General features: G+C 41.0%; 2 protein-coding genes across 4 annotated transcripts in view; one reads left to right on the top strand and one right to left on the bottom strand.

Moving 5' to 3' along the window:
- Positions 1 to 1,709, bottom strand: part of LOC139761358 (uncharacterized) — a 146,291-nt gene extending 144,582 nt beyond the window's left edge. For 2 of the 3 annotated variants that reach the window (XM_071685453.1, XM_071685457.1), the window contains exon 1: positions 1,226 to 1,703. In XM_071685453.1, coding sequence (XP_071541554.1) covers positions 1,226 to 1,228 — 3 coding nt within the window. In that variant the 5' untranslated portion in view covers positions 1,229 to 1,703. Of the gene's footprint in view, positions 1 to 1,225 lie in introns of all 3 variants that reach the window. The other variant, XM_071685455.1, reaches the window with a different exon arrangement.
- A 13,420-nt stretch (positions 1,710 to 15,129) lies between these two features.
- Positions 15,130 to 56,559, top strand: LOC139761359 (testis-expressed protein 10). The gene is given in 13 exon segments (XM_071685458.1): positions 15,130 to 15,449; positions 17,050 to 17,248; positions 18,544 to 18,750; positions 19,212 to 19,403; positions 21,392 to 21,586; positions 28,905 to 29,079; positions 31,150 to 31,259; positions 31,503 to 31,625; positions 48,082 to 48,199; positions 49,711 to 49,930; positions 52,511 to 52,545; positions 52,548 to 52,664; positions 56,428 to 56,559. Coding segments are annotated over 12 exon segments (1,764 nt in total). The 5' UTR covers positions 15,130 to 15,449; positions 17,050 to 17,056; the 3' UTR covers positions 56,508 to 56,559.
- The last annotated feature ends 200 nt before the right edge of the window (positions 56,560 to 56,759 follow it).

Raw genomic sequence — 56,759 nt, 5'->3', positions numbered from 1 at the left:
ACGTCCATTAAACCCGATTGGCCAATCGGGTTCTGTTTATTTCCAGTTCGTATAAAAGATAAAATTAACAACAAAACGCCATTTTCGGGGGTTATCATATATATATTTATATATTTATATATATATATATATATATATATATATATATAGAGAGAGAGAGAGAGAGAGAGAGAGAGAGAGAGAGAGAGAGAGAGAAATATAGATAGATAGATATAGATATATACATATCACATTCCATATGGGAAAAATAGTGATAGATCGTTTTATTTAAGTGTGGAATTAGAAGATAAAAGTTTAAGAGAGAGAGAGAGTTTTTATTTTGTGGGCAACCTTCATGTTACCTAATATGTGGCCAAACCTGTGAATATACATGAAAGGTCAGTGTACCAACCCCCCAGTCCTACGTAACTGTCGTTTTAGTGTGCCCAGATAACACTTAGAAATATTCATAATTGATTTATCATTATTATAATTATTATTATTATTGTTATTATCATTATCAAGAAACTTGTCCAATTTTCCCCCACTTGGTACCTTATGGTCATCTTCCACAACAATGGTCTTACATAAGACGAAGGGTTGTTTTTTTTAATTAAATAAACTAAATTTTAATCCATTTATTCTTCTTAAATGTATAAAAATCCCAGATGTGTACATTAGCTGCCATACCTACCTGGATGGGACTTCTAATTACAGAAGTGCATACTCCATTTTCTGAAGTGGATCAATTTTCTGAAGAGTATGGAAATTTTTATATTTATTTTTTCATTTCAATTCGACCAGATATGGATTGCCTCGTACGAACTATATATGATAAAGTGGAACGTTAACTGTTCTCCAAATTCTCTCGTCCCCCAAACATATTTTCCCCCACATATTTGACAGTCCAAAGAGATATTGATGTAAATTGATCATTCAACAGTCCTGCATAATGTGCAAACATGGAATTCATGCCTTTCAACTCGCCTGTATTATTCACCTTAATAGATATTTTACATATTTTACAGTCCAAAGAGATATTGATGTAAATGGATCATTCAACAGTCCTGCATAATGTGCATACATGGAATGCATGCCTTTCAACCTCGCTTGTATTATTCACCTTAATATACCTTTGGTTAGTTCAATGTCTCAGTTGATTAGCATTACCTCAGCCTAATTAAACAGGTATAATTATCATAATTATTTAGCATAATTCCTCTTCTTCCCCTGGGTCTTTACTCACCATGGCGATATTATAGGTCCTCCTGGCTCACTGGCGTCGCCATTACATAAAAGCGAGCGAGAAAGAGAGAGATAATGTCGGAATATTCTCACAAGACACACCCGTGGGAGGCCAGAACCTTATCCTCAGGTGTCATTGATCAGTCCCACGCGCACACAACCCCGTCACACATCACACAAACCCCAACTCAAATCATTTCTCCATTTTCCTCCTGCGCGCGGGGAGACGGACGTGTGGTGGTGTCTTCCACGACCATGGCCAGCGACCTGGGCTTAAATCACAGAAGAGGCCACTATGGCGGACGACACGCCGTCTGTTCCGTGGTAGAACAATGGGGGATACAGACGTGTGTATATATACACACACACTTACACGCACACGGGGGGGGTGTGTTCCTCCCCCAAGTACCCCAGGGGATTCGGGACTACGGGCGCCGCGACCGACGCTCTCGCCTCACTCACCACACGGTGGCTCAGCCAAGACTGCACGCCCGCCCGCCACCTGACCTGAACCCTTGTTGCCACGGCCCGGGAAAAATGTCGCGCCGCGCGCTGGCTGCCTGGCCCCACCTGGGTGATGGCGTTTCCCACTAACTGGTCCCATCCCAAACAGGTTCTCTTCACAGAAGAAACGTGATATTACGTTAATTATTCTTCATACAGCTTACACCTGCTTAGTTTTAAGGTCAAGTCAGATGGTAGCTTGAATCTGTCGATCCCAAACGAGAAGTCGCTCAATATTTTTTTTTCCTTTTTCTAAATCTTTCTTTGAACATCACCACGGGATCTTCTTAAACCATGGCGTCCCGTCCCACCCTCGGGACGTGGAAATGATACCTGTGAAGTCGTGATGAGGAAGTCTAGCCATCCCTCTCGCCAGCGTCTCCCTCCCCACCCGTGCCAAAGCGCGCGCGCACACCCACTCCTCCATGAAAGCAAAACCCCGTGTTAATGTACTCTTTCTAGGACGCCATGCCAGCTTAGCAGGCGAAGGGAAGAGTGATCGCTGGCAATTTGCAGCAGACTTTGTCGTCATGCGCCAGGAAAAAAAAAATATGTAAATAAGTAAATTCAGGTTCGCTGTACTCTTTGTACTGCTTTCATATTTTAGCACACTCACCCTCCTCCATGAAAGCAAAACCCCGTGTTAATGTACTCTTTCTAGGACGCCATGCTAGCTTAGCAGGCGAAGAGAAGAGTGATCGCTGGCAATTTGCAGCAGACTTTGTCGTCATGCGCCAGAAAAAAAATACATGAATATATAGATAGATAAATCCACGTTCGCTGTACTCTTGTACTACTTTCATATTTTATATTTTTTTCTTTAGTTCCGTTAAGGGTTTATATACTTTTTAGAGATGTGATTTGCAATTTGAAAATGTAGTTTTAAAAAACATTCACATTCGTAATTGCCAACCTACGTTTAGTAAAGTACCATAGACACACCTGGATTACCATACTGATACGGTCTTTGCCCAAACGCCTGACTTACCACCATACATTGCTGTTGTTCTACACCTGAACAACCAAATAGCTGTGATCTCTTGTCACACCAACTTTAACTACTACCGCATAGCTAGGGACGCCGCCTCACGGTGCTAACTACCGTACAGGTGTGGCTGTTGTTACATCTGAACGATCGTACAGGTGTGATGACACACACACACCTGAACCTGCCATCTTGGACAGACGGAGGAACGCTCTCGAACCCGGACAGTGCGTGACGTCACGGGGCGAACCGTTGGTCCGTGTTTACAATGCGGCGAGAAATTCTCTCTCTCTCTCTCTCTCTCTCTCTCTCTCTCTCTCTCTCTCTCTCTCTCTCTCTCTCTCTCTCTCTCTCTCGTATCCATTACTGCAGGTTTCTCAAGCCCACAATTCGCCATTGTGTGTGTGTGTGTGTGTCCCCATTCCGTAAGACAATTGATAATGATGATAACAATGATAGTAATGATCGTTATGATGATAATGATGATGTCATTAATGGCGATGATAATTATACTTAGCGTCGTAGTACTCCTACTACTACTCTAGTGACGTCATTTCACTTCTATAATTTATTAGTCTCGTTTTCCTTTCCCGCGCGTCAGCCGTCCAATCAGCGCCCCCGGGTGTTGACCAGGCGAGCGTTGATTGGCTGAGAGGCGGCAGATGATCCACTCGCGAAAGTATTGGCGGAGGATACGCACTTAACGGAGGGAGGGTGGCACTTGAGAGTGACTTACTCAAGTGGCACTTAACACTTATGGCCCGCCAAGTGTAGTGGCCGTGGGTGTAGGGAAATAAAGGAGGGGAGGAAAAGGGACACATCATAAAGAAGAATGTATATAGGGAAGGTATACCAAACAGAAGACTGACGCTTCAAACTTGGGGGAAAAGTGACTAGGTCCTGAACCCCCCCTCACTCTCCCCCTCTCCCCTCCCCTCTGGTAAACAGGTCTAACTACTCATTCCTCCCCTCCCCTCCCCCCTCCCCTCCACCCCAGTCATTGGACAGGTCATGGCGGCGCCCCTCCACATCTCCCCATCCACCTTCCCTCCCTCCAAAACCAGTGGACAGCTCATGGTTCCCTCCCCCCTATACTCTCCCCCATTTCCTCCCTCTCTCCCTCCCCATCCTTGTCAGTAATTACCCATTTGTACAACACGGGAGCCAGCCATTTTAACAACTTGAACAGCCAGTCTTGACGGCCTTTCTAACAAGCGCTTATTTTTTTTCTTTCTTTGTTTATCATGGCTCGTGGTCGTCCAACTGACTTAGAAACTTTAAAAAGTGTGTAAATCAGGTCACGCCTCTCTCTTCTCTCTCCGTGGTGGACATTTTTTTTTTTTGTCTTCATAAGACCGTGACTCTATCTCAACTTTCTTTAATGTAGGTGCTCTCTCTCTCTCTCTCTGCTCTCTCTCTCTCTCTCTCTCTCTCTCTCTCTCTTCTCTCTCTCTCTCTCTCTCTCTCTTCTATCTATCTATCTATCTATCTATCTATCTATCTATCAATATGAGTATACACACACAGACATATACATATATACACATGTACATAATTCACACTGTCTGCCTTTATTCATTCCCGTCGCCACCTCGCCACACATGGAATACCATCCCCCTGCCCCCTCATGTGTGCGAGGTAGCGCTAGGAAAAGACAACAAGGCCCCATTCGTTCACACTCAGTCTCTAGCTGTCATGTGATAATGCACCGAAATCACAGCTCCCTTTCCACATCCAGGCCCCCACACAACTTTCCATGGTTTACCCCAGACGCTTCACATGCCCTGTTTCAATCCATTGACACCAGCACGTCGACCCTAGTTTATCACATCGTTCCAATTCACTCTATCCTTCGCATGTGAAGCGTCTGGGATAAACAGGGGAAAGGTCTGTTAGGCCTGGATGTGGAAAGGGAGCTGTGGTTTCGGTGCATTACACATGACAGCTTGTGTGTGGATGTGAACGGATGCGGCCTTCCTTCATATTGAGCTCACTCCCCCCGCTACAGGGAAGGCGTCTGCCTCTTTGGCTTAACTGTGGGGACAAGTGTCACATGCTTTCAGGTGGTCCTTGGAACACGAGTCTACCGGTAATCCTTACCTGTAGATACAGCAGCGATGTAGGATAGGGTCAAATGCTTTCAGGTAGATAGTGGATAGGTCGTGGGAGACCAAATTGGAGGTGGAAAGATGGAATGAAAAAGATTTTGAGTGATCGGGGTCTGAACATGCAGAAGGGTGAAAGGCGGGCAAGGAATAGAGTTAGTTGGAACGATGTGGTAAACCGGGGTCGACGTGCTGTCAATGGATTGAACCAGGGCATGTGAAACGTCTGGGGTAAACCATTGAAAGTTCTGTGGGGCCTGGATGTGGAAAGGGAGCTGTGGTTTCGGTGCATTATTACATGACAGCTGGAGACTGAGCGTGAACGAATGTGGCCTTTGTTGTCTTCCTAGCGCTACCTCGCACACATGAGGGGGGAGGGGGTTGTTATTCCATGTGTGGCGAGGTGGCGAAGGGAATGAATAAAGGCAGACAGTATGAATTATGTACATGTGTATATATGTATATGTCTGTGTGTATATACATATGTATACGTTGAGATGTATAGGTATGTATATGTGCGTGTGTGGACATGTATGTATATACATGCGTATATGGGTGGGTTGGGCCATTCTTTCGTCTGTTTCCTTGCGCTACCTCGCTAACGCGGGAGACAGCGACAAAGCAAAATAAAATAAATGATTATATATATATATATATATATATATATTATATATATATATATATATATATATATATATATAAAGCCTCAGTAGAGCCAAGTCATGGTGTAAGAGAGAAGAATGTAAGAACAATTCAATAACAAAGAAAATGTACGGTGGTGGGTCGAAGGTGGTAATAATACGATGGATGTGTCTGGCAACACTGAGCCGCGCGGGCAGGGTATGTCACGTAGAGCATGAGGGAGAGAGAGAGAGAGAGGAGAGAGTTCCGAGAAAGGGTTAAAGTACCGAGAGTGAGAGTGAAAGTACCAAGAAAGAGAGTTAAAGTACCGAGAGAGAGAGAGAGAGAGAGAGAGAGAGAGAGAGAGAGGACAGACAGACAGACAGAGTCAAAGTACCGAGAGAGAGAGAGAGAGAGAGTACCGAGAGTGAGAGAGAGAGAAGAGAGAGAGTGAGAAAGAAGACGAGAGTGAGAGACAAAGAGAGAGAGAGAGAGGAGAGAGAGGAGAGAGACAGCGAGCAAGTACGGAGAGAGAGAGAGAGAGAGAGAGAGAGAGAGAGACAGACAGACAGACAGACAGAGACAGTCAAAGTACCGAGAGAGAGAGAGAGAGAGAGAGAGAGAGACAGACAGACAGAGTCAAAGTACCGAGAGAGAGAGAGAGAGAGAGAGAGTTTGTCAACCCAGACCAGTTTTGTTTTCCTAAAGCTTCATATTGTTGTTATTGTTGTTGTTGTCATGCTAATATTGGCATTTCCCACAATATTTCGTTCGTCCACATTTGATCATTCCTTGTGTCATATTAACAAGGTCATCTGCCAATATCAACGCCCTTTATCATTATCATTTATTATTTATTTGGTATATTCTTTATAATATAGTTATCGGGAAACACATGAGCGATATTGTCAAAGTTCAATATCTTTCTTTTTAGGTGAATATCTTTTTTAAGTGGAATATCTGTTTTAAGTTATCGTTTTAAGTTCAATATCTTTCTTAAGTTGACTATCTGAATATCTTTTGTTAAATATTTTTGAAGTTGAATATCTCAAGTTAAATATCTTTATCTTTTTAAGTTGAATATCGTTTTTAAGTGAAATATCTGAAGTTTAGTATCTTTTTTTAAGTTAAATATGATTTTAAGTTAATATCTTTATTTTACGTTTAATCTTTTTTAAGTTGAATATAATTTTTAAGTTAAGTATCATAATCTTCAGTTAAATATTCAAATATCTGCTGCCGTAGCCTTCTTCAGTTTCTAAAACACTCATCAACTCGCCATTGATTTATAACGCATCATATCACAATATTGAAACCTGCTTCATGACGAATATCTCAATTATCTTAATATTTGTTGTCTAAATTATCTTAATATTTATTGATTCTCAAGATTAAGCAAGAAGACCTGAAGTTTCCCGCCCGAGTCGTGGGAGCGCCACCTGTGGCTGCCTGGCTTGCCCGCTGCCAGACGTCACATTGACACCCTCCTTGACGGTATTACGCTGTTGTGATATATAATTTCCTCCCTCCATGAGAATATATCTATCTTTATTTTGCGTTAATAAGACTAATTATACGGAAATAAGGATAATCAAATATTTCTTTTTTTTTTTGAAAGAAGCTTTTTCCCTCATTTATTTTTTTGAAAGAAGCTTTTTCCCTCATTATTTCCTCCTGCGTCAGGCTGGCTCTGGATTATAGTATAATTCCATAAGGTTGATGACGTATTATGATCATGGATTATCCCTCCCTCTCCCCCGCGGGATTGGAGGAGGTAATTTCTTTTAATGGCTTTGGTGGGATTTGGAGGCGCCCGTGTGGCTGGCGGCATCGTACGCCCGCCAGCCACACACACCCCCACGGCGCCGTGGGCTCTGCCAGTGTTGCCACCTACGTGGCTCCTCCACCTCCTCCTCCTCATGAGATGCATGGCGTGGGAGACACAACAAACATCTTTAATGACCTCCCCGCCACCGCCCCCCAACAGGAATTAATTCACCGACACGTCTTTGGCTCTCCTAGGGCGGAGGGGATAGAGGCGTGCGCGGGCGCGCCCGAATTACGTCGTGGGTGACGAGGAGAGCGACCGAGCGGGCGGGTGTGGGATCGGACAATGGCTACCGAGCGGTCACTCGCAGGGAGGGAGGAGGAAGACGATAAGGAGGTGGTGTGGTAACAGTGACGTCAGGTAGGGGTTGGGGGGGGTTGAGTTAACACGACCCCCCCATACCCCACAGTGGCCATCATGGCGTCAATACCTTTGTCACCTCCGTGGTCGTCCGTCCGTCCGTCCGCGGCGGTCTACGACCTCTCTCTCTCTCTCTCTCTCTCTCTCCTCTCTCTCTCTCTCTCTCTCTCATATGCCCGCCCCCCCTACCCCCTCGGCCTCGCTGGTGTTTTCAGTAACTCAGACACAATAAATCCGTCATTCATTTAAGGTAATTCGTTACTTCTTTGTTGCTCAAGGTCATTCCATTATCCACCAACGCGTAAAGGGGGGTGGATGAACAGCTGGGTTGACTGTGGGCCGACTGCCGCAAGGCAGGGGTTCGAACCCGTACGCTCGACCCTGGACGAGTTAAAATACACCGCTAGTGTCCATATTTCTTTCATTAAATAAACTTCATTCAGTTATATACATTTATTTAATCAACTTATATTAATCTTTATTTTTTTACTACAGGATTACGATCGTAGTAATGATAAATATAACGAAATCTTGCGATAAATATTGAAATAATGGAATATCACTCGCCATTTTGTGTGGCAAATGTTATAATGATAATCAATTTATCATTTTATGATTCAAAAACATACATCTTATGTGTACATCTGATAAAGAAAGGGGGGAAATAAAATGAAATAACAAGGGACATTAATCAATTCATTAAATTATCAATTGATTAATTCGTCAATTGATTGATTTATCACTTGATTAATCTATCAATTGATTAACATCATTTGAGTAACTGATCAGTAGATTAATTTATCAATTAATTTATCAATTGATTAATTTATCAATTAATTATCTTAGCAATTGATTAATTTATCAATTGATTAACCTATCAGTTAATTGATTGATTTATCAATTGATTAACTTATCAATTGATTAATTGATCAATTGATTAACCTATCAGTTGATTAATTTATCAATTGATTAACTTATCAATTGATTAATTGATTAATTGATCAAGCTATTTTTACGGGAGTTGAAATGATCATGTTCGAGTATAAATTTACGTGTTTTTTGTTTTTTTTTAAAGACATGAAATTGACCTATTGGGTACGATGACCTGGCTCTGTATCCTCAACTACCACGGTGGCTCGTTATCACCTGTAATTACCATCGTTAACGTCATGGATCACCTGATGATTGGATTCCTTAATTAAAACATCATTTAAGATTGGATTAGGTTGGCACTTGTGATTGGGTTAAGTTGTATTAAGTGTGGTTAGGATTAAGACAGATTAGGTTTGGTTTGAAAAAGTTTGATTTAAGATACAGAGCAAGCCTAGTCTGCGTAGGATACAAATTAGCATAGCTGCCTAGCTCACATTGAGATACAAAGCTAGCCTAGCCCACGTAAGATACAAAGCTAGCTTAACTGCCTGGCCCACGTTAAGGTACAAAGCTAGCCTAGTCTACATTAAGGTACAAAGCTAGCCTAGTTTACGTTAAGATACAAAGCTAGCCTAGTCTACGTTAAGATACAAAGCTAGCCTAGTTTACCTAAAATACAAAGCTAGCCTAGCCTACGTTAAGATACAAAGCTAGCCTAGTTTACCTAAGATACAAAGCTAGCCTAGTTTACCTAAGATACAAAGCTAGCGTAGCCTACGTTAAGATACGAAGCTAGCCTAGTTTACCTAAGATACAAAGCTAGCCTAGCCTACGTTAAGATACAAAGCTAGCCTAGTCTACGTTACGATACAAACCTAGCCTAGCCCACGTAAAATACAAAGCTAGCCTAGCCTACGTTAAGATACAAAGCTAGTCTAGTTTACCTAAGATACAAAGCTAGCCTAGTTTATCTAAGATACAAAGCTAGCCTAGCCTACGTTAAGATACGAAGCTAGCCTAGTTTACCTAAGATACAAAGCTAGCCTAGCCTACGTTAAGATACAAAGCTAGCCTAGCCTATGTTAAGATACAAAGCTAGCCTAGTCTACGTTACGATACAAACCTAGCCTAGCCCACGTAAAATACAAAGCTAGCCTAGCCTACGTTAAGATACAAAGCTAGCCTAGTTTACCTAAGATACAAAGCTAGCCTAGTTTATCTAAGATACAAAGCTAGCCTAGTCTACGTTAAGATACGAAGTTAGCCTAGTTTACCTAAGATACAAAGCTAGCCTAGCCTACGTTAAGATACAAAGCTAGCCTAGTCTACGTTACGATACAAACCTAGCCTAGCCCACGTAAAATACAAAGCTAGCCTAGCCTACGTTAAGATACAAAGCCAGCCTAGTTTACCTAAGATACAAAGCTAGCCTAGTTTACCTAAGATACAAAGCTAGCCTCGCCTACGTTAAGATACGAAGCTAGCCTAGTTTACCTAAGATACAAAGCTAGCCTAGCCTACGTAAGATACAAAGCTAGCCTAGTCTACGTTAAGATACAAAGCTAGCCTAGTCTACGTTAAGATACAAAGCTAGCCTAGTTTACCTAAGATACAAAGCTAGCCTAGTTTACCTAAGATACAAAGCTAGCCTAGCCTACGTTAAGATACGAAGCTAGCCTAGTTTACTGAAGATACAAACCTAGCCTAGTCTACGTTAAGATACAAAGCTAGCCTAGCCCACGTAAGATACAAAGCTAGCCTAGTCTACGTTAAGATACAAAGCTAGCCTAGTTTACCTAAGATACAAAGCTAGCCTAGTTTACCTAAGATACAAAGCTAGCCTAGTCTACGTTAAGATACGAAGCTAGCCTAGTTTACCTAAGATACAAAGCTAGCCTAGTTTACCTAAGATACAAAGCTAGCCTAGTTTACCTAAGATACAAAGCTAGCCTAGTTTACCTAAGATACAAAGCTAGCCTAGCCTACGTAAGATACAAAGCTAGCCTAGTTTACCTAAGATACAAAGCTAGCCTAGCCTACGTAAGATACAAAGCTAGCCTAGTCTACGTTAAGATACGAAGCTAGCCTAGCTTACTTAAGATACAAAGCTAGCCTAGTGTACGTTAAGATACAAAGCTAGCCTAGTCTACGTTAAGATACAAAGCTAGCCTAGCCCACGTTAAGATACAAAGCTAACCTAGCCTAGCTGCCTAGCTCACGTTTGAAGGGTGAATCTTCTGAAGACTCCACTTCACCATGAGGACCACGACCATCACGTACACCACAACACAAACAAACACCATCACGGACCCACCACCGCCATTACATACCACTGTTCCCAACCTGGATAAAGCCTGTCATTAACCTCATGATAAAGCTTGTCATTAACCCCATGATAAAGGCTATCATTAACCCCATGATAAAGCCTGCCGTTAACCCCATGATAAAGCCTGTCATTAACCTCATGATAAAGCTTGTCATTAACCCCATGATAAAGGCTATCATTAACCCCATGATAAAGCCTGTCGTTAACTCCATGATAAAGCCTGTCATTAACCTCGTTAAAGCCTGTCGCTAACCCCATGACAAAGCCTGTCATTAACCTCATGATAAAGCCTGTCATTAACCCCATGATAAGGCTATCATTAACCCCATTGTAAAGGCTATCATTAATCTCATGATAAAGCCTATCATTAACCCCATGATAAAGCCTGTCATTAACCTCATGATAAATCCTGTCGTTAACCCCACGATAAAGCCTATCATTAACCTCATGATACAAGCCTATCATTAACCCACGATAAAGCCTATCATCAACCCCACGATAAAGCCTATCATCAACACGATAAAGCTTATCATTAACCCCACGATAAAACCTACCATCATCCTCACGATAAAGCCTATCAACCCCACGATAAAGCCTATCATTAACCCCACGATAAAGCTATAATCAACCCCACGATAAAACCTACCATCATCCTCACGATAAAGCCTATCAACCCCACGATAAAGCCTATCATTAATCCCACGATAAAGCTTATCATCAACCCCAAGTTAAAAGCCTTATCATGGTTAAACGCTATCATGGGTAATACAGCTTCATATTAACCCACGAGTATGAAGCTATCATAACCCCACGATAAAGCTTATGATCAACCCCACGATAAAGCCTAGCATCAACCCCACGATAAAGCCTATCATCAACCCCACGATAAAGCCTATCATCAACCCCACGATAAAGCCTGTCATCAACCCCACGATAAAGCCTATCACCAACCCCACCATAAAGCCTATCATTAACCCCACGATAAAGCCTATCATTAACCCCACCATAAAGCCTATCATCAACCCCACCATAAAGCCTCCCAATCCATATCAACCCACCATAAAGCCTATCATCAACCCCACGATAAAGCCTATCATCAACCCCACTATAAAGCCTATCATCAACCCCACGATAAAGCCTATAATTCCCCCACCATAAAGCCTATCATCAACCCCACCATAAAGCCTATCATCAACCCCACCATAAAGCCTATCATCAACCCCACCATAAAGCCTATCATCAACCCCACCATAAAGCCTATCATCAACCCCACCATAAAGCCTATCATCAACCCCACCATAAAGCCTATCATAACCCCACCATAAAGCCTATCATTAACCCCACGATAAAGCCTATCATTAACCCTACCATAAAGCCTATCATCAACCCCACCATAAAGCCTATCATCAACCCCACCATAAAGCCTATCATCAACCCACCATAAAGCCTATCATCAACCCCACCATAAAGCCTATCATCAACCCCACCATAAAGCCTATCATCAACCCCACCATAAAGCCTATCATCAACCCCACCATAAAGCCTATCATCAACCCCACCATAAAGCCTATCATCAACCCCACCATAAAGCCTATCATCAACCCCACCATAAAGCCTATCATCAACCCCACCATAAAGCCTATCATCAACCCCACCATAAAGCCTATCATCAACCCCACCATAAAGCCTATCATCAACCCCACCATAAAGCCTATCATCAACCCCACCATAAAGCCTATCATCAACCCACCATAAAGCCTATCATCAACCCCACCATAAAGCCTATCATCAACCCCACCATAAAGCCTATCATCAACCCCACCATAAAGCCTATCATCAACCCCACCATAAAGCCTATCATCAACCCCACCATAAAGCCTTCATAACCCCACCATAAAGCCTATCATCAACCCCACCATAAAGCCTATCATCAACCCCACCATAAAGCCTATCATCAACCCCACCATAAAGCCTATCATCAACCCCACCATAAAGCCTATCATCAACCCCACCATAAAGCCTATCATCAACCCCACCATAAAGCCTATCATCAACCCCACCATAAAGCCTATCATCAACCCCACCATAAAGCCTATCATCAACCCCACCATAAAGCCTATCATCAACCCCACCATAAAGCCTATCATCAACCCCACCATAAAGCCTGTCATGAACCCCACCATAAAGCCTATCATCAACCCCACCATAAAGCCTGTCATGAACCCCACCATAAAGCCTATCATCAACCCCACCATAAAGCCTATCATCAACCCCACCATAAAGCCTATCATCAACCCCACCATAAAGCCTGTCATGAACCCCACCATAAAGCCTATCATCAACCCCACCATAAAGCCTATCATCAACCCCACCATAAAGCCTATCATCAACCCCACCATAAAGCCTATCATCAACCCCACCATAAAGCCTATCATCAACCCCACCATAAAGCCTATCATCAACCCCACCATAAAGCCTGTCATGAACCCCACCATAAAGCCTATCATCAACGCCACCATAAAGCCTATCATGAACCCCACCATAAAACCTATCATCAACCCCACCATAAAGCCTATTATCAACCCCACCATAAAGACTATCATCAACGCCACCATAAAGCCTGTCATCAACCCCAGCATAAAGCCTGTCATGAACCCCACCATAAAGCCTGTCATGAACCCCATGCATCATGATGCACTTGATCGCTCTCGCTGTTATGATACAGCCTTGTGGTGCATGACCAGCCCCGGTACACACCACACACACACACACACACACACACACACACACCACACACATACACACACACACACATACACTATACACACACACACACACATACACACACACATCATGATGATGGTCCGGGCATGGCGTCGCTGGCCTGAAATAGTCTCACTGGGATGGCCCCAAGCTCGAAAATAGTCCGCCAATTTGAGCCTGGTCCAGATTGTCCTCTCTTTTCCTACATTCCTGGCTGTGTTAACTCATTTCACTTACTAATTTTTAAGTAATTTCGCGAGCTTTACTGAAGCAAGCTGTATTATTGAGTGACCTGCAGGTGTCATCTGGTTTCTTCTTTTTCTTTTCGTTTTAATTCTCATACGTTCTCACATGTGACGTGTTCTATATATCCTCGTGGTGCGTTTTTTCCCTTTTTTTTTGGATTTCCTGCGTGTATTTTTTTTCTCCCTGCCTCTTCCGCATTGTGTGTGTGTGTGTGTGTGTGTGTCTATGTTTGTGTATGTATGTGTGTGTTGTGTCTAGTGTACGTGTTTGTGTGTGTATGTGTGTGTGTGTTTGTATGGGTGTGTGTGTGTATGGTGTGTGTATGGTGTGTGTGTATGTGTGTGTATGCGTCTGTGTACGTGTATGTGTGTGTATTTGTGTGTGTGTGTATGCGTGTGTGTGTGTGTGTGTGGGTGTCTATGTGTGTGTATGTGTGTATATGTGTGTCTGTGTACGTGTATGTGTGTGTGTTGTTGGTGTGTGTGTTGTGTATGTGGTGTGTATGTGTGTGTTGTGTGTGTGTGTAGTGTGTGTGTGTTGTGTAGTGTATGTGTTGTGTTGTTGTGTTGTGTGTCTGTGTACGTGTATGTGTTGTCTGTGTGTGTGTGTGTTGTGTATGTGTATGTGTGTGTGTCTGTGTACGTGTATGTGTGTGTGTGTGTGTGTTCGTACGTTATCTCTGGATGCATTAAGCAATACCTATTTCTGTTGTCAAGTGGCGAGTTTTAACTTCCTCTCTTTTTTTTCCTCCTAAGTTAAGGTCGCTGTTTGTGTGTGTGTGGGAAGACATCTTAATGATTCTAAACAATTAGTAGAATTTTATTCTACTTCCAAGGTTATTTTTATCTTGATATTGAAGGTAAAATATTGTTCTAATAATTGTAACGAATTCGTTCATATAATATTCGTCTCTATCGTTGTCTACCATGTTTACATGTTCCCCTATATCCCTCGCATTTATCAGATCAACAAATACCTCATTCCTCTCTAGATAAATGATGATAAAAGGGGGAATAAATGATTTAATCTAAATGGGAAAAATAACTTTAGATTCACGATTAGACCACAATCGGCGGAGGTACACTTCTTATAACACCTCCCCATATATACATATATATATATATATATATATATATATGTATATTATTTATTTATTTATTTATTTATATATGCCTAAAAGTATTTTCATCTTCGAACGCAAGATGGTGGCTCGGCCATACGCATTAATCCGGCTTCACCTGGCGAACGCATCAATCCGGCTTCCGCTGGCGAACGCATCAATCCGGCTTCCGCTGGCGAACGCATCAAGTCATCATAATATTGCGTTGCCGCCGGCCAGCTGACCACGTGCTCGCTTCAGTGAAGACAGTTAACACGTCGCCCGCTGACCTGTGGACGCCATAGTTAATTTAGGAACTCACCAGTGAGTCCCATGGACGCCATCAGATAATGGAGACGAGTTTTTTTTTTCTTTTGAATCGATAGATAAGAAAGGGAACACGTGCGTCAGATAGATGGGAGTGGTTTTCATGGTCAGTTTATAGAAAATAGAAGAAAGAAAGACGTAAACAGCTGGTGGCTGTTTTTTGTTTATCCTTGTTTATCTTAACTCAGGTAAGATAGTCCTTGATATTTGTTTACCCATAACTCAGTTACTATATGATTGTAATTTGTTTATCCTTGTTTATCTATGTCATATATCATTGTAATTTGTTTATCCTTGTTTATCTATAACTCATATATCTTTGTAATGTTTATCCTTGTTTATCTATAACTCATATATTATTGTAATTTGTTTATCCTTGTTTATCATAACTCATATATCATTGTAATTTGTTTATCCTTGTTTTATCTATAACTCATATATCATTGTAATTTGTTTATCCTTGTTTATCTATAACTCAGGTGATATATCCTTGCAAAAGGAGTAGATAATGTATTTCTTAAATGACTATGTTTGTAATTTTGTGTAGTATTTAGTGAAGATATTAACAGCCGTGGTTATGAGCATCATAATGAGAGGTGTTCACATGAGGGTTATGTACATCAGGAGAAAATGTGGCGTTGTTTCATGTAAAAGTTGTAAAATGTGAATGTATATGTACCCCACTTAACCTTATGTAGCAGCTGAAATGAAAGGACGATTAATAGTGGCTGCCTAGCTTGTCTGTTGATATTTTCCTCTCCAAGTTCTTGGGGCATTTTCATGATTGTGACTGGTATAATTATAAGTTCATTCTCGGGTAGAATTCTGTTTTAGGGGCAACAGAGAAATGATTTTATACGGTGTGATGAAATGCACATTAATTTACTCCATTAGTTGGGTTGCTGATATATTTCCATTCTATACTAAACTATCGCAGGAAACCCTTGCTGTTTTTTTGATCACTTTTGGGCCACTGCAAATTAAATATTTGCTTCTTTTCAAATGCAGATTTGTTAGGTTAATTACCAAGTTTTCTTTACATTTCTTGTATTACGATAGTAGAACAGAAGGTTTGAAAATATGTATTTTGTTTTTTCATATTAAGTCTTTGCCAAAGCATTGTTCTAACTATACATATGAATAATGATTGTTTGGTAAAGTGTCTAGGCTGCCATATCCACAGGCAGATTTTTTCTAATGTATAGTTTGGTAGCATTTTATTGCTGCCATATTTTGTTTTTTATTCTCATGTTAGTGTACATTAACAGGCTTTCTTGGTTTTTAATCACTTTTAGACAAGTATATTTTTTGTAAGTATTTTTTATTGTTTTTTTTTTTAGTTTCATGCAATATTTTGTTACAAGAAAGTAAAATCATGAATAAATTTCATTATTTTTGCATACTTGTACTTTTCCTGTACATTATACAGTAAAATTGTAATTGCTGAATAAACTGGAAAAGTCATTTGCCCAATTGATGTCTGTTCCTGAGTGATTTGGGTAACGGATTACTGAGTGTATGTAAATATAGTAACCGTAATTGATGTTGTTTCTGGATTGTAAATTAGAATCATGTATATTGGTATATACCTTACATTATTTTATTTGGTGTGACTGCATGCAAAATATCATATTTGTGCTTCAATATATTGTAGGATAAGTTAGGATTAGGTGTTGTGGATTCAAGGGTGGATCTTCAGCGTATTTCTCTCAGATTGATTACCAGGTCAGTAGGATTGATACACATGATAGTCATTTTCAATCTCAGTTATTTCTTTTGTTTTTTCAGTTTTACAATGACGAAGAGTGCCAGGGCCAAGAAGGCTAAAAAGGCTGATTTTGCCAAGGTGAAGCTGAAGATAGGAAAGCTGAAGAAGGCTTTAAATGAAACCCGTACAGATTTCAAAACTCGTAAGATAGTAATAAAGGAGCAGCTTGTAAGGAAGGGGGGCAGAACTTTTTTATCAAAAAAGAAGTGTAGCATTCAGGTATGACAAATTCTGAAGGTTGTTGGACACAGTGAATGAGTATGTTGGTACAGAAGTGTCATTCTCAGGTAACCTTGCAACATTTATATTGATAGATATTTGTTTGGCCCATTTTGCTGAGAATCAGAGACTGCTTTAAGTAATTTTCTGCTTCATTATCATTTGTTCTGCTGCCAACTGTAAAAGTAAGATGGGACATCCTGATATCATGCGTACACTCTACCCTGTACTCCTCTTTTCATAGATTGTAAGTTATTTTGATGATTGTTGATATGCATGTGTTCTTTCCATAAACTTGTGAAACAAATGTGTGAGTGCAATATATATTAGTGGGCCAGTTGTACCTGTAATTATTACTAAAGTCATCTACTCATCGTTTAACCATGTTTTGTCCCTCTATTCATGTCTGTTGTTTTCTTTTTGTTTAGTCTCCAGACTTCACAGAAGGAAGTGTTTCTCATATATTTCTACATTTCATCTTTATGACTTTTCCTTTATATATTGGTACAGTCCTGGCATCCATATGTTTCTTTAGGCTTCAGCTGTCATTCAAAATGTTCATGCATACACTGTAATATGAGTGAAGTACAGCATCATTTTCTTTTAATCTTTCACATGCAAAATAGAAAACATAATTTGAAATATGACAATTTTTTATTTATTAAGATGTAAGTTACAAAAATATTGTATCTCCATCCTTTTTGCACTAATCAATAATCTCTTGCCCCAAGGATTCACGGATGATTGTCAGTACTTTTCAAGTTATGCTGACATGAGTCTAGATGCTGATCAAGCACTTTGAATTTCTTCACCTGGCATGCTTAGCTTTTACTGATAAGCTTGTTTTAGATGTTAGTTCTTCAATGGAGTCACAAGTGTGTTGGAATTGGGTAGTATCCACTTTGTCTTGCTATCAGGCAAAAATTCAGGTTTGTGGGGCCTGGTTGTCAATAAGGGGCTATGGTTTCAGCTCATTGCACATGACAGCTAGGGAATGGATGTGAGCAAATGAGGCCTTTTCTTCATCTGTTCTTGGCACTACCTTGCTGATATATATGATGAACAAATACAAAAAAATTTATGATGAATTTCCGAATTGGACCACTCAGCTGTGTTTCTGTGGTAGACAAAGCGTCCATCATAAGGGAACAGGTGACCCACAGGGAAATTTACCCAGAAGGAACTCAGAAATCAGTTAGGGGTCAGATAGTTTACTAGTTTACTGTTGTGGAATTTTAACACCGTGAAATATTCATCAGAAGTTGTAGTAATATGCTGTCTTATGTTTTTTTAAGGAACTGATATCAAAGCTAAGGCATAATAATATACAAATACGTCAAAGTGGAGTAAATCGTATGTTAGAATTAGCGAGGGATCATGATGTGGATTTTCTGCAGCCCCTTTTACCAGCAATGATCCAAGGAGTAGCTCCATGCTTTTTTGACAGTGAGAAGCTGGTTAGAGGATCTGCCATGAAATTTATGGAAGTCCTTATTATGAAGGTGAGTGTTAATTTTGAGACTTATTGTATCTTTTGGTGGAATGAGTAATGGAAAGATGTTGAGGAGTTGATAGATGAAAGTGAAGAAGCACAAGCACATTTATTGTTGGAGGGAGTTGAAGACGCAATGAAGAAGGGAATGTTGATGTGGCAAAGGTGTGGACATTCTGTTGAGAGATTAGGTATGTAAGTTATATTGATTGTAGGTGTAAAATAAATAAAGGATGGTTGAAAGGAAAAGGTGAGAAGCTACGTATGAAAACCATGCAATGAATTATTGGCAAATGTGGAAAACGTGCAGTTAGTGTAACAGATTTTGTGAAATTAAGAGGATTTCATATGGACTAAAGATTTAACATTATGTGTACTGGCATGTTAAAGTTTTTATGGTATTTCTGTATTTGCAAGTCTTCCATCAACAACTACTGATCTGTGTTTTATTATATCACTTCCTCCTTTAAGGTTGGTTACATCATTGAGCCATACTTCAACATTGTGGCAACTCACTTGTCTTGTGCCATGGTACACCTCAACGCTGGAGTGCAGGAAGAGTCTCTCAGTCTAATGAAAATACTGATCAAGCATTTGCCCTCACTTATTGCTCGCCATTCCGATACACTGTTGGACAATTTTATCAATCTCATCTCCCGCAGGGTATGCAAAAATTTAACTTGTACACCCCTATCCTTTATAATTAGTATATGTTACAGATATAAGGATAGGTTTAAGTTATTTTGCAAGAGGCCAAAATAGGTTTGGTAAGGGACTTGTGCTATGTCTACATAGTGAAGGTAAGGGGTGGAGCTGGGCTTGTATAGCTTGGCAGTTGAGGTGCCAGTTTTAAGACCAAGAAAATGATAGTGATCAGCTAGAACTATGCCCAAGTACAGGCTTGAGAGGCTATCTTGGGATTATGTTACTTTACAGTTGAATAATTTTTTGGTATGGGCAGTGTGGTGATTTGCAGTCATGACAGTTAGGGATTTGTATTGGGCTAAAGTAACAGGGTAAGGAGCAGATGGGATGCACGAGTAGTGGTGGTAAGAGGCTAATGGTAGGCTTAAGCAGTAACTGTAAAAAGCCATTGCTATGCTTAGATAGCATGAGTAAGAGGGATAGTGCTAAGACCTAATATCCATGTTAAGTGGTCGATGTTAGACTCTACCCATCTCTATATCGAAAACTCCTCTCAACTCTCGTCTCCCCTTTGATGGTTCTGTAATTCCACTTCTTGACTTAGTAAACATACTTGGTATTACTTTAACATCCACTCTTTCATGGAAACCCCACGTTATGGGAATAGCTAAGTCCATCTAAGAAAGTGGATGTCTGTTTAGATGTCGAAACTTCTCTTCTGAACAGTTGTTCTGTTTATACAGGGGATTAATTTGCCCTTGTACAGAATAGTGCTCTCACATTCAAGATGGTTCTACCTCTGTATCCTAACTTGACAGAGTTGAGCTAAAAGTGGTCTGATTTATAAAATATCCAAGGCTAACTTCCAAACTTGACCCCCTTTCCCTGTGCTGCAATGTTGGTTCACTTTCCCTCTTCTGTAGGTATTACTTTGATTTTTGCTCCCAAGAGCTGGCTGCTTGTGAACCCTCACCACTAGCGAGACCACACAGTACTCAGCAAGCTTCTGCACCACGTGATTATTGTGTGGCCATTGGCAAGTCAAGGATGGGCTGTTTTGATGATACCTGCTTTCCCTACATGTCAAAGCTTTGGAGCTCTCAACCTTCATATGTCTTTCCCAATAACTATGACCTGGCACATTTCAAAAGACATGGTCTTCATGTCCTCAAAAATTTGTATTCTTTTTCTGTTTCATAATTCCCTAACTATTTCAATTAAGGCCCAGCCTCAATATGGACTTTTGTCCATGACTGGAGCCTTCAACTTGAAGAAAATAAGATAATCTTGGTTTGGAGGGGGACTGCTGTAAGTAAGATTTTTGTGGGGCCAATATTAGGCTGAGTTGTGTTAGTTAAGTTATGTGGGTAGACCTAATTAACATCAGTGCAGTGCTGCTGCTAGGCCTCATTTGTGATGGTAAGGGGTGAGTTTAGGGCCAAAATTTGTTCGAAGGTCTGAAGCTGGGCTCAAATAGCAGTGGTTAGGGGCCAGTTGTTGGTGTGCCTAGTGGGTGGTGTTGAAGGATTGATGTTAGATCAAAGTATTGTTGATGAGGCCCTAGGGATATTTAACTTAGAAATTAGAGGAGCAATACTAGTCCTGAGGTGAGGTACTGATACTAGGGGTGAAGGATTGCTGGTGAAGGGACAAAGCTAGACAAAGGTAACTTTTTAGTTCATGGGGCAGGCACTAGGCCAAAGTAACCACATAAGGGATGGTGCTAATGTAGTGTAGCTTGATGGTTGAGGGGTCTCAGCACATCATTATTATTATACCCCTTACTCTAAGACACTTCCCATAATTGATGCAAAGGGTATAAAGATTTTCATTATTTATTAGAAGTGGTCATTAGTTAGACCTGTTGCTTGTGGTTAAATGTCACAAATTTGGAGTTCATACCATCTTTGCTGCACGTCTATAACTGCTGATATGCTCTGTAGATTACTGAAATAGTCTAAAGAAGCATAGCATTGTAACCTCATAGCTATTGTTCAACATCACAGGCTTCCAGGACACGAGTCTCTCACAAGAAGCAGAACTTGATGAACGCCTCACATATGTTGCATGTCAATCCAGCCTGTCCTTTGACTTCTCCCAAATGGAAGCTGCAGTTACTGCAGGAACTTTCAAGTTATTTGGAAGTCCTCCTTAAGGAAGAGGAGCGTGTCCAGTCTCAAGTTCCATATACCACTTGGCAGGTGTGTAGCTTTTCCTAGTTCAGGTATCATACATCATCCAATACAGTGTTCTGTTTTCATTTATTGATAACATTTTCCATCATAACAGATCATAGTGCTGTGGATAATATGGTGCTGCATTTGTTTAATTACTACTGATGCTTGATGTTTTTTTTGAAAGTCAGAAACTAAATGCTTTAATACAAAAATTGATTTAACAGAGAAAACTCAATTATTTTATTTAGCCCTTTGGTACTTTGGATGTTAATCCACTGTAGTGTAGCATGATAACATAAATATCAATGTACAAACTTAGTTTCCTATCACAAAATTAAATTTTGCATGCATTTTAGGCTTTGTTGGCAGGCCATATTTGGCAACCAAGCCAAGATGAGTTACTGGAGCTTCATGGAGGCCTCAGTAACCTGTTAATGACCACAAGAGTGGCTGAGCGCCTTTTCTAGGAATGTGCCGTATCCATAGCATTCACCAGCACAGCCATGCTGCCTGTACTTAGTCCAATAAAAAATGTTTTTCTTAATCTAGGAATGCATAGTGTTATGGAATTGTGTTGTTTTGTGTCTGTTGACTTGTATTATATTGTATAGACTTAGTATTGTGAAACGTGTACATGTCTGTGACTTAGGCCATGGGAACGAGGAAGGGTGCAATCAGACGTGAAGTGGCATGACAGCCAGTAGGCAACCACGATGTCAACTCTCACTTATGTCAGGGCTTAAGTTAAGTGATAACTCATGTTTTTAGTACTCAGTTTCTAGCCAATCACATTCAAGATGTAGGCCTGCTCAGGAGACATCAGTATCTCATTTGCATATATTTCTGTCAACCAGTCAGAACTGACCTTTTGTGATCATCCCATGTAGTTACCTCCAGAGTCTTATAAATACCCGAGAGATGCTGTGTTGTTGATTCTTTCAAGCTGATGGTCCCAGTGAGTCGAGCAATTTTCTCTTGGCCATCATTGGTAGCCACTGCATTGTATTGTATTGCATTTATTGTTGACTTAGGTGGTCTGTATTTGCCGCTGTGTAAAGTGTACTAATATTATCATTCTTATAATTGTGTTTGTATAGAGGAAAAGATTTCTTGGTTTGAAAACTTACTTGGATTATGTTTAAAGTAACTTTTTGTGCCCTGTAAATGATTATTCCCTTTTTATAGTATTTGTTTCCTTTAATGTAAATAGTTGTAATTCTGTGTTTAAATTCATCCCCTAATTTTGGCAGTGGCATTTTCCATGTTGCGTAACAATTGTTCTCAGTAAGAGAATATTCCGCCAATCCTCAGGCACCTCACCATGAATCATACATACATTAAAAAATCTTACCAACCAGTCAACAGTACAGTCACCCCCTTTTTTAATAAATTCCACTGCAGTACCATCCAAACCTGCTGCCTTGCCGGCTTTCATCTTCTGCAAAGCTTTTACTACCTCTTCTCTGTTTACCAAATCATTTTCCCTAACCCTCTCACTTTGCACACCACCTCGACCAAAACACCCTATATCTGCCACTCTATCATCAAACACATTCAACAAACCTTCAAAATACTCACTCCATCTCCTTCTCACATCACCACTACTTGTTATCACCTCCCTTAGCGCCCTTCACTGAAGTTCCCATTTGCTCCCTTGTCTTACGCACTTTATTTACCTCCTTCCAGAACATCTTTTTATTCTCCCTAAAATTTAATGATACTCTCTCACCCCAACTCTCATTTGCCCTCTTTTTCACCTCTTGCACCTTTCTCTTGACCTCCTGTCTCTTTTATACATCTCCCACTCATTTGCATTTTTTTCCCTGCAAAAATCGTCCAAATGCCTCTCTCTTCTCTTTCACTAATAATCTTACTTCTTCATCCCACCACTCACTACCCTTTCTAATCAACCCACCTCCCACGCTTCTCATGCCACAAGCATCTTTTGCACAAGCCATCACTGCTTCCCTAAATACATCCCATTCCTCCCCACTCCCCTTACCTCCTTTGTACTCAGTCTCTCCTGGTACTTTCTCACACAAGTCTCCTTCCTAAGCTCACTTACTCTCACCACCCTCTTCACCCCAACATTCTCTCTTCTTTTCTGAAAACCCATAGTGCATAGTGCCATTGTATAAAGGCAAAGGGGATAAGAGTGAGTGCTCAAATTACAGAGGTATAAGTTTGTTGAGTATTCCTGGTAAATTGTATGGGAGGGTATTGATGGAGAGGGTGAAGGCATGTACAGAGCATCAGATTGGGGAAGAGCAGTGTGGTTTCAGAAGTGGTACAAGATGTGTGGATCAGGTGTTTGCTTTGAAGAATGTATGTGAGAAATACTTAGAAAAGCAAATGGATTTGTATGTAGCATTTATGGATCTGGAGAAAGCATATGATAGAGTTGATAGAGATGCTGTGTGGAAGGTACTAAGAATATATGGCATGGGAAGCAAGTTGTTAGAAGCAGTGAAAAGTTTTTATTGAGGATGTAAGGCATGTGTACGTGTAGGAAGAGAGGAAAGTGATTGGTTCTCAGTGAATGTAGGTTTGCGGCAGGGGTGTGTGATGTCTCCATGGTTGTTTAATTTGTTTATGGATGGGGTTGTTAGGGAGGTGAATGCAAGAATTTTGGAAAGAGGGGCAAGTATGAAGTCTGTTGGGTATGAGAGAGCTTGGGAAGTGAGTCAGTTGTTGTTTGCTGATGATACAGTGCTGGTGGCTGATTCATGTGAGAAACTGCAGAAGCTGGTGACTGAGTTTGGTGAAGTGTGTGAAAGAAGAAAGTTAAGAGTAAATGTGAATAAGAGCAAGGTTATTAGGTACAGTAGGGTTGAGGGTCAAGTCAGTTGGGAGGTAAGTTTGAATGGAGAAAAACTGGAGGAAGTAAAGTGTTTTAGATATCTAGGAGTGGATCTGGCAGCGGATGGAACCATGGAAGCGGAAGTGAATCATAGGGTGGGGGAGGGGACGAAAATCCTGGGAGCCTTGAAGAATGTGTGGAAGTCGAGAACATTATCTCGGAAAGCAAAAATGGCTATGTTTGAAGGAAGAGTGGTTCCATCAATGCTGTATGGTTGCGAGGCGTGGGCTATAGATAGAGTTGTGCGGAGGAGGGTGGATGTGCTGGAAGTGAGTTGTTTGAGGACAATATGTGGTGTGAGGTGGTTTGATCGAGTAAGTAATGTAAGGGTAAGAGAGATGTTTGGAAATAAGAAGAGCGTGGGTGAGAGAGCAGAAGAGGGTGTTTTGAAATGGTTTGGGCACATGGAGAGAATGAGTGAGGAAAGATTGACCAAGAGGATATATGTGTCGGAGGTGGAGGGAACGAGGAGAAGTGGGAGACCAAATTGGAGGTGGAAAGATTGAGTGAAAAAGATTTTGAGTGATCGGGGGCCTGAACATGCAGGAGGGTGAAAGGCGGGCAAGGAATAGAGTGAATTAGATCGATGTGGTATACTGGGGTCGACGTGCTGTCAGTGGATTGAATCAGGGCATGTGAAGCGTCTGAGGTAAACCATGGAGAGTTGTGTGGGGCCTGGATGTGGAAAGGGAGCTGTGGTTTCGGGCATTATTGCATGACAGCTAGAGACTGAGTGTGAACGAATGGGGCCTTTGTTGTCTTTTCCTAGCGCCACCTCTCACATATGAGGGGGGAGGGGGATGTTATTCCATGTGTGGCGAGGTGGCGATGGGAATGAATAAAGGCAGACAGTGTGAATTGTGTGCATGTGTATATATGTATATGTCTGTGTGTGTATATATGTGTACATTGAGATGTATGGGTATGTATATTTGCGTGTGGGGACGTGTATGTATATACATGTGTATGGGGGTGGGTTGGGCCATTTCTTTCGTCTGTTTCCTTTCGCTACCTCGCAAACGCAGGAGACAGCAACAAAGCAAAATAAAATATGAATGAAAAGGGAATATTACCATAAGAATGACAGCTTAAACAACTGAGTAAGCAAATGTGACTTCCTGGTGTCATGGATGAGGCATGAGGATTCAACTACAGCAGGTGATTACAGCATTGTGTTTGAGTAGCTTTGTCCCTGGCCTCTTTCGGATGTGTCAAAGTTGTTTTTGCACGTATGTGATTGGCATTTCATGTGTTATGCTTACTGATGTCAACCACAAGGCTTTGCTAAGTTAACAGAAGTATTGCTAGCATAAAGGACAAGAAAGGGCTAAGAAATAGGCTCTTTAAAAGTTTATAGCTGAATTTTTGGTCATTCAAGATTTAATCAAAACAAGCCTTTCTCCTCATTTTCAAAGAAAAGACATTCAGAATGGATTCTTATTTTGTATTTTATGCTCAGACAGTTGGCATCAACATTGAAAATATGGTGAAAATCTCCCTAACCCTTTGCTTGTTAAGCATGTAGACTTTTTGTTTAATTGTTTCTGACAATGTTATAGGATATGCCTCCCCCCTATAAATGAAAGAGACACCTCATGAGTGAGATTTTTATGGAAAGTTTTGCTTGCTATTCTGTGTTAGGAAGTGAGAAATGGCATGTATGGAATGAATTCAATGACAGAGAAAGGGAAAGTTTATAGCAAACCAGTAATATGGAGAAATTTTTTTTCATACATTGCTATTTCCTACATTAGCAAGTTATTGTTGGAAAAGATGGAAGATATAGCCTCATTTAGTCACATCCATTCCGTAGTTGTCATGTATAATGCACTGGAACCAGGGCTTCTTATCCACAGTTAGACCCAACACAGCCTTCCATGGTTTCCCTTGACTGCTTCCCTGGTTCAGCCCATGAACAGCATGTTGTCTCCTGTAAACCAAATCACTCCAATTTCCTCTATCCCTTGCATGCCTTGCACATTCAGGCTTCAAGCCCTCAAAGCATCTTTACTCCATCCTTCCACGTCCTCCTTGGTTTCCCATCATTTCTTTGTTCCTTCCACTCTTGATATGTATACCCTTTCCTCACTCATCCTTTCATACATATAAACGCCTCTTTGTACCACACCTCTGCCTTACCTCATCATTTCTTATGAAATCAACCTTCTTTAATCCAAATCTGGTCCTCAAAAATTTCATGTACAACACATTTACTGTATCCTCTACATTTTTTATTTAAGGCCCACATCTCTCATCCAAAAGGCACTGGTGGGACCATTACCATCAAATATACCCATCTTTACCATTAAAGACAGGTACCTTTCTTTCCACACATTCTTTAATGCTCCCAAGACCCTTTACCCTCTTGCCCAGCCTATGGCTCACTTCAGCTATCATGGTTCCATTGACTGCCATGTCCATTCCAAGGTATCTGAAATACTCTGTTTCTTCCAAATTCACTCCATTCAAATTTATACTCCAAATAACATGTCTCTTTTCACTGCTACACCTCATAACCTTTCTTTTATTCTCATGTATTAAAGGAAAAAGGGGATGAAGGGGAGTGCTCAAATTACAGAGGTATAAATTTGTTGAGTATTCCTGGGAAATTATATGGGAGGATATTGATTGAGAAGGTGAAGGCATGTACAGAGCATCAGACTGGGGAAGAGCAGTGTGGGTTTCAGAAGTTGTAGAGGATGTGTGGATCAGGTGTTTGCTTTGAAGAATGTGTGTGAGAGATACTTAGAAAAGCAAATGAATTTGTATGTAGCATTTATGGATCTGGAGAAGGCATATGATAGAGTTGATAGAGATGCTCTGTGGAAGGTATTAAGAATATATGGTGTGGGAGGCAAGTTATTAGAAGCATTGAAAAGTTTTTATCGAGGATGTAATGCGTGTGTGTACGAGTAGGAAGAGAGGAAAGTGATTGGTTCTCATTGAATGTAGGTTTGTGGCAGGGATGCCTGATGTCTCTACGGTTGTTTAATTTGTTTATGGATGAGGTTGTTAGGGAGGTGAATGCAAGAGTTTTGGAGAGAGGGCCAAGTGTGCAGTCTGTTGTGGATGAGAAAGCTTGGGAAGTGAGTCAGTTGTTGTTTGCTGATGATGCAGCGATGGTGGCTGATTCGGGTGAGAAACTGCAGAAACTGGTGACTGAGTTTGGTAAAGTGTGTAAAAGAAGAAAGCTGAGTGGAAATGTGAATAAGAGCAAGGTTATTAGGTACAGTAGGGTTGAGGGACAAGTCAATTGCGAGGTATGTTTGAATAGAGAAAAACTGGAGGAAGTGAAGTGTTTTAGATATCTAGGAGTGGATTTGGCAGCGGATGGAGCCATGGAAGCAGAAGTGAATCATATGGTGGGGTAGGGGGTGAAAGTTCTGCGAGCATTGAAAAAAGTGTGGAAGGCAAGAACGTTATCTCGGAAAGCAAAAATGGGTATGTTTGAAGGATAAGTGGTTCCAACAATGTTATATGGTTGCAAGGCATGGGCTATAGATGGAGTTGTGCGGAGGAGGGTGGATGTTCTGGAAATGAGATGTTTGAGGACAGTATTTGGTGTGAGGTGGTTTGATCGAGTTAGTAATGAAAGGGTAAGAGAGATGTGTGGTGGCAAAGAGAGTGTGGTTCAGAGAGCAGAAGAGGGTGCTTTGAAATGGTTTGGTCACATGGAGAGAATGAGTGAGGAAAGATTGACAAAGAGAATATGTTTCAGAGGTGGAGGGAACAAGGAGAAGTGGGAGACCAAATTGGAGGTGGAAAGATGGTGTGAAAAAGATTTTGAGCGATCGAGGCCTGAACATGCAGGAGGGTGAAAGGCGTGCAAGGAATAGAGTGAATTGGAACGATGTGATATACCAGGGTTGATGTGCTGCAATGGATTGAACCAGGGCATGTGAAGCGTCTGGGGTAAACCATTGAAAGTTCTGTAGGGCCTAGATGTGGAAAGGGAGCTGTGGTTTTGGTGCATTATACATGACAGCTGGAGACTGAGTGTAAGCGAGTGTGGCTTTTGTTGTCTTTTCCTTGTGCTACCTCGCGCACATGCAGGGGGAGAGGGTTGTCATTTCATGTGTAGCGGGATGGCAATGGGAATAAATTAAGGCAGACAGTATGAATTATGTACATGTGTATATATGTATATATCTGTGTATATGTATATGTATACGTTGAAATGTATAGGTATGTATATGTGAGTGTATGGACGTGTATGTATATACATGTGTATGTGGGTGGGTTGGGCCATTCTTTCGTCAGTTTCATTGCGCTACCTCACTAACATGGGAGACGGCAACAAAGTATGATAAATTAATGGATAAATAAAGGAAAAATAACTTGTTGGGTTAAGTGAATGGGGTAAGTTCAAAATTTGTTGAATTTTTTGGGGAGCTTTTCAAGTTATTGTAGACCATTCCACAAAATTGATCATTAGCAACTCTCGTGAAATTGAAGTATGTATTGATAGTGTTTTCATTGCAGGCTATCATTGCTGGAAGTATACCACAGGTGTGTGAGGACTCGTTATCAAATAACCTACAGGAGTTACAAGTCTTCTCTGATCCTGAAAACCTCAAGAAGTTTACCCTCTGTATCATACCCCTCCTCTTTCAAATGTGGGGGGAAATTAAGCCTGAAAGCAAAAATGATTCTTCAGGTTAGTTAAAGAATTTTAATGGACTCGAGTTATATCTTTTATTTAGGTTATGAGTTAACCAAAGCTGCTTTACCATCTCGAGCTAATGAGATGGGTCAAATCCAAGAGTATCAAATGTGCTGATATTAATTTCAGCATGGTATTTCTTTTCAGAACCATGTCCATGCTTAATTTAGATATGGTACATTTTGTAGAATCATATCAATCCCTTTGGATAGGGGAGAAAGAGCACTGCCCACATATTACCTTTGTGTTGTAGAAAGCAACTAAGAGGTGCTGGAAATTCTCTCCTGTATTACTTACCCAGAGAAGGGAAAGAGGAAGGAGCCAGGTAAGAATTTTATCCTCTAAGGTTTAGTTATCTGTTTTTAATGCTACCTCACTTATGCAAGAAATAGTGAACATGCACATTTGAAAGAAAGAGTATCTATACATCACTTGCTCTCCATTTTGTTTTCATCCACATGTGTACCTGTCTCACACATGTCCTTGGCTGTCTACTTACTCCCTGTTTGGATTCCTCTTTAGAACATAAGTGATAGTTGTTTCATTATTAATTTTTCCTGACTTTATGTGCTGTAAGAACTAACAGGTGGCATTACTGGACTCTTCCTATTTGTAATTATGATCTAAGGGAAAAGAAATCACCCTTGGCAAGATTGTATCATCAGAACATAGTTATTGAAGAACTGCTGACTATAGGAGTCCATATTTCCATACCTCTGATTGTAGTGCATTGCAAGAACCCCCCAGGAGAAGCTGTCCTGTGGGTTCTAATGTTAATGATCAATAATGATAACTAACAGGCTTTATGTGTCTGGTTCCTGTAGGTCATGGGACTGCAAACAGCATGTACATATTCAGTACAGATAATTCACTCTAATACCAAGTTATCCAGTTCAGTCATTAGGTCAGATTGCCCCACATTCCTTATTTGTTACCTGGGCTTCTGTAAGCAGACAGTGTTCCACTTCATCTCAGTTTATGTTCTCTCTCATGCCTTATGCTTGTTGTTAGTGGCATTCTCTTCTGCCTTGGATTAATTATCTAGAGTAAGAATCTGTATTACCTGTAGATCTTTACTGCAAAATTGTGTGAGGGAGTATTACAAACATAGAACTTTTTAAGAAAAATTTGCCCAGTACCAGACTAGGGATTTAGCAGGTCTTAAACTTTGTATGGTAGGTAAATGAAACTTTGTGATTTGAAAACAAGTCATTATGATATTTTCTCATGCTGAAGTGTGTTTCATTTCCTTGTAGGTTAATTAGCGATGTTCATCTCTCCTGTTTCAAATGTTATCATGGGCAGTTTCTCTTGTGGATTTTGATAATTTGTGTTGTGATTGTATCCTGTAAAAGAACTGCATGGGGTTAGTATATGATCATGCTTTAAGGCATTAAACTATGAATTGTTTATTAGAGTGGACAGATTCATTCTATCCACTCAGTTTTGTTACCAACTCTTTTATGAATGGCTCATCCATGGTTGCAATAAGTTTTCTTGTCAACCCTTTTATGAATGGCTCATCCATGGTTGCAATAAGCTTCCACATTTAGACTATAGACACAGATTTCCTAAGAATAAGATGCCATGTAAGAAGAGTAGATTGGATTTCAAAGTGAGGATGGAACTAAAAAAGTGTTTGAGAGAAATTGAAGGTTTGGTTACTGAGATGGTTTAGGCATACAGCGAATATGGATATAGTAAGGATGACAGAGAGAAACGAAGAAGGGGATGAGGCCAACAAAGACTGATGTAGGAGGCTAAAGAGACAGTAATCAATGATGGAGTGTCAGTTTAGAGGGTATGATCTGGAGGTCCTTATAGATAAGGGTGCTTAGAGAAAACTCAGAGACTGTGTATTAGAGATTGTTTTAACTGGTATGTGAATGAGAGCTTAATTGCATTAAAAAATGACGTGAAAGTTTTGCACTGTTTCCTGTGAATGTCTGCAGCACCAGCTCAGTTGGCACAGTGTAGCACTATTATGCTTGAATAAGTGATTTGCAGAAAGAAAAATCACATTGTTCCAGATTTATCATGGTGTTTTTTCTTTTCTTTTTGTAGATGTCAGTGCCCTAAGCGAAGAAGGTGTAAAGATGCTACATTGTATTGTCAGTATCATAACACACTTATGGCAAATCATACTAATTTGCATGCATCAACATCCAGTGCAGGTGAGTTGTTTGTGTACATGATTTTGTGCACATTATAAGTGTTTGCATATATGTTTTTTATCTGATTGTATTTGGATATTCATGTTTCCTTTATAATCCTGACATCATTGTGGATATCTTAAGCCCATTAATGGAAAACATTACTACTGTATTGGAAAATTATTTTTTGGGTCCATTGAGATCAATATATGTGTTATTTGTTTCTTCTCTAAATCCTGATCTGAGGACTTCAATTTCTTACAGTGTAAATGGTTTCTGGCTCAATTAAAGTCAAGGTACATGTCGGGAATCATGTCTGGATTTCCATATTATTGCAAGCTGACTCCAGTGCGAATGAAGAAGAAGAAGAAGAAGAAGAAAGTGCAAGTGAGTATGGTAGTTCAGTAGATGTAGTAACTGTAACACAAAAGATCATGGTGTTACAGGACTTTATCTGCTTGTGGTTACAGCACTAGCGAAAAGTCATCTGTAGCACGGTTGTATCATCACTCCTTGTCCGAAGGAGGTTACTCATGTTGGGAACTTTTTATTCCAGAGGAATCCATTATTTCCTAGCTTCTTATTGAAATGCAGTCTTGAAGCTGCAGTAGCCTCAGAACATGGAACTTTCCCTCTTGCATGTTTGTCAAGATGATTCTATGTATTATCATCAATATCATTATTATAAATAGTTATCATAGTTATAATATGGTTATGAGGCATGGGCTATAGACAGGGTTGTACAGAGGAGGGTTGATGTGTTGGAAATAAAATGTTTGAGGACAATATGTGGTGGGAGGTGGTTTGATCAAGTAAGTAGTGAAAGGGTAAGAGAGATGTGTGATAATAAAAAGAGTGTGGTTGAGAGAGCCATTTTTCACCTCAGCAAGGTAGCGCCTTGAAACAGATGAAGAAAGACCCATCCACTCATGTACACACATTTATACATACACACCCATACACATACACGTATACATATACATACACACATAGCCATATATATATATATATATATATATATATATATATATATATATATATTGAATGTGTTTGATGATAGAGTGGCAGATATAGGGTGTTTTGGTCGAGGTGGTGTGCAAAGTGAGAGGGTTAGGGAAAATGATTTGGTAAACAGAGAAGAGGTAGTGAAAGCTTTGCAGAAGATGAAAGCCGGCAAGGCAGCAGGTTTGGATGGTATTGCAGTGGAATTTATTAAAAAAGGGGGTGACTGTATTGTTGACTGGTTGGTAAGGTTATTTAATGTATGTATGACTCATGGTGAGGTGCCTGAGGATTGGCGGAATGCGTGCATAGTGCCATTGTACAAAGGCAAAGGGGATAAGAGTGAGTGCTCAAATTACAGAGATATAAGTTTGTTGAGTATTCCTGGTAAATTATATGGGAGGGTATTGATTGAGAGGGTGAAGGCATGTACAGGGCATCAGATTGGGGAAGAGCAGTGTGGTTTCAGAAGTGGTAGAGGATGTGTGGATCAGGTGTTTGCTTTGAAGAATGTATGTGAGAAATACTTAGAGAAGCAAATGGATTTGTATGTAGCATTTATGGATCTGGAGAAGGCATATGATAGAGTTGATAGAGATGCTCTGTGGAAGGTATTAAGAATATATGGTGTGGGAGGAAAGTTGTTAGAAGCAGTGAAAAGTTTTTATCGAGGATGTAAGGCATGTGTACGTGTAGGAAGAGAGGAAAGTGATTGGTTCTCAGTGAATGTAGGTTTGCGGCAGGGGTGTGTGATGTCTCCATGGTTGTTTAATTTGTTTATGGATGGGGTTGTTAGGGAGGTAAATGCAAGAGTTTTGGAAAGAGGGGCAAGTATGAAGTCTGTTGGGGATGAGAGAGCTTGGGAAGTGAGTCAGTTGCTGTTCGCTGATGATACAGCGCTGGTGGCTGATTCATGTGAGAAACTGCAGAAGCTGGTGACTGAGTTTGGTAAAGTGTGTGGAAGAAGAAAGTTAAGAGTAAATGTGAATAAGAGCAAGGTTATTAGGTACAGTAGGGTTGAGGGTCAAGTCAATTGGGAGGTGAGTTTGAATGGAGAAAAACTGGAGGAATTGAAGTGTTTTAGATATCTGGGAGTGGATCTGGCAGCGGATGGAACCATGGAAGCGGAAGTGGATCATAGGATGGGGGAGGGGGCGAAAATTCTGGGGGCCTTGAAGAATGTGTGGAAGTCGAGAACATTATCTCGGAAAGCAAAAATGGGTATGTTTGAAGGAATAGTGGTTCCAACAATGTTGTATGGTTGCGAGGCGTGGGCTATGGATAGAGTTGTGCGCAGGAGGATGGATGTGCTGGAAATGAGATGTTTGAGGACAATATGTGGTGTGAGGTGGTTTGATCGAGTAAGTAACGTAAGGGTAAGAGAGATGTGTGGAAATAAAAAGAGCGTGGTTGAGAGAGCAGAAGAGGGTGTTTTGAAGTGGTTTGGGCACATGGAGAGAATGAGTGAGGAAAGATTAACCAAGAGGATATATGTGTCGGAGGTGGAGGGAACGAGGAGAAGAGGGAGACCAAATTGGAGGTGGAAAGATGGAGTGAAAAAGATTTTGTGTGATCGGGGCCTGAACATGCAGGAGTGTGAAAGGAGGGCAAGGAATAGAGTGATTTGGAGCGATGTGGTATACCGGGGTGGACGTGCTGTCAGTGGATTCAATCAAGGCATGTGAAGCGTCTGGGGTAAACCATGGAAAGCTGTGTAGGTATGTATATTTGCGTGTGTGGACGTATGTATATACATGTGTATGGGGGGGGGTTGGGGCATTTCTTTCGTCTGTTTCCTTGCGCTACCTCGCAAACGCGGGAGACAGCGACAAAGTATAATAAGAAAAATAAAAAAATAAATATATATATATATATATATATATATATATATATATATATATATTTTTTTTTTTTTTTTTTTACTTTGTCGCTGTCTCCCGCGTTTGCGAGGTAGCGCAAGGAAACAGACGAAAGAAATGGCCCCCCCCCCCCATACACATTGTACAAAGGCAAAGGGGACAAAGGTGAGTGCTCGAATTACAGAGGTATAAGTTTGTTGAGTATTCCTGGTAAATTATATGGGAGGGTATTGATTGAGAGGGTGAAGGCATGTACAGAGCATCAGATTGGGGAAGAACAGTGTGGTTTCAGAAGTGGTAGAGGATGTGTGGATCAGGTGTTTGCTTTGAAGAATGTATGTGAGAAATACTTAGAAAAGCAAATGGATTTGTATGTAGCATTTATGGATCTGGAGAAGGCATATGATAGAGTTGATAGAGATGCTCTGTGGAAGGTATTAAGAATATATGGGGTGGGAGGAAAGTTGTTAGAAGCAGTGAAAAGTTTTTATCGAGGATGTAAGGCATGTGTACGTGTAGGAAGAGAGGAAAGTGATTGGTTCTCAGTGAATGTAGGTTTGCGGCAGGGGTGTGTGATGTCTCCATGGTTGTTTAATTTGTTTATGGATGGGGTTGTTAGGGAGGTAAATGCAAGAGTTTTGGAAAGAGGGGCAAGTATGAAGTCTGTTGGGGATGAGAGAGCTTGGGAAGTGAGTCAGTTGTTGTTCGCTGATGATACAGCGCTGGTGGCTGATTCATGTGAGAAACTGCAGAAGCTGGTGACTGAGTTTGGTAAAGTGTGTGGAAGAAGAAAGTTAAGAGTAAATGTGAATAAGAGCAAGGTTATTAGGTACAGTAGGGTTGAGGGTCAAGTAAATTGGGAGGTGAGTTTGAACGGAGAAAAACTGGAGGAAGTGAAGTGTTTTAGATATCTGGGAGTGGATCTGGCAGCGGATGGAACCATGGAAGCGGAAGTGGATCATAGGGTGGGGGAGGGGGCGAAAATTCTGGGGGCCTTGAAGAATGTGTGGAAGTTGAGAACATTATCTCGGAGAGCAAAAATGGGTATGTTTGAAGGAATAGTGGTTCCAACAATGTTGTATGGTTGCGAGGCGTGGGCTATGGATAGAGTTGTGCGCAGGAGGATGGATGTGCTGGAAATAAGATGTTTGAGGACAATGTGTGGTGTGAGGTGGTTTGATCGAGTGAGTAACGTAAGGGTAAGAGAAATGTGTGGAAATAAAAAGAGCGTGGTTGAGAGAGCAGAAGAGGGTGTTTTGAAGTGGTTTGGGCACATGGAGAGGATGAGTGAGGAAACATTGACCAAGAGGATATATGTGTCGGAGGTGGAGGGAGCAAGGAGAAGAGGGAGACCAAATTGGAGGTGGAAAGATGGAGTGAAAAAGATTTTGTGTGATAGGGGCCTGAACATGCAGGAGGGTGAAAGGAGGGCAAGGAATAGAGTGAATTGGAGCGATGTGGTATACCGGGGTTGACGTGCTGTCAGTGGATTGAATCAAGGCATGTGAAGCGTCTGGGGTAAACCATGGAAAGCTGTGTAGGTATGTATATCTGCGTGTGTGGATATATATATATATATATATATATATATATAATATATATAATTATATATATATATATATATAATATATATATATATATATATTATCCCTGGGGATAGGGGATTAAGAATACATCCCACGTATTCCCTGCGTGTCTTAGAAGGCGACTAAAAGGGGAGGGAGCGGGGGGCGGGCTGGAAATCCTGCCCTCTCTCTCTCTCTTTTTTTTTTTTTTTTTTCCAAAAGAAGGAACAGAGGGGGCCAGGTGAGGATATTCCAAAAAAGGCCCAGTCCTCTGTTCTTAACGCTACCTCGCTATCGCGGGAAATGGCGAATAGTATAAAAAAATATATATATATATATATATAATATATATATATATAATATATATATTATATATATATATATATATTTTTTTTATTTTTTTTATTATACTTTGTCGCTGTCTCCCGCGTTTGCGAGGTAGCGCAAGGAAACAGACGAAAGAAATGGCCCAACCCCCCCCCCCCCATACACATGTATATACATACGTCCACACACGCAAATATACATACCTACACAGCTTTCCATGGTTTACCCCAGACGCTTCACATGCCTTGATTCAATCCACTGACAGCACGTCAACCCCTGTATACCACATCGCTCCAATTCACTCTATTCCTTGCCCTCCTTTCACCCTCCTGCATGTTCAGGCCCCGATCACACAAAATCCTTTTCACTCCATCTTTCCACCTCCAATTTGGTCTCCCTCTTCTCCTCGTTCCCTCCACCTCCGACACATATATCCTCTTGGTCAATCTTTCCTCACTCATTCTCTCCATGTGCCCAAACCATTTCAAAACACCCTCTTCTGCTCTCTCAACCACGCTCTTTTTATTTCCACACATCTCTCTTACCCTTACGTTACTTACTCGATCAAACCACCTCACACCACACATTGTCCTCAAACATCTCATTTCCAGCACATCCATCCTCCTGCGCACAACTCTATCCATAGCCCACGCCTCGCAACCATACAACATTGTTGGAACCACTATTCCTTCAAACATACCCATTTTTGCTTTCCGAGATAATGTTCTCGACTTCCACACATTTTTCAAGGCTCCCAAAATTTTCGCCCCCTCCCCCACCCTATGATCCACTTCCGCTTCCATGGTTCCATCCCCTGACAGATCCACTCCCAGATATCTAAAACACTTCACTTCCTCCAGTTTTTCTCCATTCAAACTCACCTCCCAATTGACTTGACCCTCAACCCTACTGTACCTAATAACCTTGCTCTTATTCACATTTACTCTTAACTTTCTTCTTCCACACACTTTACCAAACTCCGTCACCAGCTTCTGCAGTTTCTCACATGAATCCGCCACCAGCGCTGTATCATCAGCGAACAACAACTGACTCACTTCCCAAGCTCTCTCATCCCAACAGACTTCATACTTGCCCCTCTTTCCAAGACTCTTGCATTTACCTCCCTAACAACCCCATCCATAAACAAATTAAACAACCATGGAGACGTCACACACCCCTGCCGCAAACCTACATTCACTGAGAACCAATCACTTTCCTCTCTTCCTACACGTACACATGCCTTACATCCTCGATAAAAACTTTTCACTGCTTCTAACAACTTGCCTCCCACACCATATATTCTTAATACCTTCCACAGAGCATCTCTATCAACTCTATCATATGCCTTCTCCAGATCCATAAATGCTACATACAAATCCATTTGCTTTTCTAAGTATTTCTCACATACATTCTTCAAAGCAAACACCTGATCCACACATCCTCTACCACTTCTGAAACCACACTGCTCTTCCCCAATCTGATGCTCTGTACCTGCCTTCACCCTCTCAATCAATACCCTCCCATATAATTTACCAGGAATACTCAACAAACTTATACCTCTGTAATTTGAGCACTCACTCTTATCCCCTTTGCCTTTGTACAATGGCACTATGCACGCATTCCGCCAATCCTCAGGCACCTCACCATGAGTCATACATACATTAAATAACCTTACCAACCAGTCAACAATACAGTCACCCCCTTTTTTAATAAATTCCACTGCAATACCATCCAAACCTGCTGCCTTGCCGGCTTTCATCTTCCGCAAAGCTTTTACTACCTCTTCTCTGTTTACCAAATCATTTTCCCTAACCCTCTCACTTTGCACACCACCTCGACCCAAACACCCTATATCTGCCACTCTGTCATCAGACACATTCAACAAACCTTCAAAATACTCATTCCATCTCCTTCTCACATCACCACTACTTGTTATCACCTCCCCATTTACGCTCTTCACTGAAGTTCCCATTTGCTCCCTTGTCTTACGCACCTTATTTACCTCCTTCCAGAACATCTTTTTATTCTCCCTAAAATTTACTGATACTCTCTCACCCCAACTCTCATTTGCCTTTTTTTCACCTCTTGCACCTTTCTCTTGACCTCCTGTCTCTTTCTTTTATACTTCTCCCACTCAATTGCATTTTTTCCCTGCAAAAATCGTCCAAATGCCTCTCTCTTCTCTTTCACTAATACTCTTACTTCTTCATCCCACCACTCACTTCCCTTTCTAAACAGCCCACCTCCCACTCTTCTCATGCCACAAGCATCTTTTGCGCAATCCATCACTGATTCCCTAAATACATCCCATTCCTCCCCCACTCCCCTTACTTCCATTGTTCTCACCTTTTTCCATTCTGTACACAGTCTCTCCTGATACTTCCTCACACAGGTCTCCTTCCCAAGCTCACTTACTCTCACCACCTTCTTCACCCCAACATTCACTCTTCTTTTCTGAAAACCCATACTAATCTTCACCTTAGCCTCCACAAGATAATGATCAGACATCCCTCCAGTTGCACCTCTCAGCACATTGACATCCAAAAGTCTCTCTTTCGCACGCCTGTCAATTAACACGTAATCCAATAACGCTCTCTGGCCATCTCTCCTACTTACATAAGTATACTTATGTATATCTCGCTTTTTAAACCAGGTATTCCCAATCATCAGTCCTTTTTCAGCACATAAATCTACAAGCTCCTCACCATTTCCATTTACAACACTGAACACCCCATGCACACCAATTATTCCCTCAACTGCCACATTACTCACCTTTGCATTCAAATCACCCATCACTATAACCCGGTCTCGTGTATCAAAACCGCTAACACACTCATTTAGCTGCTCCCAAAACACTTGCCTCTCTTGATCTTTATATATATATATATATATATATATAATATATATATATATATATATATATATATATTTTTTCCATACTATTCGCCATTTCCCGCGATAGCGAGGTAGCGTTAAGAACAGAGGACTGGGCCTTTGAGGGAATACCCTCACCTGGCCCCCTTCTCTGTTCCTTCTTTTGGAAAATTAGAATAAAAAAACGAGAGGGGAGGATTTCCAGCCCCCCGCTCCCTTCCCTTTTAGTCGCCTTCTATGACACGCAGGGAATACGTGGCAAGTATTCTTTCTCGCCAATCCCCAGGGATAATATATATAACTATATATATATATATATATATATATATATATATATATATATATATATATATCTCACATACATGTATGGTTGTATGGTTGTATGGTTGCGAGGCGTGGGCTATGGATAGAGTTGTGCGCAGGAGGATGGATGTGCTGGAAATGAGATGCTTGAGGACAATGTGTGGTGTGAGGTGGTTTGATCGAGTAAGTAACGTAAGGGTAAGAGAGATGTGTGGAAATAAAAAGAGCGTGGTTGAGAGAGCAGAAGAGGGTGTTTTGAAATGGTTTGGGCACATGGAGAGAATGAGTGAGGAAAGATTGACCAAGAGGATATATGTGTCGGAGGTGGAGGGAACGAGGAGAAGAGGGAGACCAAATTGGAGGTGGAAAGATGGAGTGAAAAGGATTTTGTGTGATCGGGGCCTGAACATGCAGGAGGGTGAAAGGAGGGCAAGAAATAGAGCGAATTGGAGTGATGTGGTATACAGGGGTTGACGTGCTGTCAGTGGATTGAACCAAGGCATGTGAAGCGTCCGGGGTAAACCAAGGAAAGCTGTGTAGGTATGTATATTTGCGTGTTGGACGTGTGTATGTACATGTGTATGGGGGGGGGTTGGGCCATTTCTTTCGTCTGTTTCCTTGCGCTACCTCGCAAACGCGGGAGACAGCGACAAAGTATAAAAAAAAAACATGTATATACATACGTCCACACACGCAAATATACATACCTACACAGCTTTCCATGGTTTACCCCAGACGCTTCACATGCCCTGATTCAATCCACTGACAGCACGTCAACCCCGGTATACCACATCGATCCAATTCACTCTATTCCTTGCCCTCCTTTCATATATATATATATATATATATATATATATATATATATATATATATATATATATATATATTTTTTTTTTTTTTTTTTTTTTTTTTTTTTATACTTTGTCGCTGTCTCCCGCGTTTGCGAGGTGGCGCAAGGAAACAGACGAAAGAAATGGCCCAACCCTCCCCATACACATGTACATACACACGTCCACACACGCAAATATACATACCTACACAGCTTTCCATGGTTTACCCCGGACGCTTCACATGCCTTGATTCAATCCACTGACAGCACGTCAACCCCTGTACACCACATCGCTCCAATTCACTCTATTCCTTGCCCTCCTTTCACCCTCCTGCATGTTCAGGCCCCGATCACACAAAATCCTTTTCACTCCATCCTTCCACCTCCAACTTGGTCTCCCCCTTCTCCTCGTTCCCTCCACCTCCGACACATATATCCTCTTGGTCAATCTTTCCTCACTCATTCTCTCCATGTGCCCAAACCACTTCAAAACACCCTCTTCTGCTCTCTCAACCACGCTCTTTTTATTTCCACACATCTCTCTTACCCTTACGTTACTTACTCGATCAAACCACCTAACACCACACATTGTCCTCAAACATCTCATTTCCAGCACATCCATCCTCCTGCGCACAACTCTATCCATAGCCCACGCCTCGCAACCATACAACATTGTTGGAACTACTATTCCTTCAAACATACCCATTTTTGCTTTCCGGGATAATGTTCTCGACTTCCACACATTTTTCAAGGCTCCCAGAATTTTCGCCCCCTCCCCCACCCTATGATCCACTTCCGCTTCCATGGTTCCATCCGCTGACAGATCTACCCCCAGATATCTAAAACACTTCACTTCCTCCAGTTTTTCTCCATTCAAACTCACCTCCCAATTGACTTGACCCTCAACCCTACTGTACCTAATAACCTTGCTCTTATTCACATTTACTCTTAACTTTCTTCTTCCACACACTTTACCAAACTCCGTCACCAGCTTCTGCAGTTTTCACATGAATCCGCCACCAGCGCTGTATCATCAGCGAACAACAACTGACTCACTTCCCAAGCTCTCTCATCCCCAACAGACTTCATACTTGCCCCTCTTTCTAAGACTCTTGCATTTACCTCCCTAACAACCCCATCCATAAACATATATATATATATATATATATATATATATATATATATATATATATATATATATATATATATATATATATATTTTTTTTTTTTTTTTTTTTTTTTTTTTTTTTTTTTGCGCTGTCTCCCGCGTTTGCGAGGTAGTGCAAGGAAACAGACGACAGAAATGGCCCAACCCACCCCCATACACATGTATATACATATGTCCACACACGCAAATATACATACCTACACAGCTTTCCATGGTTTACCCCAGACGCTTCACATGCCTTGATTCAATCCATTGACAGCACGTCAACCCCGGTATACCACATCGCTCCAATTCACTCTATTCCTTGCCCTCCTTTCACCCTCCTGCATGTTCAGGCCCTGATCACACAAAATCTTTTTCACTCCATCTTTCCACCTCCAATTTGGTCTCCCTCTTCTCCTCGTTCCCTCCACCTCCAACACATATATTCTCTTGGTCAATCTTTCCTCACTCATTCTCTCCATGTGCCCGAACCATTTCAAAACACCCTCTTCTGCTCTCTCAACCACGCTCTTTTTATTTCCACACATCTCTCTTACCCTTACGTTACTTACTCGATCAAACCACTTCACACCACATATTGTCCTCAAACATCTCATTTCCAGCACATCCATCCTTCTGTGCACAACTCTATCCATAGCCCCACGTCTCGCAACCATACAACATTGTTGGAACCACTATTCCTTCAAACAAACCCATTTTTGCTTTCCGAGATAATGTTCTCGACTTCCACACATTCTTCAAGGCTCCCAGAATTTTCGCCCCCTCCCCCACCCTATGATCCACTTCCGCTTCCATGGTTCCATCCGCTGCCAGATCCACTCCCAGATATCTAAAACACTTCACTTCCTCCAGTTTTTCTCCATTCAAACTCACCTCCCAATTGACTTGACCCTCAACCCTACTGTACCTAATAACCTTGCTCTTATTCACATTTACTCTTAACTTTCTTCTTTCACACACTTTACCAAACTCAGTCACCAGCTTCTGCAGTTTCTCACATGAATCAGCCACCAGCGCTGTATCATCAGCGAACAACAACTGACTCACTTCCCAAGCTCTCTCATCCCCAACAGACTTCATACTTGCCCCTCTTTCCAAAACTCTTGCATTCACCTCCCTAACAATCCCATCCATAAACAAATTAAACAACCATGGAGACATCACACACCCCTGCCGCAAACCTACATTCACTGAGAACCAATCACTTTCCTCTCTTCCTACACGTACACATGCCTTACATCCTCGATAAAAACTTTTCACTGCTTCTAACAACTTGCCTCCCACACCATATATTCTTAATACCTTCCACAGAGCATCTCTATCAACTCTATCATATGCCTTCTCCAGATCCATAAATGCTACATACAAATCCATTTGCTTTTCTAAGTATTTCTCACATACATTCTTCAAAGCAAACACCTGATCCACACATCCTCTACCACTTCTGAAACCACACTGCTCTTCCCCAATCTGATGCTCTGTACATGCCTTCACCCTCTCAATCAATATCCTCCCATATAATTTACCAGGAATACTCAACAAACTTATACCTCTGTAATTTGAGCACTCACTCTTATCCCCTTTGCCTTTGTACAATGGCACTATGCACGCATTCCGCCAATCCTCAGGCACCTCACCATGAGTCATACATACATTAAATAACCTTACCAACCAGTCAATAATACAGTCACCCCCTTTTTTAATAAATTCCACTGCAATACCATCCAAACCTGCTGCCTTGCCGGCTTTCATCTTCCACAAAGCTTTTACTACCTCTTCTCTGTTTACTAAATCATTTTCCCTAACCCTCTCACTTTGCACACCACCTCGACCAAAACACCCTATATCTGCCACACTATCATCAAACACATTCAACAAACCTTCAAAATATTCACTCCATCTCTTTCTCACATCACCACTACTTGTTATCACCTCCCGATTTGCGCCCTTCACTGAAGTTCCCATTTGCTCCCTTGTCTTACGCACTTTATTTACCTCCTTCCAGAACATCTTTTTATTCTCCCTAAAATTTAATGATACTCTCTCACCGCAACTCTCATTTGCCCTCTTTTTCACCTCTTGCACCTTTCTCTTGACCTCCTGTCTCTTTCTTTTATACATCTCCCACTCAATTGCATTTTTTCCCTGCAAAAATTGTCCAAATGCCTCTCTCTTCTCTTTCACTAATAATCTTACTTCTTCATCCCACCACTCACTACCCTTTCTAATCAACCCACCTCCCACTCTTCTCATGCCACAAGCATCTTTTGCGCAATCCATCACTGCTTCCCTAAATACATCCCTTTCCTCCCCCACTCCCCTTACTTCCATTGTTCTCACCTTTTTCCATTCTGTACTCAGTCTCTCCTGTTACTTCCTCACACAAGTCTCCTTCCCAAGCTCACTTACTCTCACCACCCTCTTCACCCCAACATTCACTCTTCTTTTCTGAAAACCCATACAAATCTTCACCTTAGCCTCCACAAGATAATGATCAGACATCCCTCCAGTTGCACCTCTCAGCACATTAACATCCAAAAGTCTCTCTTTCGCGCGCCTGTCAATTAACATGTAATCCAATAACGCTCTCTGGCCATCTCTCCTACTTACATACGTATACTTATGTATATCTCGCTTTTTAAACCAGGTATTCCCAATCATCAGTCCTTTTTCAGCACATAAATCTACAAGCTCTTCACCATTTCCATTTACAACACTGAACACCCCATGTATACCAATTATATATATATATATATATTTTTTTTTATATATTTATTTTGCTTTGTCGCTGTCTCCCGCGTTTGCGAGGTAGCGCAAGGAAATAGACGAAAGAAATGGCCCAACCCACCCCCATACACAATGTATACACACACACACGTCCACACACGCAAATATACATACCTATACATCTCAATGTGCACATATATATACATACACAGACTTTTTCTTTCTTTCAAACTATTCGCCATTTCCCGCATTAGCGAGGTAGCGTTAAGAACAGAGGACTGGGCCTTTGAGGGAATACCCTCACCTGGCCCAATTCTCTGTTCCTTCTTTTGGGAAAAAAAAAAAAACGAGAGGGGAGGATTTCCAGCCCCCCGCTCCCTCCCCTTTTAGTCGCCTTCTACGACACACAGGGAATACGTGGGTAGTATTCTTAATCCCCTATCCCCAGGGATAAAATACATACACAGACACATACATATATACCCATGCACAAAGTTCACACTGTCTGCCCCCATTCACTCCCATCGCCACCTCGCCACACATGGAATACCTTCCCCCTCCCCCCTCATGTGTGCGAGGTAGCACTAGGAAAAGACAACAAAGGAACCATTCGTTCACACTTAGTCTCTAGCTGCCACGCAGTAATGCCCGAAACCACAGCTCCCTTTCCACATCCAGGCCCCACACAACTTTCCATGGTTTACCCCAGACGCTTCACATGCCCTGATTCAATCCACTGACAGCACGTCAACCCCGGTATACCACATCAATCCAATTCACTCTATTCCTTGCCCTCCTTTCACCCTCCCTGCATGTTCAGGCCCCGATCACACAAAATCTTTTTCACTCCATCTTTCCACCTCCAATTTGGTCTCCCACTTCTCCTCGTTCCCTCCACCTCCGACACATATATCCTCTTGGTCAATCTTTCCTCACTCATTCTCTCCATGTGCCCAAACCATTTCAAAACACCCTCTTCTGCTCTCTCAACCACGCTCTTTTTATTTCCACACATCTCTCTTACCCTTACGTTACTCACTCGATCAAACCACCTCACACCACACATTGTCCTCAAACATCTCATTTCCAGCACATCCATCCTCCTGCGCACCACTCTATCCATAGCCCACACCTCGCAACCATACAACATTGTTGGAACCACTATTCCTTCAAACATACCCATTTTTGCTTTCCGAGATAATGTTCTCGACTTCCACACATTCTTCAAGGCCCCCAGAATTTTCGCCCCCTCCCCCATCCTATGATCCACTTCCGCTTCCATGGTTCCATCCGCTGCCAGATCCACTCCCAGATATCTAAAACACTTTACTTCCTCCAGTTTTTCTCCATTCAAACTCACATCCCAATTGCCTTGACCCTCAACCCTACTGTACCTAATAACCTTGCTCTTATTCACATTTACTCTTAACTTTCTTCTTCCACACACTTTACCAAACTCAGTCATCAGCTTCTGCAGTTTCTCACATGAATCAGCCACCAGCGCTGTATCATACATATATATATATCTTTCTTTTTCTTTTTTTTTAAACTATTCGCCATTTCCCGCGTTAGCGAGGTAGCGTTAGGAACAGAGGACTGGGCCTTTTTTGGAATATCCTCACCTGGCCCCCTCTGTTCCTTCTTTTGGAAAATTTAAAAAAAAAGAGAGGGGAGGATTTCCAGCCCCCCGCTCCCTCCCCTTTTAGTCGCCTTCTACGACACGCAGGGAATACTTGGGAAGTATTCTTAATCCCCTATCCCCAGGGATAATATATATATATATATATATATATATATATATATATATTGGAGAAAATGATTTGGTAAACAGAGAAGAGGTAGTAAAAGCTTTGCGGAAGATGAAAGCCGGCAAGGCAGCAGGTTTGGATGGTATTGCAGTGGAATTTATTAAAAAAGGGGGTGACTGTATTGTTGACTGGTTGGTAAGGTTATTTAATGTATGTATGACTCATGGTGAGGTGCCTGAGGATTGGCGGAATGCGTGCATAGTGCCATTGTACAAAGGCAGAGGGGATAAGAGTGAGTGCTCAAATTACAGAGGTATAAGTTTGTTGAGTATTCCTGGTAAATTATATGGGAGGGTATTGATTGAGAGGGTGAAGGCATGTACAGAGCATCAGATTGGGAAGAGCAGTGTGGTTTCAGAAGTGGTAGAGGATGTGTGGATCAGGTGTTTGCTTTGAAGAATGTATGTGAGAAATACTTAGAAAAGCAAATGGATTTGTATGTAGCATTTATGGATCTGGAGAAGGCATATGATAGAGTTGATAGAGATGCTCTGTGGAAGGTATTAAGAATATATGGTGTGGGAGGCAAGTTGTTAGAAGCAGTGAAAAGTTTTTATCGAGGATGTAAGGCATGTGTACGTGTAGGAAGAGAGGAAAGTGATTGGTTCTCAGTGAATGTAGGTTTGCGGCAAGGGTGTGTGATGTCTCCATGGTTGTTTAATTTGTTTATGGATGGGGTTGTTAGGGAGGTGAATGCAAGAGTTTTGGAAAGAGGGACAAGTATGAAGTCTGTTGGAGATGAGAGAGCTTGGGAAGTGAGTCAGTTGTTGTTCGCTGATGATACAGCGCTGGTGGCTGATTCATGTGAGAAACTGCAGAAGCTGGTGACTGAGTTTGGTAAAGTGTGTGAAAGAAGAAAGTTAAGAGTAAATGTGAATAAGAGCAAGGTTATTAGGTACAGTAGGGTTGAGGGTCAAGTCAATTGGGAGGTGAGTTTGAATGGAGAAAAACTGGAGGAATTGAAGTGTTTTAGATATCTGGGAGTGGATCTGGCAGCGGATGGAACCATGGAAGCGGAAGTGGATCATAGGGTGGGAGAGGGGGCGAAAATTCTGGGAGCCTTGAAGAATGTGTGGAAGTCAAGAACATTATCTCGGAAAGCAAAAATGGGTATGTTTGAAGGAATAGTGGTTCCAACAATGTTGTATGGTTGCGAGGCGTGGGCTATGGATAGAGTTGTGCGCAGGAGGATGGATGTGCTGGAAATGAGATGTTTGAGGACAATGTGTGGTGTGAGGTGGTTTGATCGAGTAAGTAACGTAAGGGTAAGAGAGATGTGTGGAAATAAAAAGAGCGTGGTTGATAGAGCAGAAGAGGGTGTTTTGAAATGGTTTGGGCACATGGAGAGAATGAGTGAGGAAAGATTGACCGGGGTTGACGTGCTGTCAGTGGATTGAATCAAGGCATGTGAAGCGTCTGGGGTAAACCATGGAAAGCTGTGTAGGTATGTATATTTGCGTGTGTGGACGTATGTATGTACATGTGTATGGGGGTGGGTTGGGCCATTTCTTTCGTCTGTTTCCTTGCGCTACCTCGCAAACGCGGGAGACAGCGACAAAGCAAAAAAAAAAAAAAAAATATTAAGTTTATAAGTTTGTTTGGAGAAGACCTGGAGGAAGTAAAGTAATTGAGCTACGTGGAAGCTGATGTAGTTGGGGATGGAACCATGGGGGCTGAAGTAAGTCACTCGAGGGTCAAAGAAGCAACTAAGGTCCTAGAGGAGCATTGAGGAACATGTGGAAGGAAAGGTTTGTGTCTGTCAGAGCAAAGGTATTTTTGAAGTTATATTAGATCCAGCAGTGCTTTATAGATGTGTTTTAGACCTTGTGTGCAAAATTCTAAAATTGAATGCCTAAGGACATTATTTGATGTGAGATAGGTTGCTTATTTAAGGAATGGCAGTGTAAAAGAGAAGTTAAGTAGTAAGCACGGTCTGACAGAGAGAGCTGACCATGGTTTGCTGAGATGATTTGAGCATATAGGGAGGATGAGCAAAGAATGACTGGATGGAGAAAGGGGGAGGGGGAGATCAAAGAGATGGAAGGATGGAGTGAAAAAGATCTGTGGAATATCAGGGCTTGAATTTTCAGAAGTGTGAGAGGTATGCATGTGATGAATTAAGTGATCAAAGTAAACCATGGAATAGTCTGTGGGGTTTGGCTGATGATGGTAGGCACTTGTACTGGTATATTGTTACATGAATTCTAGAGAGTGGATGTGTTCAGTTGAAGCCATTATTGATTGATCCTGATACTACCTCATTATGATAGGAGAGGTATAAAAGGAACTTATATTATCATACATAAAAGTTGTGTCAACAGTTTTTTCTCAATCAATCCTATTCTTTCATCAACAGGCCAGCTGAAAACAATGTACAGATTAAAGCAGATTTCAGTATAAAGCACCTTGATGACCTTAACACCTCCCTGGCCCATTTTGCTGTGCGGATATCATCCACAGCATCCCTTAAAGAAAATGCAGTCAACTTCCTTTCAAGTGAGCAATTCTTTTATTGGATTATGCCTTTGAATCCATTTTTTTTTGGTCATCATTTGGGGAATCTTGGTGAAGACTACAGTATTATGATACTTGTGGAAGAATGCACAGAATGTTGTGTGTAAGGGAGGCATGTAAGGATACCAAATTTTGCAGTTTGAAGCACCAGTATTGGTGGGGAAATTTTCAGTTTGCTTTAACTTGTGGAATGTTGGTTAAGAATGTAAATGAGAGTCTGTATACTTTTAATTCACCTAAGGGAGATGGGATTGCAGGTAATGGTTCGGGGTATATTTTTGCCTGAAAAAACTTTTGTTTCAAAATTGAAATATAACACAGGGATGAGTGAAAACTTTTGCCATAGCCACCCCCTTGATGGGAGTTCCCAAAGGGAATGGGTATGTAATGTATAGTTTGATAGCTTTAAGTTTATTCACAGTTCATTAAGGTGCATTATTTACTCTTGTACCAGTGCTGTAATGTCACTCTTTATCTAACTGTGTGTAATTACTAATTATGATATTTATCTTGCACTGAATCTTTTACCATTTACATGAATTGAAAGCATATAGCCTAACATTTCACTTATGCACATCTTCAGCTAAAGTCCAAAAATAATGTATCTCATAAAGGCTACCAAATCGATATGAGTGCTTCATGATTTTTAATTTTGTATCAGATGATTCACCAAGTGAGAATAACGTCTCACCCCTCACTTATGAAATGCCTTCATTGCACATGCAGTGATATTTCCTGTGTTACCCATACATGAAATTCTGCTGTAGCTATAAACATTTCAGTCTGCGTTTGTCCATTTTTTTGGGGGGCTTCCTTATATAGTACTTCCACTTATAATGCCATAAATCTTCTTTACTAGTCTGTTGTCCACCTTGAGTCCTACATGTTCATATCATCCTTGTGTCTTTATGATGATTTCATCATTCCATGTATCTCTTGCATTATTCTTCTCTAGGTCTTTATTCCTCATTTCAACTACTTTCCAAAAGTTATTGATCATATGTTATGATATTTTATTTTGTGGACTAGGAAGATTAAGATTTCACATCCCTACATTAAAGACAATCACTTCATCATGCAAGATTTGTGCATACACACTACTTTTACATTCTTAATTTCAGTTCTTCCTTGCATGACCATTTGCAGCTTCAGCTTTTCAACTTCCATTCCCAATGATCATCTTTTGTAAATCCTTAAAAAGAAATTCTTAAAGTTTTTAACAATTTCTTATTCTTTATTCATGCTAATGTTACACTTGCATTGCTGATCTCTTTTTGGAATAAGAGTTAATGATAGATCAGAATTAATGTGATAAATATATGGATGCCTCACACTTTCATTCTCACTGCATTCCTTATATACTACAATCATAACAAATACTACACCGTCTGGAACCAGTTTTGAGTAGGATTGTTGATATATCTCTGTATATCAGTAGTATAGTAGACTTAAACAGCCATTACTCTCCTTGTCACTTAAAAGTTTTTCTTCAGAATTGCTCCGTGATGGGAATCGTGATGGTCAATACAGTATCAGTACTGTTGTGAACATTATCTTGGATTTATTGCCAGTTGTATCTGAAACACATGCTGTGAACTTGGTTGCAGCAGCTCAGATTTGTTACTGTCGTCTTCACCCTCTCAAGAAAGACCGCAGTGTCTTACTGCAGATTCTTCTTGCTGCCACTGATATTGACCATCCAAATCTTTGGGAGTAAGTATTGTTTCTAAGTATTTGTTTTACAGTAACTTGTGGGGTTTTCATGCTAGGTTCTGTGGAACCATATGGTGCGCTAAAGCTTAATGGGTATCATTGGTGTATTTAATGAGAGACTGAAAGGGTTCTCTTGCATTGAATAGCTTAAAAAACCTGCATATTTACAGCTTTAAATTTCACTGAATCTATGTGAAGACCATTTTTTTTTTTCACTCGTAGTTGTATTCCAAAAATCTTTTGTACATTTTGAGTAATTTAGATTTTCTAATAATGAATAAAATTTCATGATTTTTTTGTCAGGATTAACTGGAACATAACTTTTTGATTTTATGATACCAGATTTCCTTTAGCAGGGCACCTGCAGCTTCAAAGCTGTGCTACAATCAGTAGCAGGGAAAGGATAGACTCCTTTGACATGAGTTCTTTGATGAAACAGTTCTTGTTTTCATCCATTGACAACATATAACCTTGTCCAAGTAACTTGCAGGTAGAATCCAATACCACCAAATTTTCTAAAAAGAATGGTAAACATTACAACTTAACATGATGAAAATGACTTACATGTGCTCTAACTTCAAGTTATGGTGCTAGGCACATGAGGTATGCCAGGTGTTTCATCACGAGTACATGATGAGCTGCATGCTGTTTTTGGAAGTGTTTGTCACCAACAAATATGATTAGTACAGGTTCTCATCACCATTATCTTTTAATTTGTAAGGGTTTTACTGCTTAGATTATTACAGAACAAGAGCATACCATAGGCAAATCAGTGTATGGAAATATTTATGCTTTAACACCTAGTAACAGTGCATGGAATGCTGTGACAATCATTTATGACCATATATCTTACCTCAAGTCAGAGGCATCCAATTCAGGGATTATGATTGCATATGCACCAGCCGCAGTGAACGGAAAATGAAATAATGACATATTCCATACATACTGTTTGCAGTGTATAGGTTGATATCTGTTTTGAAAAAAAGTTAGCTTTAACCACTGAACAGGTGGGCATTGAAAACATAAGGAAACTATTTTTTTTCATAGCTGTGTAACATTTCCTGCATTAGCAAGGTAACTCCAGTCACAGGTAAAGAAAGGGCACACTTGCTCACTTCAATTCTCTAGGTGTCACATGCAATGCATTGAACCACAGCCCCCATCCCCAACCAGGCCCCACAGACCTCTCCATGGTTTCCTCAAGCTGCTTCACATGCCCTGGTTCACTCCAATGACAGTATGTCTTCTGTATACCACATCGTCACACTATCCCATTCACACCTTTCATTCCCCCTCCCCTGCATGTTCAGTCCCTGTTCACTCAAAATCTTTTCCTCTCCATCTTTCCATCTTCAGTTTGGTCTCCCCCTTCTCTTTGTTCCCTCCACTTCTGCCATATATGTCCTCTTCCCTTCACCCAATCTCTTCAAGTGTCCAAAACATTTCAGCACACCTTCTTCAGGAATCATGAGTTTTATCTATATTATGTTATATATTTGCTATATTATCCCTGGGGATAGGGGAGAAAGAATACTTCCCATGTATGCTTTGTAGTTCTAGAAGGCGACTAAAAGGGAAGGGAGCGGGGGGGCTGGAAATCCTCCCCTCTCATTTTTAATTTTCTAAAAGAAAGAACAGAGGGGCCAAGTGAGGATGTTCCCTCAAAGGCTCAGTCCTCTGTTCTTAACGCTACCTCGCTAACAGGGGAAATGCCAAATAGTATGAAAAAAAAATTGATATACATATACTTATATTGTACTTAATCATATATATTTGATATATATATGTTGTCTTTAGTTTCTTGCCTCATTACCCATATGCTAGAGTTTGATATATGCCTATACTGTGTATTATTAGTTATTGTATGGTCTTAGTGTGTAATTCCGTATTTATTTCTCTTAGTTGTAAATGTACGAGATTTTATACTTGCTTGTATTTAGCAGCTGTAGCAACAAATGGACAATTTTATACACACTTTGAGTTGATTAAATGTCAGAGAATTCATCATGAATATCATATCGTGTAAGGGATGCTTTGCTTCATCTTTAACACTGAATGTATGTCCTGTAAGACATGGCTTCAGGCTTGTTTTTTTTTTGTGTGTGTGTGTGTGTGCACCAATGACAGGAAAAAGCATGCCACAGTTATGGCTGTCTCAGATGAAAAGGGAGAAAGGTATGCAAGAGGAATGAAAAAGAAATAGCAAGGACTCACGTAAGCTCTACATGTGTTTCTAGCCATGACTGTTAAAGATGGAGAGGTTTTAGGAAGAGAGAAGAGAATTCCACAGCTTTACTGTATGAAGAAAGGAGGTATCATAATGATCAGTTCTCATATAGTGGGTCTTCACACTGAAACAATGGGAAACTGTAATCAGTTGCATACCATGTTCCTGGGTCATAGGTCCAGGGACACACACAGATAGCTCATGAGAACAGTGACAAGTTGACTATTGTGACATCTGTCAGAGCTGCAGACAAAGCCAGTTCTTCTTGCCTGGATAGTGCCATGCCATGATATTGATATGGTTTGAGGATGTGAATTTTTTCTTCATTGGATTAAAATCACTTTTCCTGTCAGATGTAGAGTTAACAGTGTGTGGGTGAATCAAGTTGTACAGACTTGGTTAATGGTGACGTTCAAGAACCTTTACTGCAAGCAGCCATCATCCTTCGTCTGCGTGGCAACACCAGGCTCAAAGAGTTGGTTCAAACTAAGAAGGAGGAAATCACAGGTCAGTCTGATGTTTCGTATGAATCCTTTACAAATCATCATTACCAGCATATCCCTAAATCATGTTTTCTTTTGTGATTTATTTACATTAACATTATATGAACTAATTTTTGAGTGTGCCTTGGTAAAGGATAAATTCATAGATAACTGTGTAAGGTTGCATCATCTGTGTTTCTAATTTAGAGGATAGGTATACGAAATGATGTTTTTTTTTTTTTTTTTTTTTTTTTGTCGCTGTCTCTGCGTTTGCGAGGTAGCGCAAGGAAACAGACGAAAGAAATGGCCCAATCCACCCCCATACACATGTATATACATACGTCCACACACGCAAAATATACATACCTACACAGCTTTCCATGGTTTACCCCAGACGCTTCACATGCCCCGATTCAATCCACTGACAGCACGTCAACCCCGGTATACCACATCGCTCCAAGTCACTCTATTCCTTGCCCTCCTTTCACCCTCCTGCATTTCAGGCCCCGATCACACAAAATCCTTTTCACTCCATCTTTCCACCTCCAGTTTGGTCTCCCTCTTCTCCTCGTTCCCTCCACCTCCGACACATATATCCTCTTGGTCAATCTTTCCTCACTCATTCTCTCCATGTGCCCAAACCATTTCAAAACACCCTCTTCTGCTCTCTCAACCACGCTCTTTTTATTTCCACACATCTCTCTTACCTTACGTTACTTACTCGATCAACCACCTCACACCACACATTGTCCTCAAACATCTCATTTCCAGCACATCCATCCTCCTGCGCACAACTCTATACATAGCCCACGCCTCGCAACCATACAACATTGTTGGAACACTATTCCTTCAAACATACCCATTTTTGCTTTCCGGATAATGTTCTCGACTTCCACACATTTTTAAAGGCTCCCAAATTTTCGCCCCCTCCCCCACCCTATGATCCACTTCCGCTTCCATGGTTCCATCCGCTGACCAGATCCACTCCCAGATATCTAAAACACTTCACTTCCTCCAGTTTTTCTCCATTCAAACTCACCTCCCAATTGACTTGACCCTCAACCCTACTGTACCTAATAACCTTGCTCTTATTCACATTTACTCTTAACTTTCTTCTTTCCACACACTTTACCAAACTCGTCACCAGCTTCTGCAGTTTCTCACATGAATCGCCACCAGCGCTTATCATCAGCGAACAACAACTGACTCACCTCCAAGCTCTCTCATCCCCAACAGACTTCCATACCTGCCCCTCTTTCCAAGAACTTTGCATTTACCTCCCTAACAACCCCATCCATAAACAAATTAAACCATGGAGACATCACACACCCCTGTCGCAAACCTACATTCACTTTGAACCAATCACTTTCCTCTCTTCCTACACGTACACATGCCTTACATCCTCGATAAAAACTTTTCACTGCTTCTAACAACTTTCCTCCCACACCATATATTCTTAATACCTTCCACAGAGCATCTCTATCAACTCTATCATATGCCTTCTCCAGATCCATAAATGCTACATTCTAAATATTTCTCACACACATTCTTCAAAGCAAACACCTGATCCACACATCCTCTACCACTTCTGAAACCACACTGCTCTTCCCAATCTGATGCTCTGTACATGCCTTCACCCTCCAATCAATACCCTCCCATATAATTTACCAGGAATACTCAACAAACTTATACCTCTGTAATTTGAGCACTCACTCTTATCCCTTTGCCTTCTTCTTATCCACCTATTGCCTACATAATGTACATACAAATCCATTGCTTTTCTAAGTATTTCTCACATACATTCTTCAAAGCAAACCCTGATCCACACATCCTCTACCACTTCTGAAACACACTGCTCTTCCCCAATCTGATGCTCTGTACATGCCTTCACCCTCCCAATCAATACCCTCCCATATAATTTACAGGAATACTCAACAAACTTATACCTCTGTAATTTGAGCACTCACTCTTATCCCCTTTGCCTTTGTACAATGGCACTATGCACGCATTCCGCCAATCCTCAGGCACCTCACCGTGAGTCATACATACATTAAAATAACCTTACCAACCAGTCAACAATACAGTCACCCCCTTTTTTAATAAATTCCACTGCAATACCATCCAAACCTGCTGCCTTGCCGGCTTTCATCTTCCGCAAAGCTTTTACTACCTCTTCTCTGTTTACCAAATCATTTTCCCAAACCCTCTCACTTTGCACACCACCTCGACCAAAACACCCTATATCTGCCACTCTATCATCAAACACATTCAACAAACCTTCAAAATACTCACTCCATATCCTTCTCACATCACCACTACTTGTTATCACCTCCCCATTTGCGCCCTTCACTGAAGTTCCCATTTGCTCCCTTGTCTTACGCACTTTATTTACCTCCTTCCAGAACATCTGGAATGATGGTATTAGTACAAAATTCTTTACCTAGAACGGTTGGAAAATGAACTGAATTGTTTATATATAAAAGATTATTTGAGTTATTTAGTTATATCATTTTTCATAAAATTTTGTAAGTAAATAATGAATAACTTGACTAAAGCACACAATTACAATACATATTTCAACATGTCAAAGTGGGAATATGTGATACAGTGTGAGAGAGTAAATTCTAGATTGTTTTGGGTAAAACTGAAAGTGGATCGAGAAAGATGGGTGATTATTGGTGCTTATGCACCTTGTCATAAGAAGAAAGATCACGAGAAGCAAGTGTTTTGGGAGCACCTGAGTTAGTGTGTCAGTAGCTTTGTTGCATGAGACCGGGTTTTAGTGATGGGTGATTTAAATGCAAAGATGAGTAATGTGGCTGTTATACATACACATATATACACATGTGCATATTCATACTTGCTTGCCTTCATCCATTCCTGGCATTACCCCACCCCACTGGAAACAGCAGCACTACCCCCTGCTTCAGCTAGGTAGTGCCGGGAAAACAGACAAAAAAGGCCACATTCGTTCACACTCAGTCTCTAGCTGTCATTTGTAATGCCCCAAAACCACAGCTCCTTATCCACATCCAGGCCCCAAGACCATTCCATGGTTTACCCCAGACATTTCACATGCCCTGGTTCAGTCCATTGACAGCACGTTGACCCCAGTATACCACATCATTCTAGTTAACTATTCCTAGCACGCTGCATGCCTTTCACCCTCTGTATGTTCAAGCCCCAGTCGTCCTAAATCTCCTTCACTCCGTCCTTCCACCTCCAGTTTGGTTTCCTACTTCTCCATGTTCCCTCCACCTATGGCACATATATCTTCTTTGTTAGTCTTTCCTCACTCACTCTCTCCACACGTCCCTACCATTGCAATACACCCTCTTCTGCTATCTCAACCACACTCCTTTTATTTTGACGCATCTCTCCAACCCTTTCATTACTTACTCGATCAAACCACCCCACACCACACACTGTTCTCAAACACCTCATTTCCAACACATCCACCCCCCTCCACACAACCGGCTGTAGAGCCCATACCTCGCAACCATTTAACATTGTCGGAACTACTCTTCCTTCAAACATACCCACTTTTCCTCTCCAAAATAACATTCCTTCCCTCCATAGACTCTTCACCGCTCCCATTGTTATATACAGAAGTGTGTTGTTAGTACTGTACATGAACATAGCAAGGATAACTAATAACAAGAGTACTCATGCGTGATGTGATATGATTATTGTGAGATAGACATGTTAAGTATTGTTGATTATTACATGGTCTTACACACACAGTATTAAAGAGTGGAATATATTAACAACTGATTATCTTCTTTCAGAAAAAATTCAGAGCAGAGGTGTACTGGGTATGACATCAGATCAAGTAAACAATAAACTTCAATTACTCCTAAAGGATTAATCAATAGTCATTGAAAAAAATGTCAAAATGCAATAAATAATCTGTATTGAAATGGTGTTTTAATGTACCTTTCTGCATTAGTCTGATTGGATGACAGAGACTTTAACAATACATAGTAAAATAAGTTTTGATGAACAGTCTTCATTCAATACAGTGTTTCAATGACAGTTTCAAACTAGCTCTGTTATCACCTATTGCTCTTCATCATACCTTTGATCTTCCAATGTATCTATTCCTATTCATTTATACAAG

This window comes from Panulirus ornatus, chromosome 40 (assembly GCF_036320965.1).
Source record: "Panulirus ornatus isolate Po-2019 chromosome 40, ASM3632096v1, whole genome shotgun sequence".
Classification (NCBI taxonomy): Eukaryota; Metazoa; Arthropoda; class Malacostraca; order Decapoda; family Palinuridae; genus Panulirus; species Panulirus ornatus.
Note: the sequence above shows the minus strand (reverse complement) of the source record. Positions and strands in the feature narration are given on the sequence as shown.